Source organism: Lolium rigidum, chromosome 3, assembly GCF_022539505.1.
Source record: "Lolium rigidum isolate FL_2022 chromosome 3, APGP_CSIRO_Lrig_0.1, whole genome shotgun sequence".
Taxonomy (NCBI): domain Eukaryota; kingdom Viridiplantae; phylum Streptophyta; class Magnoliopsida; order Poales; family Poaceae; genus Lolium; species Lolium rigidum.
The window spans coordinates 324,110,599-324,182,687 of NC_061510.1; the positions used below are offsets into that span (position 1 = coordinate 324,110,599).

At 44.3% G+C, this 72,089-nt stretch overlaps 2 protein-coding genes across 3 annotated transcripts in view; one reads left to right on the forward strand and one right to left on the reverse strand.

The window, feature by feature from the left end:
- Window positions 1-23,272: 23,272 nt before the first annotated feature.
- Window positions 23,273-30,648, reverse strand: LOC124703821 (CSC1-like protein RXW8). 2 transcript variants are annotated; one of them, XM_047236062.1, is made up of 12 exons: window positions 30,513-30,648; window positions 30,318-30,379; window positions 29,023-29,369; window positions 28,151-28,297; window positions 27,592-27,655; window positions 27,286-27,495; window positions 26,263-26,454; window positions 25,877-26,175; window positions 25,164-25,440; window positions 24,737-25,012; window positions 24,069-24,302; window positions 23,273-23,776 (listed from the first exon to the last, which is right to left on the reverse strand). In XM_047236062.1, exons 3-12 carry the CDS (start codon window positions 29,289-29,291, stop codon window positions 23,468-23,470), a joined length of 2,277 nt encoding a protein of 758 aa, XP_047092018.1. In that variant the 5' UTR covers window positions 29,292-29,369; window positions 30,318-30,379; window positions 30,513-30,648; the 3' UTR covers window positions 23,273-23,467. The 2 variants fall into 2 exon arrangements, with proteins under 2 accessions (XP_047092018.1, XP_047092019.1); XM_047236063.1 differs by having other exon boundaries at window positions 30,470-30,648.
- Window positions 30,649-67,302: 36,654 nt separating this feature from the next.
- The window catches only part of LOC124703822 (DUF21 domain-containing protein At2g14520-like), a 6,608-nt gene continuing 1,821 nt past the window's right edge, over window positions 67,303-72,089 (forward strand). Inside the window, exons 1-8 of the mRNA XM_047236064.1 lie at window positions 67,303-67,523; window positions 69,213-69,289; window positions 69,372-69,455; window positions 69,527-69,640; window positions 69,724-69,810; window positions 70,902-71,041; window positions 71,173-71,260; window positions 72,017-72,089. The exon at window positions 72,017-72,089 is cut by the window's right edge and continues 1 nt beyond it. Of these exons, the coding sequence (XP_047092020.1) occupies window positions 67,346-67,523; window positions 69,213-69,289; window positions 69,372-69,455; window positions 69,527-69,640; window positions 69,724-69,810; window positions 70,902-71,041; window positions 71,173-71,260; window positions 72,017-72,089 (841 nt within the window). The 5' untranslated portion in view covers window positions 67,303-67,345. The remainder of the gene's footprint in view (window positions 67,524-69,212; window positions 69,290-69,371; window positions 69,456-69,526; window positions 69,641-69,723; window positions 69,811-70,901; window positions 71,042-71,172; window positions 71,261-72,016) is intronic.

Genomic DNA, 72,089 nt, shown 5'->3' on the forward strand with positions numbered 1-72,089 from the left:
CAATTCTCTTTACTCGAAATACAATCTACTCGCAATACTTGTTTTTACCGTTTTCTCTCGCAAACAATCATCTTCCACACAATACGGTTAATCCTTTGTTACAGCAAGCCGGTGAGATTGACAACCTCGCTGTTTCGTTGGGGCAAAGTACTTTGGTTGTGTTGTGCAGGTTCCACGTTGGCGCCGGAATCTCTGGTGTTGCGCCGCACTACATCCCGCCGCCATCAACCTTCAACGAGCTTCTTGGCTCCTCCTGGTTCGATAAACCTTGGTTTCTTTCTGAGGGAAAACTTGCTGCTGTGCTCATCATACCTTCCTCTTGGGGTTGCCCAACGAACGTGTGAAATACACGCCATCAGCCCTCCGCGAGTTTGGCAAGAAGAAGATGGCCGAACTATTCAAGAACCACAAGAAAAGATTGCGCCGCCTTATCAAGATAAAGAAGACTCCGGACAGTGAGAAGGTAAAAAATCACTGGGAAGAATTCGTGAAGTACAGCACGGAGTCGAAGAATTTAAGAGAAGGTCGGAAATAAATAAGGCAAATGCTGCGTTGAAGCTATATCACCAAATTCGGGTCCGGTGGATACAGGGCTAACCGTCCTAAGTGGAAGGCAGCTGAGGCGAACCGACCAGTAAAGGGATCAGATTAGGGACACACGGTTGGATCGAACGGTGCAAGGAGTGGTTCTACGGGATTGGGGGAACGTTGGATCCGGAAACAGGGAAGTGCATCTATAAGAAAGCTCATCTGAAGGTTCCCATTGATGCCCTGGAAAGAGCACATAGGGACGTGGAGGCGGGGTTGTTCCAGCCCGAAAGAGAGAACGATGAGCTGACACGCGCCGTTAGGAACAAAGAACACGCCGGACGAACACGAGGCACAGAAGGCTCCGTTCCCTGATAAAAGCCATGAGAGGAGGAAGGCAAGGGAAACAGACCGCCTGGCTAACTTAGAGGAGGGTATGAGCACCATGAAAGCCCAATTAACCATGGTAACCCAAGTACTTACATCTCGGATGGCTCGGGGGCAGGCTGTAGATACTCGCATTGCTCAATGCCCTCGCCCCGCCGCAATCTCAACCACACCGGAAAAGCAGCGTGGCTTCCTCTCAGCAGGTGGATAATGATGATGATGATGACCAGGTGGTCGAGCCTCCTCGCTACCCCCGTGGATGATCTCACCGAGAGTCGTCCTTGTGAGCTGCATGTTAAAGTTTTCAACCTATCCTTCAAGGCGGCGGTCGGCATCCTCTTACCTACAAGGTCTTACCATTGCCGTCCGGTCCAAGACGACTTTGCTCGTTGTGATGGTGGATGAAGTGTTGAGAGATTATGAGGGGTTGGTGCTTGAGCACCCCGCAGGTGAAGATGGGGAAATCAAAGAACTCGGGAGAAGCCCGTAGAACCACCGTGCAATGGCGGAAGGAGAACATTGTGTTTCCGGGTGAGAAGCCAACAAGCGGGCCACCTCCGCCTCCTCCGCCACCTCGTGCAGTCTCCTCCGCGTGATGATTCTCCTCTCGCGCGATGATGATTCCCCTATCCATGACCAGTCCGCTCCGCGTGAAAATACTCCGCCGCCTCCTCCTCCTCGTCGGAGACTCCACCGCCTCCACTTAAGCAAAAGAGGAAGCGGTCCGCGGCACCTCCTACTCGCTCCGAAGAGATCATCAACTCCAATGAGGGCACGAGACTCCGCAGTTGTTACCACATGAGCGGACCGAAGAGCAAAAGGCGTTTCTTGCGACGAAGAAGATGTTTATTCCACCGCGGACAGTGAAGCACTTTGCCGAGACGAGAATGAAGAGACCCGAGCCGAGAGCTGATTATGACCGCTCTCTTGGACAGATCCTCTAGAGCGAGCAAAGAAGCAAAAAGTCGCCCAGCCTTGGACAAGCAGGACATTCGGGCCACACCCCACTTCATCGTGGAGCCATATCATGATCCAGAGACGGCATCGATGATCGAACGGGCGGCTAGAGCTCAGGGAGCATCAGTTGAGTACGAAGATTACTATCCAACGGCTCAAGTGGTAAACAAGTATAAATACGGATCTGATCTCGTCAAACCTGGCGAGCTCGCGCGTCTAGGGACTCAGATGTGAAGGTTGCATGAATGGTACCTGAAAGCCTGTCGAAGAGGTGAAGCCTACCTCACGGTGTATCTTAGAGATGAGCATTACTTACGGGGGAAAGACGAGATAAACCTTGAGTTAGAAGAACTGTTTCAGTTATTCAATCAAGACGCCCTCGACAAAGCTGTCATCAGTTGCTACTGCCTGTAAGTGATTTATTTGTGTAATTAAGTTTGTAGCTCATTCATTTGCACTAACAATTATCCTCATTATATTCTTTGTGTACGCTATACATTTAATTATGTAGAATGAAGAAGCTGGAATACAAACGAGGCAAGCTCCTACCGCTGGGGTTCATAGACCCAAACACAGTTCATGAAGTTACGGTTCGAAACTTCGCCAACGACACAGAGGACAACATCGTAATGTTTTTAGAGAAGCAAGCAGACAAAGAGGATATATTCTTTCCCTACAACTTCAAGTGAGTGTTATATATAACATACATTATGCTTGTGCACCTTCCACTTTATTCTCGTAATCATTGAGCTATGCTTGTGCAGATTCCACTTTATTCTCCTAATCATTGATCTTCCCCTTGGAGTCGTAAAAGTCATGGACTCGAAACGTAAAGAATATGCGGAATGGGCGGACATGGCTGCCATCCTCCGTAGGTAGTTTCAATCAATTTCGTATTGGCATCTTCATCCGTTCTAATTCGAAGATATCATCAACTAATCAATTACTCATTTACTCATTATTTTTTGCCGGGCAGGGCTTGGAAATGGTTCATCAATACTGTTCCGGGTAAATGGAAACCGGAGCTTACATTTGAAGATTACCCTGTAAGTAGTACTATATATATAGCTATGTCCGTGAAACTTTATATATGATATTTACTTTCAATACGATGCTTGATTATTAGTTTGATCGAACTATTTTTTCGTAAAGTGTATGAGGCAGGAACAAGGGAATAACTTATGTGGATACTACGTCCGCACCTTCATGCGTGACATGGCCTGTCCCAAGGGTGGGGATGCCCGTATACACCACACTCGTGTACGATAACAAAATTTCACAATTAATCTTAATTAGTACCATCTATTGTATTGAGTTCCATTCATATATTGATCTCCCTTTTTAAATATAGATGATACGCCTGCGGGACACTCTCATAACAGAGGATCAAATAAAAGCAATTCAAGAGGAAATCGCGGGATTCTTTATTACCGATGCCCTTACCCCAGGTGGAGAGCACTATCGGCAGATCGTGACGGCGGAGGAAATTCGTCGAGGAGATGTTGTATTGTAAATATGCATGCATTACGTGTACTGTTGACGATGCCGTGTACTGTTGACCATGTCTATATATATTCATGACGATTTTTTGTGGTTTCTTGAATGATATATATGCATTGCTGAAACTCTGCCGCGGCAGAGAAACGCCCTGTTTCTCTGCCGCGGCAGAGAAACGCTGGTACAGCCTAAACCTGTGCCGCGGCAGAGAAATAGCAATTCTCGCCGCGGCAGAGAACCTAGGCCCGGTTCGTACCACGAACCGGGACCAAAGGCCTTCCACCGCGAGCTCCCCGGCCGCACCACGTGTCGAGGCCTTTAGGCCCGGTTCAACTTTGAACCGGGACTAAAGGGTACCCCCTTTAGTCCCGCCCAATTGGTCCCGGTTTGGGAACCGGGACTGAAGGCCCAAATGGACCGGGCCTATTGCCTCTTTTTCTACTAGTGACGGGATCGTGCGCCAAGGCGCACATCAAAATCTAGTAGAGAAGTTAAGCGTGCTAGGGATGGAGTAGTATGAGGATGGGTGACTGACTGAGAAGTTTGACCACGAGTGAAATTTGACTTGATATTAAGTGTAGTTAGAGTTAAAATGGTTCATGTGAGAGATTTAAAAAATTGGAACAAAAAATTTGAAAAAAAATATTTGAATTTTTTTTAAAAAAAATCGGGAGAGAATTGCCAAACAGACGTTATTTCTATGCCGACGGCAAAGCCGTCGGCACCTTGACTGGTTCCCGTCGTGTATTGGAGACACTCAATGCATCTTTACCATGTACTATTTGCTACTATGAATATATATGGTATTGATTGTCAAAAAGAATTGACAAATGTTACACTTTGTGTGGTTCCATTTACGTTATGAGTATATAAATCAGGAGAGAGGGAGAGTACTCTCTTTTGGACGTACAAGTGCAAGCAAGGACATGCCAAATCACTTGCGCTAATAGTGCTGTCGGCGTGTCTTCTTCTCTGGCTACCAATACATGTCACCGGCCGGCCATTCATGCGATGGGTGGGCGTGAAGGGACTAGCTGCTTGTCATGGTTTTCCTTCCAAGAAACAGAAACGAAGAGAATGTCCCTTTTTACCTGTTCGTTCTGGCGTCGCTGCGTTAAACGGGAAGTGGCCATCCTTCATCCGGGGCCTGGACGACGCTTCACGGTCAAGCCATGGAACCGCGCGCGCAGTACGGCGGTGGTACGGAAGGCACGTGCTGATATAGTGACATTGCTCACATATGTGCACAGGTGGCGCCGGTGCTTTGTCCTGCGTGGATCGTCACGTCGCTGCGTGCGATCGCACCTCCCTCTCCGTGAGGTCGATCGACGATTCTCCGTGGTGCTAGTGCGCACCGATGAATCGGCCAGGCGCTCAAGAAAGAGCATCCATATGCGCCAATCGCTCATCCTTCCTGAGCCGCGCTCATCTCTTGAAGGCCTGGTTTAGATGTTTAGTGACTTCATCATACAAGTTTTTTTCTTCTCTTCTATTGTAAGGTTCCTTTCCATCAATTTCCACTTCATAATCTCCTAACCTCCCGCGCCCCAACCTCCCGCACCCGCGGCGCCGGGCGGGCACCTTCCCCTCCCACCCTCCCGTCTTGTTGCCCCCGCCCAGGGCATCGCTGGGCAATGCCCTGGTGGTGTGGCGGCAGTTAGCTCGACTGTGACTCGACGCAAGGGTGCGATCTCGTGCTGGCGGCGACGCCTGCACCTGGCCGGTGTCGATGGTGGTGGTGTGGCTGGCGGCGGGTTGAGGACCTTGATGACCGGCGGCGGGTGGAGGACCTTGATGACCGGCGGTCGACGGCAACTGGAAGCAGCGGTGGTCTGGGCCCCGATCTGCTTGCTGCTTCATGTCGCTCTCAACTACGGTTCGCACAGGATTTCCCGGGCTATGCTCGCAACACGAGGATGTCACGCAACTGTCCCCGGCATGGTGGTGGTAGCCTCCTTCTCCGACCGAGGTGTTCGACGGTGGTCTCGGCGACTAGTTTCAGGTGACGTGCCAGCCGGTGAAAACCGTGCCTCGACTAGGTCTTGGCGGACAATGATGGTGTTGATTTGCATCGTTATCTTATCGAAGGCATCGTCTTTGTTTATCTTTTTATTTCAATTGGGAGCGACGGATCCTGCGGCTGCGGGTGGCGTGGAGGCTCATATTTTTCACTGGGTACATAGAATTGAATTAGAGTGAGACATCCCCGGCTCTACGTAGTTACCGAGCATGAGCACATTGGCCACCAACTAAAAATTTATACCAAACTAGTCAGAATTTTTTGCATATGTTGCATGTTAGTTTATCTATCACGACAGACGTTAAGAAGCTGATGTGGCACCGTTAGAGGTCACGTTAGGCCAATCGGCGGCTAGTTTCTTTTTTGCATCAAACGTCATGTGAGTTATGCCCTTCTCATTATAACCACGTAATGGGACAGTCGTAGAGGCATCGCCATGTCAATTTTGACCATGAATATGTTGAATGAGTTGTGGTAAGATGTTCGTGTGGTGGCAAGTGGTTATATACGAACGAGTTTGGCGGTCTCTTCAGACAGTGTCAAAGTGCTCCCTCGGCGTTGAAGAGAGTCCGGCGCACCTGAACCGACTATGGTTAGTATCATGGTTCCGACTTGGTCAATTAGGTCACTTAGGTCTATAATCCATTGTATGACTCGACTATAGGTTGCTTAGAGATTCTATAAGGCCGATTTTCTTAGCTTGATTGTAAATTTTATTCTCCGATTTAATTGATTTGGTTTGTCGCGTAAGAACTAGGGGGTTGATTTAGGAACTACATACTAGGATGCTAGGGTTTCCATTTTCCCCTTGCAAGGTAGCTTATGCTCGATCCTATACCGCGAAACTGAATTTGCTCACACACTCAGAAAACATATTGTATATATTAAGTGAATTGGTTATAAAACATCCAAGTTAGAGCATGTTTATTGGCTTGATTCAGGCCATGGTTTGGAGATGGGTTGAGAACAATGCATATGAAAATAGCTGCAACATTTGGATATTGCAAGAGTACGAGAATGTATGTTGAGTTGTTCAGCTTGCAAGAGCTGCTAGATGATGTTCTTGAGCCAACCATCCTGATCTTTCTAGCTAGTGTGGTTATTTCTCCATCGAAAAACGATTTGAGAAGAAGATCAACAGATGGCAATGGACAGGAAGAAGCAATAACTGATTTAGAAGGAGCAACTTTAAAATTTGAACATTTTCTAAATTTGAATAAGTTTCAAATATGATTTTTTTGAAATTTGAACCATTTTTAAATGTGGACAATTTCCAAATTTGGAACATTTTTCAAATCTGTTTCCCCCAAAAATAGAATAACTTTGAAAATGTGAACATTTTTAAAAAATAAACAGGAAATAAAGAAAAACGAAAATAAAAAAGAAATGAAAACGAGAAAAATTTACCGCGGTACCTGGGCAAGGCCTACGCCCGTGCGATCGTTGGTACCCACTAACCTAACCGGCATATAAGATCCACCTTAAATGGGGTTGTGTCGAACCATTCGGCCTGAGATAGTGAGACCAGCCCAAACCATACTACATATACCTCTGTGGGCCTCATTCTTTTTCTTGTTCACGGTGCAAGACACATAACTTTCTACAATTGCTAAAGTCTTATTGTTATTTTTGTATTTCTCTTGAGTCAAATTATAAATTTGTGTAATACTTCTCATCGAAGATTTCAGTGGTCCCCTATACTTGTAGAGTTGTAGGCATCAAGACATTTTCTTAAATGGGTATGTGTTGAATTCTCGCTCGGCCTGATATATATAGTGAGACCGGCCCAAACCATACTACATATAACTATGTGGTCCTTTTTTCTTGTTCATGGTGCAAGACGCACGACTTTGTACAATTTGCGGCATGTATGAAAAAAGATCGCGGTATCGGAAGAAATTCGATGTTTGGCTGGTTCCCATTAAGAATGGTGCTTGAGTAAGCATGGTTGCTTTTGTTGTGTAGGTCGAAGCACGAGGTTAGACAGGTTTCAGAGATCTAGCGGAGGTCAGAGCATGACGCTTGACAGGTTTCGGTGCCTTCCGTTCAATGAATTCTGAAATGCCGCTGAATTAACATGCAAAACGAAGGCGGCTTTTCCTGGAGGTCAACCGATCTACGCAACCGAACTGAATCTGGAACGAATCAAATAACCCCCAATTGCCTGAAACTGCACACGCGTGAGGTAAGGGATGAATCGCTTGGCTGGATCCTCTGTGACGCCTTTGCCTGTGCATCCAAATTTCCCAATCGAAAGGCGCAGTTGTGCACTACGATCAGCTACAGAACTTCCCTAATTTCACAATAACAAAAACTAACACATGTTTACAGTGTTACTGTTAATGCTTATGCACTTCTGTCGCCACCTATTCTTTCTTGTGTGGTTTCTTGTGACAGCACAGAAACATCCAAGTCCTGGCATTGGCCGGCCAGCGCAACACCACACCGGCGTGTCCGGACACGGCCTTGTTTTCGCACTTGATCAAAGTCTTCCTTGTCGAGACATTGGAAAAACCAGAGCTGTCAAAGTAAACAAAACACAAGTTACACACACCAGACCAAGAAAAAGGTTGGGAAACCGCGCGCCGATCAAGCGTCCATAAATAGCAGCAACCAGCCGTCTTCCAGCTCCATCCACCGATCGCCACCAAAGAACCTCCAAAGCAACTGAGCGAGCCAGGAGCGGACGATCGGAGCGCGAGAGGAGTAGCAAGAACCAGCCAGCCTGCCGCTATGTGCTACCAGGTGAAGTGCGGCACCTGCGGCAAGTCAACGTGGGCGGGGTGCGGCCGCCACGTGCCGTCCGTGCACCGGCAGATCCCGGAGGGCCAGCACTGCGCCTGCCGTGACTGGCCGGGCGTGGCCGCAGCCGGCGAGAAGGCCGCCGTCGGCTCCGGCGCCGGCGCCGGCGCCGGGGAGGGGGAGGGGTCCTCCACCTGCACCATCCTCTGAAGTCTGATCTGATTGATGATCGTCGTCAAGCGAAATAACATCGGCCGTGGCGCCGTGCCAGTTCGTCGAGTTCTATCTTCTATGTAGCTCTCCGATCCGTGTAGCGGCTGCGCGTCGCGTTTTGCATCTCTCTTGTATAATTTCTTTCTTTTTTGCGAGATCTCTTGTGTAATTTTGAAAGGAATCAATGGAGGATTTCACTGATCGGTTTGGGCGTTGACTTGTTGTTGCTGTTGAACAGCGTCGTTGGCCTGGCGAGTTCCCAACAAATCTACTCCAATTATTCGACCACATGAAAACGGCCAAATTATGGGAACCCAGCAATATACACATTGCAGTCACGGTGGAATTTCTTTTGATTCGTGGACTGCTACTTATCAATTCGCTGCAGAAATCGGCACCCTAAGCTAGCACTATTAATCGGCGGCGAGCTACCTTGATTTGTCCACGGGAAAGAAGGGGGTCGATGTAGAGGCTAAGAGCATGTCTAACAGATCCGGTAAAAGAGGCAAACCCGTATAATAACCGTCGATATACGGGTTTCGGCTGTACCCGGCCGTCTAGCACGCCCCGTAAAAACGGCCCCCGCATCGTTTTTTGCTGTTTTCGATTACGGGGCGGGTCGTCGCCCCCTACTTGTGCGGGGTGGGAGCGGGGATAGAGGGCCAAACCGGTATCCCATTTTCGAAACCGCGCGCGGACATTTCGAGTTCCCCCACCCGTTTTCCCCGCGCGCCGCCGCAGCCTCCCGCGCGCCGCCGCCGGAATCCGTCAGATCCGCGCCCCTCCGCCGTCCGCCGAGCCGCGCCGAGCTGCGTCGACGCCCCCGCACCTCCGCCGCACCTCCGCCGAAGATCCGCGTCCCTCCGCGCCCGCCGCCGCCCTCCCGCCGCGGTCTTCTCCGCCGTTTTCGCCGGTGAGTATTCCGCCGCGTTCTTCTTCGTTGTCGCCCGTAGCATGGGCGTGTTTGGGCTGATGTATGGTACACCGTGGTAGATGGCTTCGGAGGATGTGCACATGGCAGATTTGGACGCAACGTCGACCGATTGGTCCTCATCGGATTCCGATGATTCGGACATCGACGAGTTGCTCAACGACGACGAGACGGAGATCAATGAAAAGAAGGGGTGGCCGGGGATGCTTGGTAGTTTGGATTGCATGCATTGGACATGGAAAAATTGTCCAAAAGCATGGCATGGAATGTATTGTGGCAAAAACCGTGATGCTCCATTGTTCTTGAAGCGGTGGCCTCTCAAGACTTATGGATTTGGCATGCTTTTTTTGGATTGCTGGGGACGCTCAACGACATCAACATCTTGAATAGATCCCCTTTGTTTGCAAGACTAGTTAAGGGTGAAGCTCCACCTTGTAACTACAAAGTTATGAACAATGAGTACACCATGGGGTACTATCTCACAGATGGTATTTACCCTAACTATGCAACCCTTGTCAAGTCCATAAAAGAGAAAAAGGACAAGGCTTTGACAAGAAAGGAAGCGTGCTTCACCAAAAATCAAGAGGCATGCCGCAAGGATATTGAGAGAGCTTTTGGTGTCTTGCAAGAAAAGTTTGCAATTGTCCGGGGTCCTGCTAGGTTTGGGGACAAGGAAACTCTTGTTGATATCATGACATGTCGTGTGATTCTTCACAACATGATCATTGAAGATGAAAGAGGTTTGAACTTGCCATGTTTCTATGACAATGTTGGCACCCGAGTGCAGCTCGAGAGGAACCCCGATCGGATTGAAGCTTTTCTTGTAGCTCATCGAGGCATTGAAAATGCCGAGACTCATCACCAGCTCACCCAAGATCTGATTGATCACCATTGGCAGTTGCATGGCCAATGAGTTATTACATTCATTTCCCATTGTCGTATGTGTGAAACACTCATTTCCTATTGTTGTATGTGTGAAACATTTGTTATTTGTTTAATTCTTCCATGTGAACATTTGTTGACATTTCTGAAAAACATTATTGTAATAATTATGACGATTATTGTGTGATGTAAAACATTTATTTTATGTGAATGTTGTGTTGGTTCTAATATCCAATTTGTCAAAAAACCCTGTTTTGAGGGGTTGAAAACTCGGACGAGCTAGCAGACACCGTATTCTGTTTTACAGGGTGGGGATACGGGTCTGCTAGCTCGTCCGAGTTTTCGGCCGGCGAAAAGTGAATACAGGGCCCTCTACTCGCGTTTTAAGGGGCGAAAAAATACGGGGCCTGTTAGACATGCTCTAAGCAAGCTAGATTTTGTAGTTGTACCTGGGCAAGAAGAGGGAAAACGGTATTGGTAGCTAGGCGGTGCCTCATAGTAGTGTTGCTGGGCATGTCCACCGCGTGATCGGCGTCGCAGGCCATGGACGGCGGATCCGCCATCAGCAGGAGATGGGGCATGGATCATGAAGCGTGGAGCGCCGGCGTTGCCGACGCGGGGATTGTCGTCGGCGGCCCTGCCCCATAGCGACGTTGCTTGAGACGTGCGCCGGGGGCAGTCGCCGACGGCTCTGCCAGGGATGAAGCCAGAAATGAAGTATAAGGGAACAATCTTAGTATAAGAAGGACAGAACTAGCTAAGTTCACAGAAATAAGGAGCTACCATAGCTTGTGTTAAAAAAAAATCATAAGCATGGGGGCGCAGCCCCCCCTCCCCCTCCCCCTGTCTCCGTCCCTATCTCTGCCCCATTGCCTCCGCCTTGTTAAAAAGGATGTACCGCGCGTCGGATCCGATGGCGCGCGAGTGCATGTGGGGAAGACAGCTAGTACTATGTGTGATCACGCTCGCGTTGACTAGTAGTACGTAGAACACAGCAAACAACTCGATGGTATTATTAAGTGAGGGACAATCACAAGTACGGAGTACATTCGACACATACAGTCATACTACACTGTAAGCTGTAACCACCATGTAGCGCTTGAATCATTTGCAGGTCGGCGGAGTGGCGGATGTCGCCACAGGGAACGAGCTGAGGCGGAGACGGGGGCGGCCTGGAAGCTGACTTTGTCGGCCTTGCGGTGGACGGCTGATATAGGGACCCACATGAAGAGCACCTTGACGTGCACCCCGTTGATGCCGGTCAGCTCGCCGGTGGCGACGTGGCCCGTGACGGTGCAGTCGTACCGCACCGTCTGGCCACCGGCGTCGACGCTGCACTCGTCCGGGAGCTGTACGGTGAAGGCATGCTCCGGCGAGAGGGAGTAAGCGCAGACGCACCGGCGGGCAGGATGCCGGGTGGTAGGTGGAACTGCGCTATGACGCCGCTGACATGGCATGTTTGGTTTCCAACTACACTTTGCAAAGCCAAAATTTGACAATTTGGCATGTGTTTGGTTCTTGTCACACTTTAGAGTTGCCACACTTCATTATCCATATGGTCCACTTGTTATAGAGTAAATTTTTTGCCAACTTTTACCACACTTTATGGATCCAAAATCTTAGCCACACTTTTGTGGCTGCCACACCTGCCAAAATTAGGTTTGGCAAAGTGTGGCTAGGAACAAACAGTTCCATCATCACAAGCAGCAGCCGCCGAGAACCCCGCAGCCAGGAACGCTGCCGTGAGGACGCCGGCAGGGCGGCGCATGGTCACGACAGCCATTGTCCGGCGAGGATGCTAGCTATATAGGATTGGTACTTTGGTAGGACGGATGCTAGAGTAGGATGCTCGATCAGCTGTGTGTCTGTGTGTGCGCGGGCGCATGCTATATATAGGTTCGCGGCTGAGCGTCCGTCCTGGTGCACGGCGCACGCGCGCGCGCGCGCATCGCTATGCCACGGTCGCAACCCAAGATCGAACACCTGCGCGCATTTCACGATCGAGACGAGGTAGCATGTATGTGTGCGACAACAACACAAGTTGTGGTGCATGCAGTGCAGGTCAGTATTCCACAAGTCTGTACTACTCAATTTTGTCAGTATCCAAGTTGTAGCTGGGAATTAAGGAGCCGTATTTTAATATCCACGAGCGTCCGTTTGCGTCGCTGCACTGTGACGCTTAAAATGATCGTTTTTGTCGCATGACGTCACGTTTTGCGTACAGGCTGCTCCAGCGGGGCGACGCATTTATTTTTTTCTTGTTTTTCTCCTCTTCTCCATTTAAACATAGTTTTAAATATTACATATTGAAACATGATTTTACACAAACTAACACATAGTTTGAACCATGGTTGACACAAATATAACATTTAAAAAAAGAAACCAGTTGTGTTGATTTCCGTATGTTCGCTGCCAAGAAAGAACATTCGAGGGCACACCCAATCACCCAAACTGGAAAATCCAGCGGGAGGAGACGGTGCCCTTATTGGTTCTACCGAGGAAGAACAGACGGAGACCTCCACTCATCGGCTTCGTCCGGCCCGTAGCCTGATTCGCTGCAAAGAAAGAACATTCTAAGTTCTAACTATTGGTGTCCGAGCCGGATTCGCCGGTGTGGTAGTGCATGCGGCAGGCTGTGTCGTCGAACACCTTGACGATCATCTTGCCGTCCCCCTCGTAGAGGAAGGTGAGTTGGCAGCCGGGCTCGAGCGCGAGGTCACGGGCGAACTTGTCCCACCCCGTGTGCAGGTACATCTTGCCCTGCCCGTCGAACAGGACCTCCACGGGCCAGCGTCGGGAAGTTGCAGCTGGCCCCCGTAGCTGCAAGTGTGCCGGCTCGACGCCATCGACGAACTCGGCGAACTTGTCCGGGAGCCGCTTGATGCCGAGTGGGTCGTCGTCGATGCGGAGGAGGAACTCGAAGCAGCGGTCGTCCTGCGAAGACGAGGAGGGCGCAGGCGACGGGGAGCGTGGGGCCGTAGCTGCTCCACCACGGCGGCCCCTTCCCCGACCCCGGGGGCGCCCAGGGCCGCAGCCTCGACCGCCTCGCCAGGACCGGCCATGGACTTCCTCGCGGGCCTGGATGCGTCGCAGAAACACCTAGGCGGCGCTACGGTCGAGCTTTGTGGCGGCTAGGGTTTCTTTGGAGGAGTGGATGAGGAAGAAGAACGCGCGCCCCCTTTATATAGGCCGGAGGCATGCCGTGGCCGCGGGACGCGTGGCGTCGCCATTAACGTGGTTGAAGAGGTGGGCTGCGGCCGCTCGGCAGCCGAGGCATCGCCATTAACGTGGCGCAGGCTGCCGAAGCGACGCAGCGGCGCAATCACTGGCGCGTTTGAGAAGACGCATCGACGCAGAGTTGCTGCCAGGCGGGCCCGACGAAACGTCCGCCAGACGCGAGCGGACACTTTCCGGACGTCCGCGAAGACGGATCCGAGGCGCATATTTGGGCCAGGTTTGCGTCTCCGCGGATGGCCCGATCACTTTACGTCGCCCCGCTGGAGGTGCTGCCAGACGCATTTCCGGTCACGGTGGACGAAAACGATCGCTTAACGACCGTTGCGTCGCGCCGCTGGAGATGCCCTCACGTGCCATCGAGCGCGTCTCCGGTATCCGAAATGGAAGTTCCAACCGCCAGCTCTATTGCGGATCGAGTCTGTTTTCGCAGGGACGGTACGTGTTGTCTATTTTCGCCAGTGTGCGTGCGTGCGTGGTTGTCTACGTTTACATGACATGCCTGCCTACGGAAAAGTCCGGTTTAAACATGGGTGCATGTGAATCCTAGTTGGAAATGCATTTTCCAAATGTTAAAAAAATTTGAAATAAAAATATCCGGTACATACGCATGTTTCATGTGTGCGTAGAAAGTTTTCGCGGAGAAACCACTTTTTTATTTCAGAATCTAAAAAAGACAAAATACGTCACATATATACTGCTATATAGCCCTACAAAATTTCACTTTTTTACCGAGACAAAATAAAATGTTTTTTCATCACGAAACTCATGTCCAAGGCACATATTTGAGATCATCTGGGAAATCATTTTGTGTTTCGAATTTTAAAACATGTTTTAACATCACAAACCGAACTTTTTAAAAAGTGGGTTCACATACCCCCATGTTCTATATATGCACACTCGCCTGCCTACCAATTAATTTATGCAATTACATGCATGTGTGAAACAAATATAACACTTACAGCAGGGGCGCAGGGCAAGGATCATATCATGCGGGCTGATCGATCATGCGCCTACCAAGAGTAGATGAAAATAGCAAAGTGCTTCACAAGCCAAACTTAACTCTGTTAGGCTCAAGATTTACTTAGGACAACACTAGCACCTGGCTGCCTTATCCCAAGACTTGAGTCGACCGACGATTTGTTTGTCCGCCCCACTGAGACGTAGTACCAGTATTTGTCCCCAATTAGCCACCATGTGACTTGATCGACTTGGCTTCCATCACGCGTGTGCTGTCCGAGAAATCCCCGTATTGACTTGATTTGAACCTTGTTGCCTATTTATGTCATTTGAAACTTAGTGGCATTGAACCTCTCAAGATATTTATGTCACTTGAACCCATGGAAATCAATTTCAATGAGATTTCATCGAAATTCACCGGATTTCGGTGATTTAGGTAGATGCCAAAATAATGCGTTTCGGTCAAAATATTTCAGTAGTTTCAACAATACACATGGTTTCAGAATTCAAAATATTTTTCAAAAATATAAATATTTTGATGAATTTTAGGAGAAAATGTCGACCCTTTGGCCGAAAGGAAAACCGAAATCATTGAAATTCAGTGATTTCGGTAGTGACCAAAATATTTCTGAAAACGAAATTTAAAACCATGCTTGAACCTCTAAAGCTATCATGAGTGAAGAGATCAGTCTATTCGATTAGCATCCGCTCCGCATTCGTATTCGACAACATCTAGTTATAGAAAACATCAGTTCCGCATTTGTAGTCGAAAACATATCAATTTAGAAAACATCCGCTCCACATTCGTATTCGACAACATCTAAATTTAGAAAACATCCTCTCTGCATTCGTATTCGGCAACATCTAAATTTAGAAAACATCCGCTCCCCATTCATATTAGACAACATCTAAATTTAGAAAACATTCGATGCGCATTGGACAACATGCCACTAAGGTTCCAAAAGGCTCTAGATACGGGAAGTGCACTATCCCATCCGTTTGTACCCTATTGACAGGTTATAAGTTAACTCAAATGCAACGTTCACAATAAACATGCCAGTATAGTTCCAAAAGGTCTAGGTTCATAGTTATCAGGATTATTACATGCCCAAGTTCACATGTAACAAAAGTTTCAAAAAAAAGTTTGCATGTAACATGCCAGAAAGCCATATAGGTAGGTCTTATGCTCCAAACAAGATTCACTAGAGCACATTCCTTAGGACCTATTTATCTGAACTCGTCAAACATGTTGACCTTCTTCTTAGGATGCACATCATCAGTTGGCCTTGCCCTCTTGAAATTTCTATACTTCCTCATATCTTATGCTTCTTTCATTTTCTTCCCAATTGCTTCAAGTTTCCTCTTCTCGGTTGCTTTCTTTCTTTTCTCTTCATCTTCTTCTCTTCTTCTAGCAGTTATATCTGTTTTCACCTCTTGCACAAATCCTTGTCTCAACTTGTGCTTGCCTCGTCAGGGCTTGGTCAGCCTTCTTTAGCTTCCTCTTCTCTTCTATAGCTATTCTCTTAGCATCTAGTTCTAATGCCTTCCTCTATTGAATATCCAGCTTCCTCAGCTTTGCTTCCTCAGCTCTCCTTAGTTTTGCCTCATACCTTGCTTCAATAATCGAAGTTCTTCTGTTCTAGCTCCTGCCTGCTTCATGGCTTCAAGCTTTTGTGCCAATTCACCCTGCCTGATTGTACTGCTACGACTAGGACCTGGTTGGCTAGCTAGTCTTTGAAGAGCAGAGATGAAAGCTGACTCAGATAGATGCATTGGTGTTCTAACCCTGGGTGCTTGCCTCTGATAGAAAAAGATTGAGTTAAACAAAAATAAGATGGAGAACACAAGAAGGAGAATGAAAGACAACGGTGGAACACAAGAAGGTGCACAGGGTGTACCTGTTGCATCAACTGCTCAAGAATGGCATGCCCATATGTCGGTGTGCTGGGTTGGCCTCCCTTTGTTGCATTCTCCTATAGATCAATTGAGAAAAATCATTCTCATATAGTTCTTCCATAGACTTTCTTGAACATCTCCAATGAATAGCACTTGTCTACAAGAGTGGGAGGATCTATTTCTTCTCCCCTGCATATTGCACAAGCATGAGGGCAAGGAATTCCGCTAAGATCCCACCTTCTGCATGTGCAAGATTTACCAACCAACTCTATTATGATATATGTCCCTCCAACCTCAGTTGAGAAAATTCCTTCACCAGCTCCACTTGCAAAAATGTTAGATGCAAGTTCCATGTTTTTCTCAACCTTTTTCTTTATGTTTGGGCATATTTTACCCTTCATGGCTTTTGCTTCCTTGTCTTTGCTATAGTGCCTTGTCATTAGTTGGTGTTTAATTTTGGTAATCATGGACATGACTGGTAGCTCCCTAGCTTCCAAAATGTACCTGACATATAGTAATAAAGGTATAATCACATGTCAGTAACAAAGGTATGATGCAATCATAGTACAAAGCGTTGAAAAAAAAGTAGGACATATCTTACGTGTTGAACACCCCTGAAATGTTATTTAGGTGCACATCACATTTAGGTAGCTCAGATTAAAGTGCCCGCACCAAAGTGTTAAGTGGCAATTCTTCTAATGAAGCATAGGTTGTAGGATTTATTGCCTTCATTTCCTCCATATTATCTTCCCATTTAGCCACAGTGGAGCTTCTAGCTATCTTCCAAAGTTGATTCTTAAGAAGATCACCTCTGAAAGTATTTTGAAAGTTTTGCCACATGTGCCTAACACAAAATCCTGAATTTGAAAAATAAAATCATTGAAAATTTTGATCTGGCCCTTCTGCTTGTCTAACGTCACATTCCACGGATATGTGTTTTCAATGCCTAGGTCTTGTTTCAAAGTCTGCAGAAACCACCTCCAAGATTCAGTGTCTTCGACTTCAACTATAGAAAATGCCAATGGGAAGATGCGGTATTTAGGTCAATTCCCACTGCTGTTAGAAGCTGCCCTCTGTACCTTGTCTTTATGTGACAACCATCTAGGAATATCACTGTCTTGCAACCCTGTAGAAACCCCTTTTGTATGCATCTATACTGACATAGCATCTCTAAAATCTTGACTGGCCCTAATCTCATTAGCATAGTCCCACAACTGCATGTACTAAGCAATTTCATCTCCTTATATTTTTTGAAGTGCTAATCTTCTAGCTCTCCACAGCTTGGATCTATTTGGCTCCATGTTCCATTGTTTCTGGACAACTCTAGAGAAATTATTCATACTCATTCCCTCACCTGCTCTAAATTTCTCAACATACTTGCCAACAAGAAATTGGATAAGAATGCATTTATCTGCCATGTCTTGCTACAGGAGTGCTTAGAGCAATGCTTCTTGATCTGGAAACCTTGTGATCTACTGTCAGGTGATGCCCATATATACCATAGACAACCAACTTTGCACTTAGTAGACAACCTTTGTTGATCATTCCTTACAAACATGATAGCCTCCTTGTCTGACAAATGTACTCCTAATGACATAGTCTCGGAAGCTCTAGTGTATTAAACACTTGCCCAACTGAGAATGCAGGCTTCTTCATGTCCATATAAGTAAACTGTTTGAACCTTGGCTTCACCTTCTCTTCTTCTGAATCGGGTTCCCAGAAATCATCTTCTTTCACCATCTGAGCTATTATTTGTTGTTTCTTCATTAACTTCAACATTGCTCTGTCTATTCCCTTTAACACTTGTTTACTGCCTCTTCCCCTTCATATATTTATTACCAACAAGCTCATCATCATGTAGATCATCATCACCATATTAATGCCATAATCACTGTCAAGTATGATAGATTCATTGTTCTTTGAGTCATCATCTTCACTCCCATGTGTTGCTTCCTCTACTTCATTTGCTTTCTTTTCTTCCCGCCTTGCTTGTACCAATCTACTTGCTCTCCTTGGCTCTGGTGGAACTAAAAATGAAGGAGCATGTCCAATTGCTTCTTCTTGTTGATCCTCAATTTCTTCATGTTGTTCTTTGTTACTCGGCTTCAAGGGGATCAAAGTGACTGTTGCAGTTCAATGACTGGAAACTGAACCACATCATCCCAGTTCATATGCCTCAAACTCTCATCATGATCAAGTGCCCAATGGAGACAAATGTGAGCATAGAATCAGTGTCCGCTGCAATCCTTATCTCCCTCAGTCCATTTCTTTAAATTGTTAGTACTAGGATGCAATAGTGTATCTTCATCCTTCTAGCCACTTCATAGCATATGACTTGAACAATATCCTCAGCGACTGATGGTGTCCAATTCTTGACCTCACATCCATCATACCATATCACAGACCAATCGACATAGGACCTATTGCTACCAGTTCCAACAAAGAAACCACCATGGTGAACTGCAACTGAAAAATACTCTTTTCCTAGCCCTACATTGCAACATACAGAGACAAAATCATCTACCCAGTCCATGTGCAACACTAAATATCAGAGCACACTAATAGATCAGCCAAAAATGCTTGATTCAACAAAGAATAGCACATAAAGTTTCAGTTAACTGAACCCTAAATCATACCCTAACCAGTGCTTAGTCCATGATAAATTCCTCTCCCAAAACACTGGCGGACCAACTAAATTACATAGCAGAACAACCCTTTTGCGATGATTGTACAGCCGAAAACACCAAAAAGCATGCAATTTGAGGAGAATTTCATCGGGTTTACCATAGTTCGGAGGTGGGGCGCGCCTTCTGGCCTGCGCGTTGATGCGTGTAGTTGACACGTCCGTTGGGAACCCCAAGAGGAAGGTGTGATGCGCACAGCGGCAAGTTTCCCTCAGTAAGAAACCAAGGTTTAATTGAACCAGTAGGAGTCAAGAAGCACGTTCAAGGTTGATGGCGGCGGGATGTAGTGCGGCGCAACACCAGAGATTCCGGCGCCAACGTGGAACCTGCACAACACAACCAAAGTACTTTGCCCCAACGAAACAGTGAGGTTGTCAATCTCACCGGCTTGTTGTAACAAAGGATTAACCGTATTGTGTGGAAGATGATTGTTTACAGAGAAAACAGTAAAACAAGTATTGCAGCATATTTGTATTTCAGTATTAAAAGAATGGACCGGGGTCCACAGTTCACTAGAGGTGTCTCTCTCATAAGATAAAAGGATGTTGGGTGAACAAATTACAGTCGGGCAATTGACAAATAGAGAGGGCACAACAATGCACATACATGTCATGATAAGTATAGTGAGATTTAATTGGGCATTACGACAAAGTACATAGACCGCCATCCAACCGCATCTATGCCTAAAAAGTCCACCTTCAGAGTTATCGTCCGAACCCCTTCCAAGTATTAAGTTGCAAAGCAACGGACAATTGCATTAAGTATGGTGCGTAATGTAATCAATAACTACATCCTCGGACATAGCATCAATGTTTTATCCCTAGTGGCAACAAGACAACACAACCTTAGGGGTTTCGTCACTCCCCCATGTGTCAATGCAGGCATGAACCCACTATCGAGCATAAATACTCCCTCTTGGAGTTACTAGCATCAACTTGGCCAGAGCCTCTACTAATAACAGAGAGCATGCAAGATCATAAACAACACATATGAAATAACTTGATAATTAACATAACATGGTATTCTCTATCCATCGGATCCCGACAAACACAACATAGAGTATTACGTGATAGATGATCTTGATCATGTTAGGCAGCTCACAAGATCCAACAATGAAGCACAATGAGGAGAAGACAACCATCTAGCTACCGCTATGGACCCATAGTCCAGGGGTGAACTACTCACTCATCACTCCGGAGGCGACCATGGCGGTGTAGAGTCCTCCGGGAGATGAATCCCCTCCCGGCAGGGTGCCGGAGGAGATCTCCAGAATCCCCCGAGATGGGATCGGCGGCGGCAGCGTCTCGCGAAGGTTTTCCGTATCGTGGTTTTTCGCCTCGGGGGTTTCGCGACGGAGGCTTTAAGTAGGCGGAAGGGCAGAGTCGGGGGCCGACGAGGGGCCCACACCACGAGGCGGCGCGGGCCCCCTTGGCCGCGCCGCCATGTGGTTTGGCCACCTCGTGGCCCCACTTCGTATGCTCTTCGGTCTTCCGGAAGGTTCGTGGCGAAATAGGCCCCCGGGTCTTCGTTTCGTCCAATTCCGAGAATATTTTGTTACTAGGATTTCTGAAACCAAAAACAGCGAGAAACACAGAATCGGCACTTCGGCATCTTGTTAATAGGTTAGTTCCAGAAAATGCACGAATATGACATAAAGTGTGCATAAAACATGTAGGTATCATCAATAATATGGCATAGAACATAAGAAATTATCGATACGTCGGAGACGTATCACGCGTCGCCGCCATCTCCGCCGCTTCCTCCCAGCGGAGAAGACCTATGGCGCCTCTCTAGCACGCGCAACATCGAAGACCAGCGTCCGCGCCCTTCTCTTGCCGCTGAGCATCGTCGGTAGCGAGCGCTGATTCCTTTCCTCTCTGCCTCACCTCGGAACGATCGTGAGGATGACAAAAACCAGATATAGAAGCGGAGTAGGCGGACTGGACAAGTAAAATTAACGATCCTCAGGTGCCTTCCCGTAAAATGGCAGGCCACCCATCCATGTACACGCGTCCGTTGCTGCAGCGGTGCCGATTACGGGAGCGTGACACTCCTCCGCATCTTATGTGACCATAACTTTCACAGAAAGTGAATACAAGTGACTAATCAAAATTATACTGACAACTTTTTTCCAAAATGGGGATATACCCTAGCATCTGCATCAAAATAATGTATATGGCCATTTTATTACTTTATTCAGATCATAATAATAGTACTTATTACAAACTCACGGATCAGCAAGAATCGACACAAAGATCAACCAGCGGAAAAGAGAAAACAAAAGTAAGGAGTTATATGATCAAGCCGCTAGCCACACCGGTTGTAAAAATCTCGTGCTACCGTCTCCAGTTGGTTGCACCTAGACTCCATGGCCTCCCGCTGATTCTCGGACTGGAGATAGGACCACATAGGGATCCAGTGAATAGCCATAGGGATAACCTGGAAGAAAGGTTGAGACTTTGGTTTGTTAAAAACAACTTCATTTCGTACATTCCAAATAGCCCATAAAATAGCCGCAAACCGTGCACTCTAATGTTGACTCAATCCTTCTTGGCAATTACCGCTTAACCAATTACCAAAGAGGTTTGTCATATTAGAAGGGGGAGACAAACTAAATGTCATATATATAATGCACCAAATAATTTTTGCAAGGGGGCATTTAAAAAACAAGTGATGTATAGACTCATCTTTATCACAGAAAACTTTACAACCTTGCCAATTCCTTTTAGCTAAATTACATTTGGTTAAAATTTCCTTCCGATGTATAAACCACATGAAGATCCTAATCTTCAGTGGTACTTTCATTTTCCAAATATATTTTTTGAGGTATCTTAAATTATCATCAAGCTAATCAAGATACATTGAGTTAACAGTAAAACTACCTAAGCTAGTTAGACCCCAAACAAAAGTTTCTCTATCATCATTCAATTGTATATGTATGAGGCGTTCTACTAACTCTGGCCATTGAGCCCACTTGTTGGGTGTTAGCGTTCTTCGAAAGGTTACATTTAGAGGTCTATTAGAAGAATATCAGCCACCAAAACTAGTTTTCGTTGAGATAGCGATGGGTATTGTTGCGCCAAGGGAATATCCCTAAGCCAACTATCTTCCCAAAATCTAGTAGTTGCATTGTTTCCTACTTTAAAAGACCTCTTACTGAAAAAATCTTTTTTAACTCTCATTAGGCTTTTCCAAAATGGTGAGTCAAATGGTTGCGTTGTCACATTTGACAAAGTTTTGGAATGTAATACTTATTGCGTAAAAGTTCTTGCCAAACTACATCTTCATTGTTAAGTTTAAACAGCCACTTACTAAGTAAACTTTTGTTTTTCAACTCCAAAACTTCAATACCTAACCCGCCTTGGTCCTTAGGCCAACATATAGTGTTCCACTTAGAAAGTGGCCTTGTGTGACTAACCATGTATTTTAGTCCATAATCAATGGTCCTCTGTCCATTCAGCCACAATCTTTTCAAATAGGGCACGCTATCTGTTCCCTAACACCACGGTTGTAGCAGCTTCGAATATAACAATGGATTGTTGAGGGACCCGTAGATCGAACTCCGCCCTGGGTGATTGGCATCAACGAGTCATACGCTAAACTGTCGAAGGGCCTGAGGCCGAACTCCAATAAGATAGAAAAAGGGGGTACAATGTTCTTGATACAACATCGGCTGAGGTAGCTGAAGAAGGGGAAAACAAACAAAAAAGACCACCGGCACTCTAAAATCCCAAGAAGGGTTCAGTACAACATCAGGCTTCCCTTAGAAGTTTACAATACAACCAGCCACTCTCTAAGCACGAAGGTCCTCGACGATCAGCTCAAACACCCTGCTCGGCTTGCTGAGTATTTGTTGGAAAATACGAGCATTGCGTTCCTTCAATAACCTCTAGTGTACCAAAATGGTAACACTGTCGACGTCTTGCCGCAGATTTTTTTTTGGCGCTCCCTTTCTAGCTTCCAACCACCACTCTTCCGTGCTCCTGAAGTTGTCGCTAGGGTCATACGCTAAATTGCGCCATACTGCACTGCAATGCAAGCGAACGACGGACACACACACAGCTTGCACTGCAGGAACCGCCACGGTGTGAGCTGAACAGGAACAGTGCACTGCACACGCCACCGCGTAAACATGGCCAAGACGGTTTCGATAGCACTTCGTCTCCTTTTCCTTGAGGAGACAATCCGTCGGAATATTTTCCTCTGATGGCCAAAACGGTTTCGATAGCACATGGCTCACTTTTCCGAGGAGACAATGCCTTCTTTCACAAGAACTGGTTCAACCGAGGTGACACGAAAAGTGGGGAATTGCATTAGCATGCAAAAGGCAGCAATAGGAACTGAAGAACCAAAACTTTTCTTTTGTATGTACGACCAAAAAATTATCGGAAGAGTTGCGCAGGCATCCATTTGAACACACAATTTTACCCACCCAACTCAACAGGAGATTTTCTATTTGTACGTATATCTCCGTCTCTATGTTGTCCTATATGCGCACAATGTATGCAGTTTGTACATATACCACCGCGGGTTGAGCTATTGGGATAAGCCTCTCTTCTGTATTCTGATCATGAAAGCTAGCGATCTCACTGCAGTCCTTAGCCGATCAACAGGGAGACCTTTCATTGTCGGGTGCGACAAGTCACTTCCTGGTTGATTCGCGCCTTCTTTGCAGCTAGATTCACCTGAGCTGCTGCCTTTATCTTCATCTGTACTGGATGTTTTAATTCCTTCCAAAGGTATGTCATCGGTGTCAGAGGACTGACAGTAAGCAGAATGAAAGCGCTGGTAAATGGCATCCATTTTGCCCGATTGCTGATCATCTCTGTCCATGTCTATCAAAACCTGTGCATGTCCAAGAAATTCCATGATGGGAAGTGAGAACTACGACTACGGAGTAAGAAATTCCATTTCAAGTAACTACTACATATGTTTTATTCAGATTCAGAGATGTTTGGGATATTCAGGACATGTAAAATGCAAGTTACCTACTCTCAGTTGAGAGCATAAAAATGTACATTTGGCACCAAGGTGGATACAAAAGTTTATCCATGGAATCTCTGTATATTATATAGCCATGGATCTTCTATATATATAAAGGTTAAATTCTAAAAAATGTAAAATTAACTATACTAACCTGTGCAGGGAAAGTCCTGAATAATGGCAGAAGACGCATTCTGCAATACTGGTTGAATAACAGAGTGAGGATGATAAGAGGTACAGTGAAACCTGCAGCTACAGGGGATTTTTTAAGGCCAAAGACACCGAGGCAGATGATCTGGGTGAGCACGATAGAGAATATTGTTGTATTGTATGCAATTGGCCAATACAAACCGCCTGTGTCGTATCTTGTGCAGTAAACATTAATGAACTGAAAATGGTAAATTACTAACCCATTAGGTTATGTAGGGGCACACAGGACATACTTCTAGGAATACTGTTTTTGTAAAAACATACAATTCACAATCTAGGAAAAACTGTTTCAACTGTCCTGAGATTCAGATGAAATACTAAAAGATATTAACCAGAAGGAAGTTTGTACAAGACCACAAAAAGCATATCCAAAGGAACATATCAAAGATAAAGATAGAATTTTAGCATAATATGAAGCAAACATATGAGGATTTATCACATTCAAATTTTGCGCATTTTAAAAACACGGATAATACTCCAAATGAACACTATTAGGGAATAAATATTTTTTACTTTATTCATATCTATGGACCAAATTATGCATATGGACTTCAAATCAGAACTTTGCTAGAAAAGGAATCTTAAATTAGAACACTGTACCTAGTTTCTCACCTGATTGCGGTACACAACGTAGGCAAGAAAGAAGTATATCAGCAAAAAGGGCAAGATTAGAGGTGCTAGCACAGAGCATGTGAAGCCCAATAGTCCAAACAGCAGAACTTTTGGTAGTTCAGTGTGATAGGGAAATGAGAAAATAAGGTCGCTATCGTCTTTCTTTCTCAGAATATATTTCCTTACAAAATTCCAAATAAGGCCAAAGAGTTGCATAAGTTCTGATGATAGACTAGCCCATCCTGAAGTCAGAACATAGGTTGTAAAGAAGGTAGCCTGAAATGGAAGTAAAAAACAGTCATTATAAAACTGCAGTGAGCACCTGAAGAAACTCAACCCAAAAACAAATCAATACGCTGTATATAGCTACTTAAATATTTTATATTTTGCGTCTTTATAACCAGCAAAAAACAAATATGTGATTCACCTGTAAGGGTATTGCTCTAGCAAGCAGCATTGGAATTTCCTTTGGGCTGAATAACACGTTCAGTTGGTTAAGTACCGAACCTGATAGGACATTGAAGAAGAAAACATTCCAAATGGTGAAGACTAAAACTTTACAACAGGCACTTTTCTTCCTTTCACTGTGAGAAATAGGTCCCTCTAATGTCGAAAATAGCATCATCGTTGGGGGGACAGTATATAGAAATATTTGCAAGATGACACTGGGAAGGTATCCAGTTACTAGCTGGGACATATATTTCCTACAAAAAATTAGTCATCATTAAATTTTGATGTAGTGGTGAATATAAGACTGCAATATGCCCACACTTCAGTAGTAACTACAGAATCTACACATCAGTATGAACCACCGCTATAATTTCACTGCTTTCTAGAGAAAAGGGAGGTCTGGTAATTGAATGTACTATCTCAGGTATTAAACGCTAGGGAACCTCCTATCAAAAAATAATCCCTTTGTACCATGCTAAAAGATGTTATCACAACCAATATGTGAGTATATTGGTTGCAATACATCTTATATTATGGGATGGAGGGAGTAAAAACTAAGGCATTTTAGATGTAATGCACACTGTATGCCAATACAAATCAAAGAGGGGAGCCATTGCTGCAGGTGCTCCAGCTGAGTCAAACATTGCATTTGTTAACAACACGTGAGTTCTAAGCATTAAGATTACCTACCCTTTCAATATCCCTTTCAGGAAAGGGAGCCTTTGCTGCAGGGTTTCTAGCTGACTTAGACCTTGTATAAATGTGATGGGTAGAAGAAAAATGATCATAAAAACAATAGAACCCAGAAGTGTTGCTATGCGGCGAATCCAAAGCTGCTTGTACGGTAACCAAAGATTCGACCAATACATGTCTTCGGGTTCTGGGGCCAGACTAGTGACCCATTTCATAGGGTTGGATGTCTGGAGAATTTCGGATACAATTAACGCCGCATACCGAGTTTTGAAAAATACAAAGGCAGCAGCACAGTCCTGTATTCGGTTAGCACAACTAAATTAATACATTAGAAATTAGTAAGGATAACTGTAAGAAAAGGAACCGAATGATTGATAGTTGACCTCATCAGATAAGTCCAAGTTTGAATTTTTCACACATGGGTTTTCCCTCTCTTGCTCCTCAATAGGCAATAACTGGAACGAATTTGATGACACTCCACAAAGACAACATTGATAAGTAACGGATCTGCATGTCTGATCGACAGCGGTACCCTTGAAATGCTTGAACTTCCTAAAGGCCTTCTTTGCACCCATCTGAAAAGTAAGGATGAAATTACCACTACAAACAGGTAGTACCATGTGAACATGCAGTGACAGTATTGATCCAAAAGTTTGAAATATGGGAATAGGTACGGGGAAAGGAATGATCCTGCATAATAAAAGCAGCTACTGCATCTCTAATTGTATTGAATTACCCAACAACAGTAATAAATTTACATCTAAACTATTAAGGAATATGTTCTGAATTACAGTTCAGTATATTGTATTGCACAGATGCACTACAAAGGTTACGCACAAGAGCTTAGAATAAGTTTGGGAGTTCCATTATTTCCAATGTTACAACTCAAGAGAGATGCTAATGGCCAGCATGCAAATGGCTAGACAAGCCAATAGAAATATGCCCAGATGGTGGAGATCAAACAGCGTACATGCCTCATGTTGGCAGTGCTTTACGGTGATTCTAGTCCTGCTTTATCTAAAGGTAGTTTGCTGTTTGCGTTACTCTAAAAGTCTACAAGGATTATGCATGTTGTAAAATACCGTTAGCGTCATACTGACAAGTGGTCACATCCCTCACTCTCACTCACTCTAAAATAACGTTCCATCATCTACAAAAAATGATTTAAAGCTACAAGATGTGTGTTGGGAGTCATGTCATGCTTAATGCTACCAGCATACTGGTTCGCTGTTCAATGATCCTATGGTATGGAATTGCTAGTTGCTAATTGATGTTAATTTATGGGGCTAGTAAGCTCATATAGAATAATATTTGACCAGTAATCTCAAGCAGCAGCATTACATTTCCCAAAAAAGAACAGAAAATTGGTAAAATCTCCATAACACATGACAAAAGATATTGCTTACCACTATCTTCTGAACTTTCCCAACTTTATGAACAACTAGATGAGATAGATAACTCGGTGCGTGGTACTTAGTAAAGAAACTATCAACAGCGCTGCTGAATGATTCATGACTTGACTTCGGTATCCCACGAACAAGGACAGTAAAGCTGCTAGGATTGCCATTTGTTTGAACAAGACGAAGTAACCTCAGTCTAGCAATATGCGTGTACTCCTAAGCAACAATGTAGAAAATGATATAAATCAGGTTCTGGAAGATAAGGTAATTGAACATTTGAGTAATATCAAATGACAACCTACTTGGCCGTACCAAATATAGAAGAAAGCAAGCTACACCAGATATGATGTACAGCACAACGCAATGGACCCAGAGCCTGCAGTTATAAACATTACAACAGCAACAACAACAACATCAAAGCCTTTTTCCCAAGTAAGTTGGGGTAGGCTAGATATGAAACCCAACAGAAAAGATAACCAAAACAAGGAGAAAGAAAGAAAAAAAGAAGAAAAAAAAGAAAGAAGGGGAAAAAAGGGAAAAAGAAAAGAGAAAAGAGAAAAGAAACGAGTGACTAAGGTTCCGGCATATGGATCGCTGATCTCCATGCAGTCCTATCAAAAGCCAAGACTTTAGGTACATTCCAATCATGCAGTTATAAACATTGTGTAAACAAAATCCAAGATGTTTATGAGTTTCAAAGATATATGCCTAATGATTTCGTGACCAGTTGATACAACAAAGAAATAGTAATTTAAATCATAGGTAGCAGCAGAAGACATTGTAAAGACAGAAGATGAAACATTTGTGATGACATGTTTAACGGATTAAGTTTGCCTCCTCAGAAACAAATAAGAGCACTTCAATTGCTTACCATCTAGATTTCTCTTTCACATTTCCTATAGTAAATGTCTCCAATGATGCTGAAGGAATCAGGACATGATTCATATCTTGTCCAAAATAATTCAATGGGAGAATTCCAAATACACAAAGAATGGCAGCCAATGAAAATATGCGTATGCTGTTGAAAATAAGATACATCAGCTACCTGAGTTCGTATACTGGAAATATGAAAAGTGGGAAACTAAGGAAAATACAATAACCAATGCAGGAGTATATCAATGAGGTTTTTAAAAATCACCAGTCATAAATTTCGTTTTCTTTTCAGTCTCAATAGCATACAGCAGAGATCCACATCCACAAAGAATTGTGTGAAATAAATGGTGCTTCTGGTCAACAGAAGTAATTTAATTAGACTAAATTGCAACAGACATCACTCAGATTGTTGATTTTTGATTAAAGTCTAACGGTTTCATTTTAATCTAGGAGGTGCTTAAATTATTATTTTCTATTCATCTATCTCTCTACATTAGGATATCAGGTAACCGACAGGGGGATACACTGAGAACACACATGATTGCTAACATTTGTATTAAATCTTCACACTATCTGTTTTGCATGGCCAATTCCTATTTTTGTGCAATTTTACAAAGTTAATTCGAATTTATATTTGTATATTCATATTAAAAAACATTCTCAATTTTCGAGTTTGAAGGTGGAAAGTCATGTCGCTCACATATCAACCAACAATTCAAAGTGAAAAGCGACATACAGTAAAAAGGTGACATCAGCATGTGCTAATTTCAAGCGCGAACCATCTAGGCAGCACAGATCAAAAGATCTCTCATAAACAACGAACAGTAAATATTGAAGTGGCAGAGAAGGTAAAGGTAAAACAGTATGCACCTAAATACCAGAACTCTATTGAAAACAACTGCATCCAACCCAGCAGTAGTTAACATCTCATCCTCCGTGCAGTGCAGACTGCTCACAATCCAGCTTGGGGACGGAACAAATCTCTCCAAAAGGGGCCGGCGATGCGCCTTAGAAATACTTCTCCCAAAATAGACCTTAACATTCTGTGGCTGCTTCCTCAGAATGGAATACAAGGACCAAAAAAGCACGCAAAGACCAATGTTGATTCCAGCAGAGGTCAGAAGAGCACCAACTTTCATCTCCTTCTAGACAAAGACGTGAGGGCCAACACTCCTTATGTCATCTGAATAGAGATTACTTCAGAGCTCTGCCGGTGCCTGGAGGAAAGGACTGGGTTACGAAATTCCATATATACATCTTGAACAAATATTCCCATGTGCAGCAACGAAACTAAAACATGAGATTGCACCACCGATTCCATAACATTTTGTTGAAGATAAAGTAGAGTCCACTACCCGGTCGACAATGGTATTGCAGGAACCAATAGGATAAATGCAACCCTCACGGAACTTGAGGGGAAACACTACAGTTAATAGATAACTGCAGCAAAATGAAGTGCTAAATTAAACAAAACCTGCCAATGCTATACGACAGAGGTTGACCTTTAGTGTGTATAATATTACAAAATGGAATGTATATCTGACAAGTCGTCCCATGGGAGACACGAAGAATCTGAAGGGAAACAGATCTGCCCATTGCCAGTGAGTCAGAACAAGTTCCACAATTCCAAATCATTAAAAAATAGGTTCAGAAATCAGAAGCGAGTTTTTATTCCCCGTCTTTTGAGTGGAACAACATAAACATTTCATCGACCAGAAGAGTCCATAGCATCTGCTTTACCGAAGAGACAGGTTAGGTTAGGTTGGGGCACTCCATCTACCCCGAAATGGCATCCTAAAATTAGAATATCGCCCAAATCCAGTTCCCCTTTACTTCCTTCTTTCGACTGAAATAAGGAGTTCATCGACTGCGGGAGAGTCCAGGCAAGCACTCCATCTACCCGCAGCGCTGCCTAAGATTAGATTAGAATAGCCAATCGCCTAATGATCCACCAAATTAAGAAACACCTCGCCCCGAATCAAAACCAAACACCAAAACTGCACTCCAACTCACTACGCGATAGTCCGTAGGATCGGCAAACGTCGGATGGGCAAAACAGGCGTGGCACCCAAATCCGTATACTGAAGTCGACCCCCGCCGCACGAGAAGCTTCATCAGTTTAATCGGTGATAATCCCAAACCAGAAAGGAGCACAATAAACTCACCTCAACCAACTCGGCGAGCGCCGAATCCAGCAATGCCGCTCGATTACTCCAAAGTCCGAACCCTACGCCATTAGAAAAACGGAAAAAGCAATCAGAAAAAAAAAGGAATACGCGCTCGCGCGCGCGCGGCGAGAAAGAGGGGGAAACTAAACTGGAACCGTCGGCTGGACGAAGGAACCGAGGCAACCACCTCACCTGCCGGTCCGCCCAATGGGCGCCGCGGAACCGCCGAGGAATGGAGCAGGGGATGGGATGCACGCAGAAATCCGGTGGATGCAAGCCGAAATCCGGTGGATTGGGGATTGGAGAGCGATGGCTATGTAGCGAGAGCAGCAGGTGGTTGGCGATCGTGAGAGGGGTTTGGTGGAATCCGAAATGGAAGTTTCGATCGGAAGGAAAGGGCGCAAGACAGGAAAGCGACGCGAGCGCACGACTGGGATATGGAGAGCAAAGGAGTCAAAGGCAGGCGAGAAATGTTGTTTTACCAAGCGGAAAAGGTGGTGACCGGCATTTCTGAGGCACGCAAAGTGCAATGCTGGACTACAGTGATTTATTACTCCTGACACCAAAGTAGTTTTTGTTAGCATTTCAGAATTATACTATACTCCTAAAATCATCTCTACCGCATCCTCAAACCGTAAACTCCAAACCTTAAACTCCAAATCGACGTATCCAGATCACTCCAAACCTGTTTTTTTTTTTTTGCCCGCAACCAACAACCAAAAACGCAAACACAGGGTCTTGCAAAATAGCACAATCCAAATTATGACACAAATTAATACAATAAATAAAACAATAATCTGAATTATTACACAAATGTTTACTGTCATACATTACAAATAATACAAATTAGAACAAATGTTTTGAAACAATGTGAATCAAATGGTACAACAATAAATTGAACAAATAACAAATGGTTGGAAACACAAATAAATCCTAGTTGCCATGCGTTTGCCAATGGTGACGAATGAGATTTTCCTGGAGCTGTTTTGCATCCTTGTAATTCTCAATCAGACGGCATGTTTAAACTTGCACAGGGATTTCTTGTAGGTTTGACCTGGGTGCCAACATTATCAAAAAAAAAGTTTAAACCCCTCTCATCCTCGATGAACATGTTGTGTAGAATCACACGGGTGGTCATGATGTCCTTGAGTGTTTCCATGTCCCAAAATCGGACTGGTCCTCGGACTATTGCAAATCTAGCTTGTTCTATATCTTTTCGAGCTGCCTCTTGTGTTTTTGCAAACTCAGCTTCAGCTCTTTCCCCTGGCACACTGATGGTTTTCACAAATGTGGTCCAATTCGGGTATATACCATCGGCAAGGTAGTACCTCATTGTGTACTCTCTCCCGTTGACGGTGTAGTTGCAAGCTGGTGCATCACCTTTAGCAAGCCGGGCAAGAAGATGGGATCGATGCAAGACATTGATAACGTTGAGTGAACCAGGCAAACCAAAAAAAATTGTGCCAAATCCAAAGATCATGCGATGCAACGGCCTCAAGAACAATTGTCACTCCGGCCGCAATACAAGCCTTGTCAAGCTTTTGGATAATTTTTCCATGTCCAATGCATACAATCTATGATGCCTAGCATGCCCGGCCACCCCCGTTGTTCGTTCTCCGCCATTAATCTTGCGGTATCTTCGTCATTGGGCGCTCGAAGATATTTCAGCCCGTGCACATGCATCATAACCTTGCGAAAACAACGGACAGATTCCATCGTTGTATCTTCGCCTATGCGAAGATACTCCTCGGCATAGTCCGTCGGAATGCCGTATGCAAAGATGCGCATGATGGCGGATATTTTTTGGTGCGGGCTCAATCCCATGAGCCCAGCGGCATTTTCTCTTGCGCTTGAAGTAGCGCGTGTTGTCCTCACACATAGCGACGATCTTGTTGAACAAACATCACCGCATTCGGTGCCGGCAGCGAAAAAGATGGGGTGGATATGTCGGTACCTCGGCGAAATAATCGCGCATGAGCAAGTTGTGGCCGAGGGCGCGGTTCTGCCGGATGCACAACCGCCCCATGGTTGACCCCTTCCGCTTCTTCGGCCACACGTCCGTGACCGCCACCGCCGTGAGTATCACCTCCGACTGCTCCAACTCGTCGTCGAGCAGCTCCTCCAAGTCGGAGTCGTCGGAGGAGGACGAATCCTCCAACAAAAACAGCGCGCACGGGTCCATCTGCAAGGCGCAACAACCGCGGTGAATCATTAGAACTGTGGCGGCGGTTCTACTTCTGCGGTTCTGCGACTGCGAGGAGCTTGGGAGAAGACTTACCGGCCGACGGCGGGGCGTGCACGGTGGCGTCGATTACGGCCGATTGGTCGTCGATTCGCGCACGCCAGCGGGCAGAGCGGACACGGTGGGCCCACGTGCGTGCTCTTGCTGGTTGGAATCGGAGGGGACGGCCGAGGGAGGCCGAGATCTGCGGCGGTGGCAGTTGGCGGGAGGAAGAGGAAAGATAAGTGGTTGAAAATTCCTTCGCGCCAAGGGGGGAAATGGATGGGGGTCGCGTTCGCACAGCCTCTCCAACCCGGGAAGTTGGGATTTCCGCGACGCGGATCGGGGTGGCCCAGATTTTTTTTTGGAAATGAGGGTCTGATGCGGAATCTGAACTGTACCCTTTTTCGCCTCCGAACAGGAAATCGATGATTATTATGCGGATGGGGGTCGGATGGGGGATCTGCTAGAGATGCTCTAATCACTGCAAAGGGGAGTACTGAATCATACATCGTGTATCAATCAATAGTTGGAACTAACTATACATAGGTGCGATGTAGAGCCTGCTTGTCTGCATCGAAGAATAAAGGTGATTCGATCCTGCTATTTTCTGAAGCACCAAGGCATCGATTTTCTTCATGTCGGTATCGTCGATGTCGTTGACGAGTTTCGGTCTTTCTCTCGGAGATTTTCCCAGTTCGGTGCAGGGTGCTACTCATCCTAATAGATGCGGTCATGTGCGCCCTTATATTCATCAAGTGTGGCTTTATTTGGGCGAGGCGTGAAGCTTCATCTTCTTGTTGGTGTCATAGACCATGTCTTAGTATACATTTCCATTAAACTGACATGGTTGGAAAAAATCATGGTGGATGTGATGGAAGGTTGCCAGGTTGGTAATGGCGGAGAGGATATTGGTTGCCAATACAACACAGGTTCTCCATGTGTGCTGGGTGTTTGGCGACTTGCAGTAAGAGCCTTGGCAAGCGGGGGTGGCTGCATAGGTGGACTGCATTTTTGATGGTGCTCCCACGTATCGAGCCATGATTTTTAAGTGAAACCCCAAGGTTTGGCTTTCATTGTTTTGTAAACTCAGATTTCCTCCAAAATAAAATAAAAACCCAAAATCTTTGATCAAGCAACGATAACGTTTGTGCATTGTTTTCTTCCTGGAGCGTTGCTTTTGGAGAATCTTGTTTGTAGTATAGGTGTTATTTTTTGGGTGGTTAAAGTGCTACTGTTGCGAGTGGTTCAACACCGCGACAGGTCTTTGTTTTATTTTCTCTTTTTTATTATTCTTGGTCGTGTGCATCAACCCTTGTTATTTTTAGACATCTTGTTAATGCAGAGGCTAAGTCTAACTAATATCTTCGTGATATGAATATATTCCATTTATCAAAAAATAGATAGGTGCACAAAACAAAAGGTGAGATGGTCAAAATTGATGAGAGAATACAAAATAGTTCCGAAGGACATGGACACCAATAGGACATGGTCAAGTGAACCTAGGTAAAAAATGATAAATTGTACAATATAAGGAGTCGACGTATACTATTCATAAACTTTCATTTGTCTTTTTGTGTAGGTCACAAATGGTCGTATCTTTTTTTTAAAAATTGCACAAGTTAATATTAATGTGACATATACATGCGCTAAATTGTTTTAATTTTTTGAAACATTTAAATAATGATTTTATTTATATTTATTAAAAGCAGATACAGCTACACCTAGATTCTCCACCATATTTTTGTGAGGGAGATCAAATATTTTATCATCCTGCATACACATTCACAAACGTGCATTGATGTGCCGAATTAGTAGCTAGTAGTTAGTATTTTGCGGGTAGAAGTATAAGAGAAAACATCTATGATATAAAATAAAAATTATTTAAATTATTATAAAATATATATTCGTATTATGTATATTTAGATGTTGATGTTATTTCTATCTATGTTATTGGTTAAGCTTTACGGTGTCTGACTTTAACAAAACCACGAATGTAGAGTAATTATTGAGTAGTTCCTCTCCATAGAGTTCTCTCGTGTATGGGAGGAAGACCTATGCATGGTCGTGTAATTTTATCTTTACTTACATGTCTCTGGTCGCTAGATCGAACCATGTTTTTTTGTGAGGAGTTGATTGGTTACCTGCACCGCTCTACCCTAAGAAGCATCTAGTCAAATTAGCTAAAGTGCACCTGTATTTGGTTGGTTGCCTTTGACATCTACCACATTGTCGTCCTTCCTCTGAATCGATCGGTCATCTGTTTATGTTACAAAAATGAACTGAAAGAGCTTTTGAAAACAAAATCTCTAGCGTCTCTTAGCACTGAATTGTGTTCCCATGATCAATCAGTGCCGCACTATCTGAACTTGTCTCTAGTTTAGCACAGACTTTGTTGCTTTGGGTGTAGCTCATCAGAACTGATTCTCAGCATCCCTACTGCTCTCCTTGTCAAGCTCCACCAGACCACACGGTACGCTCTTCCAGGACCAGGAGGACACAACAGCCGACGCGTTAACACAGAGAAAGCCATAGAGAGAAATATATTACTCGATAGATGGGAACCGATCCAACTGAGATTTGTTAGGGTGATATACTAACAAATGAACAGAATTGAAATAAGAAACTCCACACGCATCCAAAAGATTTAAACTGGTGGCGCGACTGGTGTTCACACTAGCAAAATAGTGCACTCCACGTCTCCACTGCTAAATTACGTCGGTCACAAACGATAAAGACAAACAAGGCCCACGTTAGTAAAATATGTGGCTGATCACAGAGGAGAGAAAATTGTCCAGCTTCATCATCTACAGTATATGAATTTTGGGTTTACCACCTCGTGTCGTTATCCGTCTGCAGCAATGATCGTCGGTTCGATTGACTATGATCCATTCCCTGGTGCTGTTATTTTCACGGCTTTTAAGAAGCTCCAGAGAGGGTACTGTGCGGTTAGAGGTCGAAATCACGATGATTTGGGATGATCTGTTCCTTTCAGTACGTCCCCATGTCGCCCCTTTCTCGTAGTTATAGTCAAAGGCGAGAAAAAGCTATCTGAATCGTAATCCCTTTGTTTCTCTGTACGCTGTGTTGTCTATTTAGTCAAAGTAAATTTTTATAGAGTTTAGTCAAGTATGCATATAGTAAAAAAATAGAGAATTGGTGATATAAAACCAATATTATTAGAACTTTCATAAATATTTTCTCCTATCTATCTGGTTAAATTTTGTAAAGTTGAGGGATATGTTCTTAAAAAACTTTTTATTTCTCCTTTTCCGGGTAAAGCTAAGAATATTGGGCCGAGCACTAGCTTGTCCTTCAAAGCGATTTTTGATATGATCTATTTGGTACCTGTGAGGTGTGATTTTTTTTTTTTTTTGAGAAACACAGTACAAACGCAGACGCTCACATACACGCGCATATATTCACCCCTATGAACGCACACACGCACACCCTACCCGTATGAGCATTTCCGAAAGACTCAGCCGACGGGTTGGATCTTGAAATTGACGAAGTCACCACAGACGTCTCGCTGTCGACGGGAACGTTGACTCTCACTAAATGAATATTTTGCTTTTATGAGACACACAGATGTCAAATCTGGGATTTGAACTCTGGTGGGCTGGGGGTACAACCACTCTCCTAACCACCCAACCTCAGGTTGGTTCTCGGTGAGGTGTGATTTTGGATGCTTGCCATTCTAGACCTATGTGGGAATCTAACTTTCATGAATTCATACTCGATAGAAGGTTAAAAGAATATTTTTATAAGACACCGATTGCAATGTAGACGCACATACAAGTATATACTCCCTCCATCCTTATTTAGATGGCGCACATGTTTTGGGGGATCTAAATTCGTACGTGAAGAAATGTCTAATGATACAACTTTTATAACTGTAGTGCATGCTTTGTTGATCAAATTAGTGATCAAATTTAAGGCACAGAAAACAAGGACACCACATGCATTGGGACGGAGGTAGCAACTACACCTGGGCATTCCACGGGCTGGGCCGGGTTTCGGGCCGAGTCTGGAAAAGGCCGAACCTAAATTTCAAGGCCCAAGCCTGGCCCGGCCTGACCTTCGGGCTTGCAAACTAGGTCCGAACCTGGCCCGAATTGAAGAAAGCCTAGCCCAACCTGGCAAGCCCGGCTCGAATTAGGCGTAAATCCCGTTTTCTACAAGCCCGAGCCCGACCCGACCCGACGTTCGGGCTTCAAGTTCAGGCCCAAACCCGACCCAACATGCAAGCCCGGCCCGAAATTTTCGGGTTGGGTCAGACCGTCCGGGCCGGATCGGGTCAGACCGTCCGGGCCGGGCTGCCAACAGCCTACCACCAGACATGACTTGCAGAGCTTTCAAGATCTTGAAGTCACACGCCAACTCCTAGTGTAAAATCAAAAACCGCATTAACACTAGTGAAGAACAGACCTATTATCGCGGGTCGTTAGAGCCTTTTGTCCCGGCTGGTCAACCGGGACAACGGAGACGGGACAACATTTTGTCCCGTTCCGCTTACCAGCGGGGACATATAGTCCACCACGTGGCTACGATGCTGAGGTTTGGCTGGAGGACCTTTGTCCCGGCTCGTAAGCACAATCGGGACAAAATGTTTTATTTTTATTTTTTCATTTATCTTTTTCCATTTTCATTTATATTTTTCCTTTTTTTCATTTTCATTTTTCATTTTTCTTTTTGTTTGACTCGTTACTTTTTCACTTGGACCACTGTTAACACTAATTACACTTAATCTATACTCAAATTCTAGACTTGGTCACTTACCGCTCGGTCACCCATTCTCACACTACTTCACCCTCAGCATGCTTAACTTCTCGGTTCTTTCCTGCTGTGCTCCCGCGAATGTGGTTGTACCTTGTTGTAAATACTACCATAAGATAATAATATAGCATTCCAATGTGAGAAATTTGAATATCTTTAAATCTTTAAACCGCAAGTGGACAAATAATATATGCATAACTATTAGAAAAGTGTGAGGAATTTGAATATGGAATAATTTTATTTATATTCATTTATTAATATTATTATCAAATAATATATGCATTATTCATATAATATGGCCTAATAATTAATATCTTTAAATCTTTAAAACGCAAGTGGACAAATAATATATGCATAACTATTAAAAAGTTTGAGAAATTTGAATATGAAATAATTTTGTTTTTTCATTTATTAATATTATTATCAAATAATATATGCATTATTCATATAATATGGCCAAATAATTAATATCTTTAAATCTTTAAACTGCAAGTGGACAAATAATATGTGCATAACTATTAGAAAAGTGTGAGGAATTTGAATATGAAATAATTTTGTTTTTATTCATTTATTAGTATTATTATCAAATAATATATGCATTATTCATATAATATGGCCAAATAATTAATATCTTTAAATCTTTAAACCGCAAGTGGACAAATAATATATGCATAACTATTAGAAAAGTGTGAGGAATTTGATATGAAATAATTTTGTTTTTATTCATTTATTAATATTATTATCAAATAATATATGCATTATTCATATAATATGGCCAAATAATTAATATCTTTAAATCTTTAAACCGCAAGTGGACAAATAATATATGCATGACTATTAGAAAATGTGAGGAATTTGAATATGGAATGTGTTTCTAAGGTTTGAAGGCATATGGTTTCTTGCATGGATGTGACGGGTTCGTGTGAGCCAGTCACGATGATTTGGGTCAATAATTTACGGATGTTCTATAAGAATTTCACGGCCCTAATTCCATGATCTAAGGAAGCCTGAATAATATGGGATACAAGTAGGGTGGAAACGGATCGGGTCTAAGGAATTTCACGGCCCTAATTCCATGATCTACGGCTCACTGTTTTATTTTTCATTTTTTCTGTAACTTCGATTTAGATGAAATTTTAACCGCTACTACAACTTTTTATAACCTACGCACCCATAAAATATGAGATCATTTTGAGGTGTTTAGGTAGGGTAATAACAGTACTGTATGTGAGGAATTTAAATAACATATGTCGAGGGTACTCCTCGGCAATGCCCTCCGATTGGGGCTTAGGGTTGATGGAATCATGTAGGCTGACACGAGACATTGGTTAACAAACAAGCGGGGAGAGCGATTTACCCAGGTTCGGAGCCCTCGATGAGGTAAAACCCTTACGTCCTGTCTGTCTGATCTTGATTATGAAAATATCGGGTTACAATGGGGTGCCGAAGGTTTCGGCTGTGATCTCGTCGAGAGGCTAAGTGCTACGGCGACCTAGCTCTAGACTTCTGCTGGCTAAAGTTGCTAAGATTGATTCTGTCCCTCGGCAGCCCCTCTCCTGGCCTTTATATAGGAGGCCAGGTCTCAAGAGATCTGTCCGGGTACGACTAGGTTTACAAAAGACCTAGCTCTAAACTTTCCTTGTTCGGCTCCTCTTTGTCTTGTTCTTCAAAGAATCTTTCGCAGCACCGTCCTAATGGTCCACCTTGCCATCATGTATCTTTATGGGCCTCCGGTTGGGCCGTACAAGATAGGGCAATGTCGGTTACCCGAAGGGTAATGCCCACGTCAGTAGTCCCCGAGTGTCTAGCCGAAGATTTTTCGGGTAGAGACTAAAGCATGCCTCCATCGAACGTTCTTCTCCCTTGATTGTTCTTGTCCATCTTGTAACAGCATCATCTTCTTCTATCGGGTGCGCGTCCAGCGCTCCCGATTGGAGTAGCCCCCGAGTCTAGGTGCGGATGCTTGCGATCCGTGCGTAGACTCAAGTTGTGCTACTCGAACGTCTTCTTCTGCCGAAGTTATGTGCAAGTCTTCATAGGTCACCCGATGTATTTCAATCGGGGCTTGTACTTTTCAGTAAGGTTTAAACGCGTAAAGGATATTGAGTAACGTGCCCAGCTTTGCTGGTTAACTGCCGAAAACACCGTTACCCTACACAGAATCAAGTCCCCGGGCATGATCCTGGAGTGCAAAAAGGTTTTATCGGGTGCGCGTCCAACGCTCCCGATAGGAGTAGCTCCCGTGTCTGGGCACGGGCGCTTGTGACCGGGTGCAGACTCGAGCTGAGCTTTTCTTCAAATATTTCTTCACAGGAATATCTTCGAGTTCATATTTATCGGGTGCGCGTCAAGCGCTCCCGATGGGAGTAGCCCCCGAGTCTAGGTGCGGATGCTTGCGATCCGTGCGTAGACTCAAGTTGGCCACCCGATGCTTCTCCTTTTTCCTTCGGATGCTTTCGGCGAGCTTCATGACGTCACTGATGACGCAACCACTGTTGTGGTTTGATTGACAAGACGTGGCCTGACGGGCCCATCCTACTTCTGCGTGGTCCTGTTTTCAAGAAATGACCGCTGCTTGCGTACAGTTACCAAGGCGTCTCCTCGATTTCTGCAATCTATGATGAAAAGAGGGTCCTCTTGATGAATCGGAGATAACGACACATGCCCACTCATTCCTTAGGTTTCTTTGCGCTTTATAATCTTTCAGATCAAGCTTTCCCTTTTCATACTCCATTCTCGCATCCCCTTTCTCTTTCTTTCATCTTCTCCACTCATAACCGCTGCGCCGCCGCCGTCGCTTTTCCAGATCCTCCCCAGATCCATCAGTGGTGAAGAAGAAGAACTCCACCATCTCCTCCAGCGCTGCAAGCAGCGGTGCCACCGCCAAAGCTTCTCGAAATCCACCGAAGAGAGGTCCTCCAGATGCTGCTCCTCCAGCTCCGGCGCCGCTAGCGCCGTCAAGTTCTACGGCTGGGCCCAATCCTGGCGATTGGCCGGCGTCTACCACCACGAAGCGTGATGAAAAGAAGGCTCGGAGCCTTGGACTAATTTCTTCCGACGAGGGGAATGTCATTCTCCCAGGTGCGATTTCACGGCCTAACCCTCCCGCTGGTTTTACCGTGATGTTCTTGTCGTTCTTGTACCGAGGCCTTTCACTACCTGCCCACAAATTCCTTCACCACCTTCTCCGAATTTACGAGATCCAACTATGGCAGCTGACCCCCAACTCAATCCTTCCCCTTGCCATTTTTATCACCCTTTGCGAAGCGTTTTTGGGCATTGAGCCCCACTTCGGGTTGTGGAAGAAAATTTTCTTCGTGAAAAGATACAACAGTAGTGGCGGATCCTTTGTCATTGGGGGAGCTGGGTTTGTTGCTCGTAAAGAGGTTAACTACTGCAACTTTCCGATGAGAGAATCTGTGCAAGGATGGAGACTGAAGTGGTTCTACATTAGAGACTCTTCATCAATCGAATCCCAGCTTCCTCGCTTCTCCGACGTTCTCGAAGCCAAGCCTAAGCAATCCTGGAAGAATATCCTTTCGCCCGACGAAAAGCCAGCAGTCGACATGTTATTTGATAAATTTCTTCGGATCAAAGAAGCTGACGGCCATACCATGATAGGCACAGAGGTAGCCGCTGTGCTTCTGAAGCGTCGAATCCAGCCGATCATGGTTAGGGCTCACCCGATGTGGTTGTATTCGGGTCCCAAGGATGAGACTAGGATAAATATCGCCGAACTATCAGAAAAGGAACTGCTCGATGAAGTTCGGCGTCTCACTCTCTTCAGCCAGGAAGATTCAAACCCGCTGATATCTTCCCATCCATCGTTTGACGCTAATCATCCGCCAATGGAGGTAAATTTTCCTTTCCATACTCTTACTGCGCTATTTCCCTTGATCAATGTGACTGTCATTGTATTTATTTGTTTTACTTCGACAGATCCCCATAGCTCCCGAAGACTTGCGAGACCTGCCGAACGATGCTTCTGAGGGAAGAGATTCCTCTGCCCCTGTAGGTTGTCATACTGAAGTAAACACAAGCTCAAAAGGATGACTGCGACGATCTGATGAATTTTGAAGCTGATTTTATCAATCCTTCGTCCCCAACCAACGATATTAGCGACACAGCGGGGTCAATGCGTGATGATGACGCTGATCATGATGCCTTTGTTGATGCAGCTGTGGAGGAGGCCAAAGCTTCGCCTGTGAAGAGGTCATCCGGCGGTTTTGCCGACGAAGATGATCTCTTCGATCTGTAAGTCCTTGCTTCCTTTCCCAGAATTTGTACTCCGTCTTTACCATTCACATTCTCTTCTGGACTTTGCCAATTTTTTCTTTTTCGCAGCGACGAAGGTCTCATCGAGCCTCCGTCCAAGAAGGCCAAATCTGGCGCTGTTCTGCCTAACCTTGCAGCTTCCGAGGCTTCAGCCCCTGTTGCGCCCCCCGCAGCCCAGATGTCGACTGCTTCCTCCCTTTCAAAGGGGAAGAATACTCCTTCGACCGCCGCAGCTCCTTCTTCAGGGAAACCTGTGAGTCTTCTTCTGCAAGCTCTTCCTGAATAAACCTTGGTTAATAGTTTTTCGTCTGACACCTGTTTTTCTTTATCGCCTAAGGATCTGCGAGCAGTCATATCGTCTTTAGAGGCTTTCGCCTCTCAATACACTTCCCTGGAAGCTGACAAGGCCCGACTACAAGAGGAGGTCAAATCTTCCTCGTCGAAGCTAGAGGGCGCAACAAAGATAGCTGCCAAAGCTCGCCAGGAAGTTGACTCCCTAAAGAGGGAGCTCGAGGAGTTGAAGAAGAGGTTGAAGGATGAAGAGGCTTCCAGGCTAACCGCTGAAACTTGGGCGATTGAACGCGACGATCTTCTTCGTCAATCTTCCTTGGCCTTGCTTGGTAATTCCCTTTCTGCTCTTTCGTTGATTATTAACTCGCGGATGCTATCCTTTGCAAATGAATCCCTCTTATTTCGTTTTTCACAGAGGCCACTGATATTCCTGTCGAAGCTCTGGACTGTAGGGATTCGTTGCATAGAAAACAAAAAATTTCCTACCGCGAGAATGCAATCCAAGCCAAGATGCAATCTAGAAGACGGGAGCAACGAGGAGATCATCGAGACTCACCCTTGAATATTTCCAAAGCCTACAAGATGAGGCTCTTGTTGCTGCGGTAGACGATCACTTGCCACTTGCAAAAGCGCGTAGAAGATCTTGATCACGACGCCACGATCGGGCAGCACCTCCGTACTCGGTCACACGTTCGGTGTTGATGAAGACGACGTCCTTCTCCCCGTTCCAGCGGGCAGCGGAAGTAGTAGCTCCTCCTTGACTCCGGCAGCACGACGGCGTGGTGACGGTGGCGATGGAGAACTCCGGCGGAGCTTCGCTAAGCGTGCGAGAGAGGTGGAGGAAAGAGGGGGCGGCTAGGGTTTGGGAGAGGGGGTGGCCGGCCTCAAGGGGTGCGGCCAGCTTGGTGGCTTGTGGTGGCCGGGCCCCTCCCCTATGCCCCTCATTATATAGGTGGAACCCCAAGTGTTGGACTACAAGTCTTCGAATAAGACCCGAACCCAAAACCTTCCATGTAGTAGGGAAACCTATCCAAGGTGGGACTCCCACCCAAGTGGGATTCCCACCCTTCCATGAAGGGGTGGCCGGCCCCCTTGGTGGAGTCCACCTTGGACTCCCCCCTCTAGGGTTGGCCGGCCATGGGGAGGTGGAGTCCCTCCGGGACTCCTCCTTCCTTAGTGATTTCTTCCGGACTTTTCTAGAACCTTCTAGAACCTTCCATAAATGCACCGGATCATTTCTAAACTTGGAATATGACTTCCTATATATGAATCTTATTCTCCGGACCATTCCGGAACTCCTCGTGATGTTCGGGATCCCATCCGAGACTTCGAACAATACTTCGAACTCCATTCCATATTCAAGTTCTACTATTACAACATCAAACCTTAAGTGTGTCACCCTACGGTTCGTGAACTATGTAGACATGGTTGAGATCTCTCTCCGACCAATAACCAATAGCGGGATCCGGAGATCCATAATGGCTCCCACATATTCAACGATGACTTAGTGATCGAATGAACCATTCACATACGATACCAATTCCCTTTGTCACGCGATATTTTACTTGTCCGAGGTTTGATCATCGGTATCACTCTATACCTTGTTCAACCTCGTTTCCGGACAAGTACTCTTTACTCGTACCGTGGTATGTGGTCTCTTATGAACTTATTCATATGCTTGCAAGACATTAGACGACATTCCACCGAGAGGGCCCAGAGTATATCTATCCGTCATCGAGATGGACAAATCCCACTGTTGATCCATATGCCTCAACTCATACTTTCCGGATACTTAATCCCACCTTTATAACCACCCATTTACGCAGTGGCGTTTGATGTAATCAAAGTACCTTTCCAGCATAAGTGATTTACATGATCTCATGGTAATAAGGACTAGGTAACTATGTATCGAAAGCTTATAGCAAATAACTTAATGACGTGATCTTATGCTACGCTTAATTGGGTGTGTCCATTACATCATTCATATAATGATATAACCTTGTTATTAATAACATCCAATGTTCATGATTATGAAACTAATCATCTATTAATCAACAAGCTAGTTAAGAGGCTTACTAGGGACTCATTGTTTGTTTACATAACACACATGTATCAATGTTTCGGTTAATACAATTATAGCATGGTATATAAACATTTATCATAAACATAAAGATATATAATAACCACTTTTATTATTGCCTCTTGGGCATATCTCCAATAGTCTCCCACTTGCACTAGAGTCAATAATCTAGATTACATTGTAAGGTACCTAACACCCATGGCATTCGGTGTTGGTCATGCTTTGCCCTAGGGAGAGCTTTAGTCAACGGATCCGCTACATTCAGATCAGTGTGTACTTTGCAAATCTTTACTTCTCCATCTTCGATGTACTCGCGAATCGAATGATAACGCAGCTTGATATGCTTCAGCCTCTTGTGTGACCTTGGTTCTTGTGCATTGGCGATGGCACCCATGTTGTCACAGTAAATGACTAGTGGGTCCAATGCACTAGGAACCACACCGAGCTCTACAATGAACCTCTTCATCCATACCGCTCTGATGAAGCCTCCGAAGCCGCTATGTACTCCGATTCCGTTGATGACTTCGCCACCGTGCACTCTGCTTCGAGCTTGCCCAGCCTTCATGCAGCACCATTCAATATAAACACGTACCCGGACCGTGACTTAGAGTCATCGGGATCGGTGTTCCAACTTGCATCGGTGTAACTTGTTACAACGAGCTCTTGGTCACCTCCATAACAAAGAAACATATCCTTAGTTCTTTTCAAGTACTTCAGGATATTCTTGATTGATGTCCAGTGTTCCATTCCTGGATCACTTTGATATCTCGCTAGTCAAACTAACGACATGTGCTATATCCGGTCTTGTACATAGCATGGCATACATGATAGAGCCTCATCGCCGAAGCATAGGGGATCTGACTCATCCTTTCTCTTTCTTCTGTCGTAGCCGGACCTTGAGTCTTACTCAAGACCTTGCCTGGTAACATAGGTAAGAATCCTTTCTTACTTTCGCCCATTCTAAACTTCTTTAGAATCTTGTCCAGGTATGTACTTTGTGATAGCCCTATTAGACGTCTTGATCTATCTCTATAAATCTTGATGCCTAATATATACGACGCTTCACCAAGGTCTTTCATTGAAAAACTATTATTCAAATAACCCTTTACACTGCTTAATAGTTCTATATCATTCCCAATCAATAATATGTCATCTACATATAATATCAGGAATGCTACAGAGCTCCCACTCACTTTCTTGTAAATACAAGCCTCTCCATGACACTCGTATAAACCCGAAGTCTTTGATCACCTTATCAAAGCGTCGGTTCCAACTTCTTGATGCTTGCTTCGGTCCATAAATTGAACGCTGAAGTTTGCATACTTTGTCGGCATTTTTAGGATCGACAAAACCTTTGGGTTGTACCATATACAACTCTTCCTCAATGTCTCCATTAAGGAACGCCGTTTTGACATCCATCTGCCAAATCTCATAATCGAAAAATGTCTGCTATTGCTAACAAAATCCTCACATGATTTTAGCTTCGCTACAGGTGAGAAAGTCTCATCGTAGTCAACACCTTGAATTTGTCGGAAACCTTTTGCGACAAGTCGAGCTTTATAGACAAGTAATATTACCATCAGCATCTGTTTTTCTCTTGAAAATCCATTTATTCTCGACAGCCTTGCGGCTATCAGGTAAGTCTACCAAAGTCCACACTTTGTTATCATACATGGATCACATTTCGGATTTCATGGCTTCTTGCCATTTGTTGGAATCTGGGCTCATCATCGCTTCTTCATACGTCGCAGGGTCTTCATCATTGTTGTCCACAATCATGACATTTAGACAAGGATCATACCAATCAGGAGTGGCACGTTCCCTTATCGATCTGCGAGGTTCAGTAGTTATCTCGTTTGAAGTTTCATGATCATTATCATTAGCTTCCTCTGTTGTCGGTGTAGGCGGCACAGGAACATCTTCCGGTACTGCGCTACTCTAATCAACGAGCAAAGATTGTTCAATCTCATCGAGTTCTACTTTTCTTCCAGTCACTTCTTTAGTGAGAAATTCTTTCTCAAGAAAGGTTCCGTTCTTAGCAACAAAGATCTTGCCTTCGGATTCGTGATAGAAAGTATACCCTATAGTTTCCTTAGGGTATCCTATGAAGACGCATTTCTCCGCTTTGGGTTCTAGCTTGTCCGGTTGTAACTTTTTTACATAGGCTTCGCAACCCCAAACTTTTAGGAACGACGAGCTTAGGTTTCTTATTAAACCATAATTCATACGGTGTCGTTTCAACGGATTTTGATGGTGCTCTATTTAAAGTGAATGCGGCTGTCTCTAATGCATAACTCCAAAATGATAACGGCAAATCAGTAAGAGACATCATAGAACGAACCATATCTAAGAGAGTTCGATTACGACGTTCGGACACACCGTTTTGTTGTGGTGTTCCTGGCGGTGTCAATTGTGAAAGTATTCCGCATTTCTTTAAATGCATGCCAAACTCATAACTCAGATATTCACCTCCGCGATCAGATCATAGAAATTTAATCTTCTTGTTACGTTGATTTTCTACTTCACTTTGGAATTCCTTAAACTTCTCGAAAGTTTCGGATTTATGTTTCATTAAATAGATATACCCATATCTACTCAAATCATCTGTGAAGGTTAGAACATAATGATAACCACCGCGCGAGGCTACACTCATTGGTCCGCACACATCGGTATGTATGATTTCCAATAAGTCCGTAGCTCGCTCCATAATACCGAGAGAATGGAGTCTTAGTCATTTTTCCCATTAGACATGCTTCGCATCAATCAAGTGACTCAAAGTCAAGTGATTCAAGTAATCCATCGGTATGGAGTTTCTTCATGCGTTTCACTCCAATATGACCAAGACGACGAGTGCCACATATAAGTAGAATTATCATTCAATTTAATTCGCTTAGCATCAATGTTATGAATATGTGTATCACTACTATCGAGATCTAACGTAAATAAACCATTCTTTTCGGGTGCTCGACCATAAAAGATATTATTCATAAAAATAGAACAACCATTATTCTCAGACTTGAATGAATAACCGTCTTGCATTAAACAAGATCCAGATATAATGTTCATGCTCAACGCGGGTACAAAATAACAATTATTGAGGTTTAAAACTAATCCCGAAGGTAGATGTAGAGGAAGTGTGCCGACAGCGATCACATCGACTTTGGATCCATTTCCAACGCGCATCGTCACTTCATCCTTTAGTAGTCTTCGTTTATTCTTTAGTTCCTGTTTCGAGTTACAAATATGAGCAACCGAACCAAGTATCAAATACCCAGTGTACTAGTACGAGAACCAAGTAAGATAAACATCTATAACATGTATATTAGATATACCTTCTTTCTTCTTCTTGACAAGGCCGCTCTTCGGATCCGCCAAATACTTGGAGCAATTACGCTTCCAGGTGTCCCTTCTCCTTGCAGTAATAGCACTCAAGCATCAGGCTTAGGGCCAGTCTTAGGTTTCACAGGAGGCGTGGCAGCTTTCTTGCCACCCTTCTTGAATTTTCCCTTAGACTTGCCCTGTTTCTTGAAACTGGTGGTCTTGTTGACCATCAACACTTGGTGCTCTTTCTTGATCTCAATCTCAGCAGATTTTAGCATGGAGAAGAGTTCAGGTAACTCTTTGTTCATGTTCTCGCATATTGTAGTTCATCACAAAGTTCTTGTAACTAGGTGGCGAGTGATTGAAGGACACGATTAATCCCCGGTCGGTTAGGAATCACTATTCCCAAATCACTGAGTTTCTTCGCATGCCCGGTCATGGCGAGCATGTGCTCACTAACGGAGCTGCCTTCTTCCATCATGCAACTGAAGAAGTGTTTCGATGCCTCATAGCATTCCACGGCCGCATGAGTTTCAAAGATAGTTTTCAACTCATTGACTAACTCATGTGGATCGTGGTGCTCAAAACGTTTTTGAAGATCGGCTTCCGGATCGCACAGGATGGCACACCGAACTTGAGAGTACCGAGTTTTCCGAGTCGCGTAAACGTTCTTTACTTCATCGGTTTCAGTTTCGCAGGAGGGTCACCTAGCGGTGCATCAAGCACATATTGCATATTTCCGCCATTGAGGAAGATCCTCACATGACGGAACCGATCGGTGAAGTTGCTACCGTTGCTCTTAAGCTTTTCTTTCTCTAGGAACTGGTTAAAATTGATTGGGGACGCCATATCTACAACATATATTTGCAATAGTTTAGACTAATGTTTATGACAAATTGAGTTCAAATTTTAATTCAATATAATTAAAAAACTAGGTGAACTCCCACTCAAAACAATATCCCTCGCATTGTCTTAGTGATCACATGAACCAAATCCACCACACCAAGTCCGATCATCACGAGACAAGATGTAACTTCAATGGCGAACACTCAAAGTGTTCATCATATCAATCATATGATTCATGCTCTACCTTTCGGTATCATGTGTTCCGAGACCATGTCTGTACATGCTTGGCTCGTCAAGGCCACCTTAGTATCCGCATGTGCAAAACTGGCTTGCACCCGTTGTATGCACTTGTTGAGTCTATCACACCCGATCATCACGAGATGCTTCGAAACGACAAGTCTTGGCAACGGTGCTACTAAGGATGAACACTTTATTATCTTGATATTTTAGAGAGAGGGATCATCTTATAATGCTATCGTCGCGATCTAAGCAAAATAAGATGCATAAAGGATTAACATCACATGCAGTTCATATGTGATATGATATGGCCCTTTTGTCTTTGCGCCTTTGATCTTCATCTCCAAAGCACGGACATGATCTCCATCATCAACGGGCATGATCTCCATCATCGTCGGCGTAGCGTCAAGGTCAATGGCGCCGTCTTCATGATTGTTCTCCCATGTAGCAACTATTACAACTTCTTTGAAATACTACTCAACATGAAATTTAAAGACAACCATAAGGCTCCTGCCGGTTGCCACAATACAATAATGATCATCTCATACATAGTCATCATCACATTATGGCCATATCACATCACCAAACCCTGCAAAAACAAGTTAGACATTCTCTAATTTGGTTTGCATATTTTACGTGGTTTAGGGTTTTCGAGTGAGATCCAATCTACCTACGAACATGAACCACAACGGTGATACTAGTGTTGTCAATAGAAGAGTAAATTGAATCTTCACTATAGTAGGAGAGACAGACACCCGCAAAGCCACTTATGCAATACAAGTTGCATGTCGAGCGTGGAGCAAATCTCATGAACGCGGTCATGTAAAGTTAGCCCGAGCCGCTTCATCCCACTATGCCACAAAGATGCAAAGTACTCAAACTAAAGACAACAAAAGCATCAACGCCCACAAAACCATTGTGTTCTACTCGTGCAACCATCTATGCATAAACCTGGCTCTGATACCACTGTAGGGATTCGTTGCATAGAAAACAAAAAAATTCCTACCGCGAGAACGCAATCCAAGCCAAGATGCAATCTAGAAGACGGGAGAAACGAGGAGATCATCGAGACTCACCCTTGAAGATTTCCAAAGCCTACAAGATGAGGCTCTTGTTGCTGCGGTAGACGATCACTTGCCGCTTGCAAAAGCGCGTAGAAGATCTTGATCACGGCGCCACGATCGGGCAGCACCTCCGTACTCGGTCACACGTTCGGTGTTGATGAAGACGACGTCCTTCTCCCCGTTCCAGCGGGCAGCGGAAGTAGTAGCTCCTCCTTGACTCCGGCAGCACGACGGCGTGGTGACGGTGGCGATGGAGAACTCCGGCGGAGCTTCGCTAAGCGTGCAGGAGAGGTGGAGGAAAGAGGGGGCGGCTAGGGTTTGGGAGAGGGGGTGGCCGGCCTCAAGGGGTGCGGCCAGCTTGGTGGCTTGTGGTGGCCGGCCCCCTCCCCTATGCCCCTCATTATATAGGTGGAACCCCAAGTGTTGGACTACAAGTCTTCGAATAAGACCCGAACCCAAAACCTTCCATGTAGTAGGGAAACCTACCCAAGGTGGGACTCCCACCCAAGTGGGATTCCCACCCTTCCATGAAGGGGGTGGCCGGCCCCTTGGTGGAGTCCACCTTGGACTCCCCTCTAGGGTTGGCCGGCCATGGGGAGGTGGAGTCCCTCCGGGACTCCTCCTTCCTTAGTGATTTCTTCCGGACTTTTCTAGAACCTTCTAGAACCTTCCATAAATGCACCGGATCATTTCCAAACTTGGAATATGACTTCCTATATATGAATCTTATTCTCCGGACCATTCCGAACTCCTCGTGATGTCCGGGATCTCATCCGAGACTTCGAACAATACTTCGAACTCCATTCCATATTCAAGTTCTACTATTACAACATCAAACCTTAAGTGTGTCACCCTACGGTTCGTGAACTATGTAGACATGGTTGAGATCTCTCTCCGACCAATAACCAATAGCGGGATCTGGAGATCCATAATGGCTCCCACATATTCAACGATGACTTAGTGATCGAATGAACCATTCACATACGATACCAATTCCATTTGTCACGCGATATTTTACTTGTCCGAGGTTTGATCATCCGGTATCACTCTATACCTTGTTCAACCTCGTTTCCTGACAAGTACTCTTTACTCGTACCGTGGTATGTGGTCTCTTATGAACTTATTCATATGCTTGCAAGACATTAGACGACATTCCACCGAGAGGGCCCAGAGTATATCTATCCGTCATCGGGATGGACAAATCCCACTGTTGATCCATATGCCTCAACTCATACTTTCCGGATACTTAATCCCACCTTTATAACCACCATTTACGCAGTGGCGTTTGATGTAATCAAAGTACCTTTCCAGCATAAGTGATTTACATGATCTCATGGTCATAAGGACTAGGTAACTATGTATCGAAAGCTTATAGCAAATAACTTAATGACGTGATCTTATGCTACGCTTAATTGGGTGTGTCCATTACATCGTTCATATAATGATATAACCTTGTTATTAATAACATCCAATGTTCATGATTATGAAACTAATCATCTATTAATCAACAAGCTAGTTAAGAGGCTTACTAGGGACTCATTGTTTGTTTACATAACACACATGTATCAATGTTTCGGTTAATACAATTATAGCATGGTATATAAACATTTATCATAAACATCAAGATATATAATAACCACTTTTATTATTGCCTCTTGGGCATATCTCCAATATGGACAAGCTCCCGAACAATTCCCCAGCGAATGCCCTGTCGATGACTCTTGCATCCCATCAGCTCACGCGGGACCTCCTTCAGAAGGGCAAGGGAGCCATGGCACGGATGCACTCGATGATCTTCCCCAAGATTAATCAAGAGAAGACTTTGGGGCAACTGATCGACGCTTTCGCCGTCAACACCAAGGAAGTCATCGAGGTATTCAAACGTACTTCACGTACCTATGGCACCCTCCTAGCCTTCCAACTCATGATGGGTCATGGCTTCAAGGCCGATATTGAAGAGATGTCTAGAGATCTGCCGAAAGAGCAAGATGGGCAACTTGTCGACCTGGGTGTCTTTAAAACTTCGGCTCTTAAGTGTGCACGCCAACTCCTTGAGCTGGTTTCGGCAAAGAAATCACCAGTTGGTCCAAGTTTATCAAACCAGACCCAAGCCCCTTGATTCTTGTAACAGACTTCTTTTAGCTTGATTTAAAACAATGTCCTGCCGTAAGACTTGTGGTTGTAATAAATTCCATGATGGAAATGTTGCCAGTGTACTCTTATTATGACATTTTTTACTTGCGTTCTCCCGATGGCCTGCATTCGTCGATGATTCTTCAGGTGCTGTCTCTGAAAGTGATCGACTCCAGCGTATGAAGGATAGGATTGCGCAAATGGAAAAGGATTTGCGCAGCACATACGCTTTGGCTGCTATTATCAGGAAGAAGAGCGAACTTGCAGATGACATAGAGCGCTATGCACTTACGGAATTGCATAGGGCCACATAAAGCTTAAACTGTAAGCCTCCTTGTCCGCTTGCTCCTTGTTTTTTTTACGAAATGCATCGTCTGAACTTCCCTTGTTTCCTTTTCTAGTCATAGCTCTGAACCCTGCCGAGGAGAACAAGCGGATTCACGAGCGTGTGAACGCGTTGACTCAGCTATCATCATCGGATAAGGTTTTCTGGAAAGAGCACTCGAAAGCTTCGGCTGTCGCAAAGTTCCAAGATCGGGTCCAGTAGGTCCATCGCTTCTTCGACAAGTGCTACAAAGGGCTGAGGGTAATATGGAAGACGATGTTCCCTTTGAACGTGGTCCCTCCCACGCTGTTGACTTTGATGTCAGAATTTGGTAACACCAAGAAAATCCGGAACTTGGTTCGAGCTCAAGTTTTTGCAGGAGCTAGATTAACACTTGCCCTCGTCCTCGTGCGTTACCCTTCTGCGAACCTGTTATCAATTGCCAATGCGGTGGGTGAGTTGGATCCGCTATACCCGAAGGTGGTACTGCCTGCCAATATAATAGTCGACAGGCTTGAAGAGAACTCGAAGGTATATGAGGAAAAAGAAACTCCACAGAAATAAGTTAGAGTCGTGATCCTATTGTAAATAGAAGACTTTGGATATTACATCCGAGTGTTTAAGTTTTAAACTATTTTTATCAGTAGGTGCATATATATGCACTTTTTACCATGTTAATGCCGTTGGCGGATTTTTGAAGGAGCAAATCTTAATTACTCATTTAAGCGTATGTGAGTTCGTTGGTCAGCAAGTTATTTGAGTGATCAGCTCGTGTTGCGGGTCTTGCTAAACCTGTTGTGTGCGCAACTTTGCTTTCAACCGCTGTATGTCTTGACAACAGCTCCCGAGTATATCGGGAGCACTAGCTCTGCCGATGACCCCGTCGTTCTTTGATACTTCCATAAGTAAAGTACCGAACGTGGGTCGTTATTATACATATTTCCTGATCCTTGCTATTTGCGGCACTCTTTGAAGCATCTATAGCAAAGGAAAAGAGTAGGGTCCTTGTTGTTTTCGCATCCTTTAGCACTCGTAATTTCAGAGGCTTTCTGAAGCGCAAACTTTGGACATGTTCTTCATCGCCCCAGTGTTCGTTGAAATATGCAAACAAGGCTCGTAATGATGTGGTTCGGATGTTCCGAATTACTGCAATTCTTTTTAAGGAAACAAAACTTAAGTTCTCATTAATAAAGTAAGCAAGGAACTAAGGGGCGAAAAAGAGCCCTGTTGAAAAGAAAGGAAAAACTAAATGCTATCCATCCGCTTAAGCAAGGGGAGGGTTGATACGTCTCAAACGTATCCATAATTTATTATGTTCCATGCTAGTTTTATGACAATACTCACATGTTTTATACACACTTTACATCATTTATATGCATTTTCCGGCACTAACCTATAAACGAGATGCCGAAGCGCCAGTTCCTGTTTTGTGCTGTTTTTGGTTTCAGAAATCCTACACAGGAAATATTCTCGGAATTGGATGAAATTAACGGCCAGGGTCTTATTTTTCCACGGAGCTTCCAGAAGACCGAAGGGGATACGAAGTGGGGCCACGAGGTGGTGACACCACAAGGCGGCGCGGCCAAGGAGGGGTCCGCGCCGCCCTATGGTGTGGGCCCCTCGAGTGCCCCCCGACTCTGCCCTTCCGCCTACTTAAACTCTCCGTCGCGGAAACCCTATTACCGAGAGCCACGATACGGAAAAAGTTCCAGAGACTCCGCCGCCGCCAATCCCATCTCGGGGGATTCAGGAGATAGCCTCCGGCACCCTGCCGGAGAGGGGAATCATCACCGGAGGGCTCTACATCACCATGCCCGTCTCCGGATTGATGCGTGAGTAGTTCATCCTTGGACTATGGGTCCATAGCAGTAGCTAGATGGTTGTCTTCTCCTCATTGTGCTATCATGTTAGATCTTGTGAGCTGCCTATCATGATCAAGATCATCTATTTGTAATGCTACATGTTGCGTTTGTTGGGATCCGATGAATATTGAATACTATGTCAAGTTGATTATCAATCTATCATATATGTGTTGTTTATGTTCTTGCATGCTCTCCGTTGCAAGTAGAGGCTCTGGCCAAGTTGATATTTGTGACTCCAAGAGGGAGTATTTATGCTCGATAGTGGGTTCATGCCTCCATTGAATCTGGGACAGTGACAGAAAGTTCTAAGGTTGTGGATATGTTGTTGCCACTACGGATAAAACATCAATGCTTTGTCTAAGGATATTTGTGTTGATTACATTACGCACCATACTTAATGCAATTGTCTTTTGTTTGCAACTTAATACTGGAAGGGGTGCGAATGCTAACCCGAAGGTGGACTTTTTAGGCATAGATGCATGCTGGATAGCGGTCTATGTACTTTGTCGTAATGCCCTGATTAAATCTCATAGTAATCATCGTGATATGTATGCATCTCTATTTGTCAATTGCCCAACTGTAATTTGTTCACCCAACATGTTATTTATCTTATGGGAGAGACACCACTAGTGAACTGTGGACCCCGGTCCATTCTTTTACATCTGAAATACAATCTACTGCAATCTCTGTTCTCTGTTGTTTTCTACAAGCAAACATCATTCTCCACACCATACTTTTAATCCTTTGTTTACGAGCAAGCCAGGTGAGATTGACAACCTCACCGTTAAGTTGGGGCAAAGTATTTTGATTGTGTTGTGCAGGTTCCACGTTGGCGCCGGAATCCCCGGTGTTGCGCCGCACTACACTCCTCCGCCAACAACCCTCACGTGGCCTTCATCTCCTACTGGTTCGATAACCTTGGTTTCTTACTGAGGGAAAACTTGCTGCTGTACGCATCACACCTTCCTCTTGGGGTTCCCAACGGACGTGTGCTTCACGCGTTATCAAGGGCTATTCTTATCTTCTGGCTTGTCCACCGCGTCAGCGATTTTTGAAGCGTCATTGATTTCGGCAGGAGTCCTGGCAGTGATTGCCAGCGTTTTGTTTTCTCCTATGGCCGCTGTGCCATCGGCTGCCAAAGTTTTCACTGTCGAAGCTTCTAAAGTGAGATCAGGTGGCTTCTTCTTCGTCTTCCTGATGCGTTCATCTTCCTTACTATCATGTGCCGACGATTTTGAAGGGAGGTCAACAACTTCCTGCATGAGCCCAAACTTTGCAGCGATCCTCTGGAAATCGCGATCACAATTATCCGAGCGCGAAAAACTTCCATAGACTGTGATGTTTGTCCCGTTGTTCCCATGCATTTTTAGCTTGAGGTATGCATAGTGCAGCACAGCCATGAATTTAGCATAAGCTGATCTTCCGAGTATAGCGTGGTACTGTGATTGCCAATTTACCACCTCGAACTCGATCTTTTCCTTCCTGAAGTTGTCGGGTTTTCCAAAGACAATGTTCAGATAACTTTGCCAATAGAGTACGCCGACGAGGTGGGGAGGATCCCATGGAAACATGTATCTATCTCTTCTAGCATCCTCATCGTGATTCCCATACTTTTGATCGTGTCGAGGAATATCAAGTTTAGTCCGCTTCCACCTTCCATGAAAACTTTGCTCATCTTAAATCCTCCAATTTGCGCCTCAACTACTAGCGCAACATGTCCTGGCTTTGGAATTGTCATCGGGTGATCTGCTCTGCTGAACGTAATGCTCTGAGATGACCAGTCGATGTACTCAGGGATATTGGCCATGATGCTTTCTGCCAGGTTGATTTCTTGTGTGAGCTTCTTCATCTCCCTTCTCGAAACGCCAGTTCTGTGGATCATGCTCATCTGCCCTCGTGGTGGCGGAAAGGACTCGTTGTTGTTGTGAGGCTGAGCTTGCTGAACCAGGTGTGGGAGTGGAGGCGGTGGTGGTGGCGGTAGCTGCTGCTGCTGCTGAATGAGCTTCTGCATCTCGATGAACTGTCGACAGTCTCTGAGCAGGTGACTTGACTTCTTCTTATTGTCTTTAGAGTCGATGTACGCGTGCAGGTAGCAAGGAGCATTTATCTGCTCAGCGAAAGGTAACTCGGGGGTCCTCTAAGGTCGTGGTTTGTAGTTGCCGCGGTTCCCAGAGTTGCTCCGATTGCCATCCTGCCGATCATCTCGCCTGTCGTCATACCGATCATCTTGTCGATCGGAATATCCAGCGGCTACTAGGTTGCTGTTATCGTAACTACGGTCTTTCCTTTTCTTGCGGCGATCCCTGCGTCCACCCGAATCGTTTTCCGGCTGGTCATCGTCTTCGCCGTCGCTGCGCTGTCGTGGCCTCCGTACGTTATCTTCGCCATCAGCCCAGCTGTTGGCGATTTCCATTAACTTGGTTATGGTTTTCGGCTTCTTGCGCCCAAGTTCTTCTATGTACGTTTCACGTCGGATGCCATCGCTGAAGGCGTCGATTGCTCTGTCGACAGAAACGTCTTCGGCAGTGTTCAGGAGTTTGGTGAACCTGCCGATGTATGCGCGCATCGATTCCTTCTGCTTCTGCTGGCAATGCCGTAACTCCTCGATCCCAACAGGCCTTTTGTACGTCGCTTGGAAGTTAGCGACGAAAGCGTCTACCAGGTCGTCCCATGATTTGATGGATCCCTTCGGCAGGCCTCTCAGCCAAGCCCGCGCCGAATCTTTCAGGTAAAGCTGTAGACACTGCATTTCTGCTATCTGGTTTCCTTTGTGTAAGATCACAGTCTGCAGGTAATCATCTATCCATGACCTCGGCTCCTGCTGCCCATCATACTTCGCGGCGTCAGTAGGGGTAGGTTTGAACTTCTTGGGTGGCATTGTTTCACGGATCTTGTAGCTCAAGCAATCAGCCCCTCTCAATTCACCGTCGTACTCTTCACTTTCTTCCGAGGCGTCGCTATCGTCTTCTCCCCTCGCGGCTCGCCGTCGCCTGGCTTTGTCGATCCTGCTCTGGGTAATCTCGTCACGGGCGTCTCTTGAGCGGTGCTTTGAGCCGCTAGCTTGGAGTGTGGTCTTCTCTTTTCGTGGAACCAGGTTGTCTCCCAGGATTGCGAGGCTTTCCAGGGCGCCCCGATGAGCCTGAGCCATAGAACTTTCGGGTCGCTGATTGACGAGGTACGCCGCGAGGTTGGCGGTTGCTCCCTCGACGGTTTTTGGCCGTAGCATCCCTGCAGTGTCCGTGGTCATGAAGGACTTGGATAGGTTTGACGTTATTTCCCTGGCGTCATCTTCTGAAAGTCTTGATAGCCTTGACCGGTGCTTTCCCGCGCGTTGGCTACTTCGGGAAGCGCTCCCGCGCGAGCCCCTTCGTCGCTCACTAGATTGTTCTGCCGCGAGCAGACGTCTCTCGAGGGTGGCTTGCTCATTCGATAGGCGCTCCCGATTCTTCTCCAGTACCGAGCGGTAGGCATTGAGTGTTCCAACCGAAGTTCCGGCGGGGAGCGGTGTGTTGTTGAGCACGGCTGCCCTGGCGGATGCCCATTCTTCCTCCGCGATGGTGTAATCACTATTGGCGTTACTAGCACTGTTTTCAAAGCTATGTCGCCTGCTAGAGCGAGGGGTGTGATCTCCGCCTCACTCGTTTCTTGCGTTCCCTGTGTTGTTGGCAGCGTAAACTTGGTGGCGCGCCGCTCTCCAGGTGACTTCCTTGACAACGCTGTCGACACTATCCTCTTCCGATGAATAATGGGCGCTGCAGATGAACGTCGTGTCGCTCGATCCCAGCCCGTGCCTGGTGTCGCAGTTCAAGCAGTAGTACGAGGTCATCTCTGAAGGCGCGGGGTTATCAGATCCAACTGACATTGAAGATGTCGACCGAGGGGTCGACGGCAGGGATGAATTTGTTGAGTCCGTCAGGCCAGCCGAAAGATCGACTGATGACGACATGCTTGGCCCCGCGGCCAATGGTGGTGATTTTCTTGCTGATCTGGGGGCGCACGATTCTAGCAGTCGGAGGACTCCTTCTGCGTTGATGTTGTAGTGGACGCTGCCGAACGTCATCTCCATGTTCCCTTGTAGATCTGAAAAAGTCGAGCGAGAAGAGTCGCTGTGCGGGGTGAACTCATAGGAGCCGAATCGAATCGGGCTTCCTAAGATTGGCGATGATGATGATGATGGCGTCGACGAAGCTGCCGACGACATGACTGGATCTGCCGATGACGGATCTTGCGCTGACAGGGTTCCCACAGACGGCGCCAATTGTCGAGGGTACTCCTCGGAAATGCCCTCTGATTGGGGCTTAGTGTTGATGGAATCCTGTAGGCTGACACGAGACATCGGTTAACAGACAAGCGGGGAGAGCGATTTACCCAGGTTCGGGGCCCTCGATGAGGTGAAACCCTTACGTCCTGCCTGTCCGATCTTGATTATGAAAATATCGGGTTACAATGGGGTGTCGAAGGTTTTAGCTGTGATCTCGTCGAGAGGCTAAGTGCTACGGCGACCTAGCTCTAGACTTCTGGTGGCTAAAGTTGCTAAGATTGATTCTGTCCCTCGGCAGCCCCTCTCCTGGCCTTTATATAGGAGGCCAGGTCTCAAGAGATCTGTCCGGGTACGACTAGGTTTACAAAAGACCTAGCTCTAAACTTTCCTTGTTCGGCTCCTCTTCGTCTTGTTCTTCAAGGAATCTTCCGCAGCACCGTCCTAATGGCCCACCTTGCCATCGGGTATCTTTATGGGCCTCCAGTTGGACCGTACAGGATAGGGCAATGTCGGTTACCCGAAGGGTAATGCCCATGTCAACATATCTATTGTTTATATATATGACATAGTTAATATCTTTGAATCTGTAAATCGCATTTGGAGAAATAATATGTCCATTATTATTAGAAAAATGTGAGGAATTTAAATAACAATATAATAGAAAGATTTAATATATTGATTGCGACGATTCATATCTTCATACATAGAAGGCACACACGACACCACACACCACACCACCATGCATCTACTCATAAATATTAAGTTCGAGGCGATCCAACTGGCTATTGTAGCCATGTGCCCGGAAATGCCTTCTACCTAGCTCGAAGCCGAGGCGAGCGTCGAGAGCGGAATACTGCAGTTGCTTATGGCTCAAGGGAAAATCGCCCCATCAAAAAATCGGTGCCTCTTCTTCTGCTAATTTCTTGGCGGTCTTTTTTTTTTGCGACCAAAAGGGGGTTTATATTACTTAGCCCATAAGATTACAGTCTGCCCGGCAAACTGCCAGGACTTCATCAGGACCAGAATTGGGCCAAAGCCTAGAACTAGACAAAGAGCGACCAATGTTTGCTAAGATATGACTAGCTCTATTCTGATCACGACTAATAAGGCTAAGATGAAGATCAACCCCCGCAGCAACTTGCTCTTTTATTTCATGGACGATGCCCATAAACGGCGAACGGTCGATGCCCGGCTCCTTGATCATCCTGACTGCCTCCACGCAGTCCATCTCAATCAAGCAGGGGAGTGTACACCACTCCAACGCCATGGCAATGCCCTCACGGCAGGCTTCGAGTTCAGCGTGCAGAGGACTACTGCATGAACTCAGAAAGATGCAAGCGGACACCACAATCGATCCATTCTTGGCGGTCTTCGACGGCTTGTTCTTCTTATTAAACTTCTTCATTTGCTCGAGACCTGTCCCAATATAATGATTTTCCAAATCATACAAACTCGGAGTCTTCTTATTTGGAACGGGGTTCGGCAGGATCTGCTGGAGGTTCATCGCAGGGATAATACCAACAATTCTGTAGGTATGCAACATATTCACATCATTGTGGATTGCCGCGCCACGGAATCTAATGTTCTTGTCCGCAAGAAAATTGATGAGAAGTTGTGGCACTTCATCGGTATGAACAATATGGAAGACCAAAGTCTCTTGCGCGACGGGGAGTTGAAGGACGGCGACACGTTGATTAGCTCTACCCTCGCGAGGGTTGGTGAACTCGCATTCCAAGCCCACGACCTTCAAACACAGAATTTTTTTTCATTGGGGTTTTGGATGCTTTATGATATCTCTAAATTTTAAGCACCTTCTAAGAAAATGCTTATTTGCTACATCTTTGATAGCAAAAGCCATGGAAAAGCTAACCTTGATTTCCGTGGCGTCGAGGAAATGTCCTGAGCTATGGAGAATTCTGCTAAGCTCATGTGTAGCATTAAAAGGTTTGTCCAATTGTGTTCATGCTGCTGAACAGGCACTGGAGCAAGAACTAGATGACATGTCAACACATATATTGCTTTCATACCTTTAATATACTGCTGCAGGAAAATAGGACTTTGTAGCTAAATTAGGAGAAAGATCAGAGGAATGGTAGTTGAGGAGGAACCTGGACTGAGCTGGATTGAGATTAAAAAGATGGTTCACTTGTTCTCTGCCGACGATGAATTTCATACTCAGATAGCTGACTGTCGTGGCGAGTTGCTTAGACTTATGGGAAACTTGGATTTGTTGAAGGTCTAAACATGAATTGCTTTCAAGTGGCTAAGGTGCCATAATAGATTTCAGTTGGGGTGCATTTGACTTGCTTTCCTTTGAGGACTGATGGTTGATAATGACCTGGGATGAACTGTATTTAGATTAAAAACATGGTTCATGTCTACTCTGCAGTGCTGATGGTTGGAAGAAATCTAATGGTTGAAAATATAGTTGTGAAAATGAGTTGCTGCGAAGAAGCTAAGTTGGGATATGCTAAGAAATTTGGAGCATGCTAATTAAGAATTTATTTACCGCATCTGCCCAAGTCGTTGGAATACACTACTGTTCACTTACTAATTAAGACTGCAATTTTGATCTTGTGACATAATTCTACTAAGTTTATTAAAAAAAATTGTAAATCAACAATGCAATTTCTGCCCATCTAAATCCTTAGTACAATATATGATATTTTCTGGGATTTTAGTCTGATCACCCCTAGGTAAACATCATTGCCTATCTACATAGATCCTCAAGATTAGCATGGCTCAATGGTAATAATATTTCTCAGCTACAAATACTTGCAGTTTGTGCTTGGTGACTTGGTAAGGCAATCATTTATCAGGCATACATAATATTTTCCATTAACGGCTCCGCGTGTTTTGGAGAACTTAATGTGGAACGATTATAGTTAGTGCTATAAGAATTTTCTGATTTTCTGGAAAAAAATATTCAAAACAGAAAACCTACCAGATCAAGATATGATACTTCCCATGTGTTCTAAATCCATTGTGCTCCTGGATTATATGAAATCCATATATAGTAGGGTTTACTATTAATAACTACTTATCATAAATAACATAGATAGTTATTTGTGTTCAATTTATGAGTCACATGAGCGGAGAGTATATTATTTCTCTTTATTTGGCTGTACTGCTTGCGGTGATCATTTTGTTGGGCATTCCCATAATTCATGAAAAGGATTTATAGATTATATATGATGATTAATTAAAATTGATCCCACCTGCAATCCCTGTTTTTGCTAAATGGTTCTCCAGGGACCTTGGCAGGTTTATATAAAACTTCATAGTTTTTGTGCATTGCAGGTCCTCTACAATATTACCGGAGAAGAGAAAACTTTGTCCTATATTCGCCCCGCAGTCGATCGAGATGCAATGTTAAACCGATGGGTTTAGAAATAAACTGATGTGACCATGGATAGATTATGCAATGTATGATCCCTTCTTACTGACCCTTTAAACTTAATAATATTACATACTCCAATTTTTGACAAAGTTGAGACACTTTTGGTGGGATGGAGAGAGTACATGTTACCGTCTAGCAATTAACTCTTGGTATTCTTTCTTTTCTAGCCAACATTATTATGCATATGTCCTATCTTACCTCTGTATCTGGCATAAACACTTAATGAATTGCAATAAAAAAAGGTAAAAACTCATGCTAAATTGTGTATAAACTTTATCAGTACTTACCAAGTCCAAGTAGTGGTGGATATAAGCAAAAGGTTGGTACAGAATTCTACGAAACTAGCGGATAACTACAGAATTTGAATATTCAACATAGTTTAATAGGTCGTCTACATGTGGCATGCATCCTAAGTATCTCATGCCATTGTTTAGTTGTGTCTTGGCCAATGTGTTGAACTTTCTTTTTCCTAGGTAACATGCTGTCATTTGCAAGCTGACAGCTATCTCGCATGTAGTACTTCTTATTTTGGAAGTGTTCTCCTTATAATAGTCTACCACATACTATTTTTCTTGAGGCTACAAGGCAAGTTGCCTGCTTCTAAAAGGTGCAAGAAATCTAAAAAAAAAGAAACCGTGTCTAGGAGGAAGTAGACACTTTTTTGATATAGTAGAAGCGGGACTTGGCGTGACAATTCCGAAATTCATCCCTGACAGGAATCGAACTCCGGTCGTTGGGGTGCGCCACTGCGACCCCAACCACTGGGCTAAGCCCACGTCAAAAAAAAAGGTGCAAGAAATCTGAGCTACAATTTGATTGTGTGCCTTTATCAGTACTGTGTTGCAACTACCCTACTATTATAGTTTTACCAACTTCATAGCAGCTAAGCCCCTATCATCTGGGAGACTTTTTTGATCATGTGCATTCTATCTTACTTGTTCGGTTAGCTTATGTGGGAGGTGTATACGTCTTGCTCCTTCCACTCTAGCAATTGGGTTTGGGTGGGCTGCAGTTAAGGTTCAGCTTGCTGTCATCAAGGAGAGAGAGAGTCGAGACTATCCGTACTTGGCATTGTTGATGTCTTAGATGGCAGCCAATTGTGGATGACAACAGAAAATCTTGCAAAGTTTTGTTTTGACTTTGTCGTGATATTTGATGGAGCACTGCAAGTTTGAGTCTTCATTGTTGATTTAGTTAACCCCTTTGCGACAATAAACATGTTGTATATAGCGAGAGAGTATCATAGCTCTACTATAATTACATTAAGTCAGGAGAACTGTAGGCTAATAACATGCCATATTACTACATCTATAATGATCATTTGGAGGTATAGCTAGAACTTAACTTTAGTAACTTATATTTAATTTCATACCGAACATGAATAAAGAAGTGTCGAATGAAAGTGTCAATAATATGTTAACTAAAGAACGGAAAAGAGGTGGGCCAGTAACATTTATTATATGCTTTGTGTTGCTTCCTTTTTCATTCGTACTGGAGTATTTCCTCTATTTTCTTCCTACAGTGTGTATTGCTGAAGTGCTCACTTCATGCATGTTTAGGTGATTCACTCATCCAGTTCGAAGTGTGCCAAAAGAATTGCTATACATCAGGGAAGTCGGGGCACGTGTAGCTTGCTCAAGGCATCATGGAGGAATAGTACTCCTGACCTTGATGATCTTGATGCCGCAACGTCAAGGACATCTGGCTTGCTATCTCAGGTATGGCTCTGCCCTTTCCTCCCTCTGTTACTGCACAACTCTCATGTATGGTAGTGGTATTGAATTGGTTGTAATATTCCAGAAAGAGTGAGAGGGCAAAGATGGTGGTTTGGTAGGTTGGCAGGGTGTTGATGTAGTAGATCGACATGCTCTTAATTTGCATCATTAGTCCACCCAATGTGCATACGAAATGAAGTTCAGACAATTTTGAGATGCCGTTCTAGTTGTGTCAGCACTTGTGAGGTCTTAAATGTTGCTCCAAACATTTAGTTTACCATTTTGCAATCAAGTTAGAGAAAAATGAAGGATATAAAAGATGACGCAACCTTCTATATTCTTACCATTTAGACAAAAAACATGTTTCTCAATTCTATCAGTCTGTTGGTAGTTCTTTTAGTTAGTCATAACATGAGAATTCTTATTGTCTTCCTCTGTTATTTTCATAATGAGAAACCTCTTGTGGTGCCAAACAAAACAAGTTTCCTTTTTGAAGTTCAATCCATGCATGCTAGAGGGGTTGTGAAAATGAATACTCGGTCAAATAACTGGAGACAAAAAAAAGTTCAGGTTTTGCAATAGTATCTAGGAGAAGTTGGTGTGAAATCTAGAATAAATTGAAGGGCTCGTGTGTGTAGGAGAAGTTGATGTGAAATTTACAACAAATTAAAGAAGTCGTGTTTCTTAGAAAACCTTAAAAAAAGGTGACTGAGAGTACATAACCATGATAACAATAGTGCTAACCAGAACTTCGAAGTTAGCTGTCATTTTAGGTCGGCAGTAACCTAGGGTTTTTCAAAGACAAGTTCAACCAGCCCCCAATATGAGAATTGTTCCCTATCAAGGTTGGCCGCCATGTCAAGGCCCCGGTGCATGCCGCCACCATGGATTGTTGATCCTATCGACGGAAGGTAGTGCAGTGTTGTTCAACACGAAGTAATATAGTTCAATATATAATGGTGTGCTCTTCAGGTAAACTAATGTATGTATTGCCTATATTGAATATGCTTATCTCCTCTTGGTTTTCCCCTGCTCGTAGTTTCAAAGAATTCCATCACTGGTCTGATGTTGGGAGTTCCAGTGACGAACAAAGTGATCCCTTGACATCAGAAGGAGCAGATGTTCCATCCCTTGATTTCCTGGACAAATACATGGACAACCTCATCCTCGCTTACGGCGACAACACCAGAGGCAAAAATAATTGCACTTCCCTCCTAGCGGATTAGTTTATTATATATTTTGTGTCGTAGTTCTTGCTTGTGCGTATTGCTCTAATTTAACAGAATATTTGTTATGTTCCTGTAATAAGATCTCCTAACACTCTCAGTATCATGGTCTTTTCACGCTGGAGCACACTTGCATGTAGCATATTATCCAATCCCACCGCGGATTCCCGTCATAGCTACATAATATTATAGAGTATTTGTCATTATTTGACTAGCCTAGTTGTTTTAGTTGATCCAGTTTATTATACATATTGTAATTTTTTTAAGGAATACATATTACAATCTAAGTGGTGTATTCATGTCATTTTTCCTATTTTTCCATCACTTGCACTATTTAGTGGAGGCGATGAAAAATTAGATAGCAATCCAGTAGATGAGATCAGATTGTTTTGCTACAGCTAAATCATGCGCAATGATGGGACCAAATTATCAGTCATTTCAACCTACCAAGCAAATTTTATACCAATTATTTCTAATTATGAAAAATCATATAACCGATATATGTGATTATGTGCTTTTCTATATTTAACTTCTAGAGATATTTTTTAAAACTTTTATACATCAACATGCATGACAACTTTTCATGCAAGCTACCCACACTATGATTTTCTTTAGCACATTGATTTCTTTTTATCTTGTTTACATCAATCAGGTATATTTATTAAAATCAACAATATTGAATTCGTCAAATACATTACCACTTCCCATTGATTGAGTTCACTTTCTCAACCACTATAACTATTTAAATCGCGCATACTTCTATAGGCGACTTTATGTTTCAGCTTATTCTATAGGCGACTTTATGTTTCAGCTTATTCTAGAACTACAACCCCTATAACTATTTAAATTCACACTAGTGCTAGTATAGAGATTTCTAGTATCTTTCTATATACATGTATATACTTTTTTTTTGAAGATTATGTGTTTCTTAGATAGCTATCCTTCCAGTTTTCTTGAAGATTGTATATGTTTCTTAGACACAAAGGGAACATTTCATGAGATTAGACTAAAGATCTTTCCTAGAACTACACCAAACTATTCCAAACAAATCCCTTGATAAAAATATCCTAGTTAAGTAGTTATCACCTAGTAGTATTGATTATTTTTTTCCTGTATGAAACTCCTACATTGCTGTGCACCCTTCTTGTAGCCTGCAGCATCTCATGCTGAATACCTGCCCTGGTGGATCCAGCACATAATTAGGGTCGACTGCTGTAAAGGTCTCAGGACGGCGGCCGACGTGCGCCGTTGCCATGCCTAGTCGTGCACACGCGCCGGGCATGCAAGCAATGCGTACCGACTCGTGGAGCCGGTCCATAGGCTGATAGGCCAGCATCGTGCTAGCTTTGTAGCCGTGCATCTTTGAACTATTTTTATATTGAACTGTATGAGTGTATGGTGCGATTGGCAATATACTACTCCTGTATTTTAGTGGTTTATATTCGTTTAAAGAACTTCATCTTGCCAACACCTTTGTCACGTGTCTAGCACCTCACATGTTCTTCTATGTAGACTTTCGAGTCATTCTCGCGATTACCAATGTTTGCTTTCGGTGGTCTTCACTTTGACAATGAAAAGTTGATACTATCTGAATAAGGCGCACACACTAAGACAAATATTTACTAACAAATTAAGCACCATAAAATATTTATTATATTATACATAATTAGCATCATTAGATTCATATTAATTTTTTTCTAATGATGCTAATTTTATAACAATAATCTTTATATATTTAGAGTAATTTTTGATCAAAGGAAATACACGCAAAACAAAAACACCTTGTTCATTGAAATGGAGGAAGCAACATTTTATGCTAATCATGCTTACCTGCGAAACTGCTCTCTATCTTAAAATAAGTGTCGCGGAGTTAACTAGATTCTCACCTGCCCTTAGATCATGGTTGGAACGGCCGAGTGAGCGCCACCGTCAAACTGCGTATGTGTTGTTTGCGGTATAGGAGTGTCAAGTCTTCGAATGAAGCGTCTTTCTTCCCTAGGTTTCTAGCGAAGGTGATTAGGAGGTGAGATCTCCTCCCTTTGGCGTCAAATTCGTCCCCTACCCTATTTGCTGCTATTGTGGCTAGAGGGTGAGGGAATCTTGAGTTGGATGCGTTCCCGTAGATTCTTTGAGCACTTTGTCTTCGGTGCAGGGGCATCGGAGGAGATGAGAGGGAGGAAAACCTTTAGATCAGCCCTGATCATTGTTCTTTATTGGAGGAGCGTCGATGGGTTGGAGCTCGAAGTGGATCGTCGAACGTAGCATGATAAGCAGTGGCAAAACTTAGTGAAACTCGGAGGAGGGGAGGGAGGCCCTCCCCCAGCTTTTCGCGAACAAATACAGTAGCATTTTATCATTCACTCCCCATGGACTTTAGGTGAAGTTTCGACACCGGTGATAAGCGTCTACCTATGACGACGTCATGTGGATGGGATGATGTGGCAACGCGAATAAGTAGGTTGAAATTAATTAAGCGCGCCTGCCTACCAACCTAGAGTACTTCATATATAATTATTATGTATTTATGTGTGTGGTTAGCGTACGCTATGGCCTTGGATCATCTTTTTGGAACTTCATAGATCATGGTTGGAACGGTCGCATGAGCGTCCATGGACCCGCATGGAAGCACAGTCACATGTCGACAGCCCATAAACTAGTACAGTAGTACTAGTCCAGCCAGGTTCTTCCAGCAATTTCGGGGACCAAAGAAAACCACAGCACTCCCACTCGCTGCCTGGTAGGTCCACCCTAACTGAAAACCGGGCCCACAAGTCATAACTGTAACACGTCCCCAGCCCTGGCCACCCGTCGCGTCGCCCCGGCGCCCACGCCCTCGCTCTCACTCGTCGTCTTCTTCACACGCCCAAAGCTAGCCAGCCGTCTTCTAAATAACAATCCGTCGGAGAGAGAGAAAATAATTTCGAGGAGCCGCCGAGGGGGGAGAGCGAGAGACTGAGAGAGAGGGAAGCTTCGCGGCGGCGGCGGCGGCGGGATGGCGGTGGAGTACCACTGCTGCGGGGCGGGCTTCTTCGAGCACATCGCCATCATCGTCGTGCTCGTCGTCTTCGCGGGACTCATGTCCGGCCTCACCCTCGGCCTCATGTCCCTCAGCCTCGTCGACCTCGAGGTCCTATCCAAGTCAGGCACCGAAAAGGACCGCAAGCACGCTGGTACGCCCAGGGCCCCCATTCCCACTTCCTCCCCACCGACGTCCCCCCTCTCCTCACGTCTGCTCCGTCTTCCTTCCCCCCGGCCCCGGCTTCGCGTGGCGGCTTGCCGGCTTGTAGTGTGTTGGGCCCCTTCGCTCGCGTCGCCCGCCGCTGTACTTCCCGTGGGCGTGCGTAGTGGTGCCCGATTTAGATGGGTGGTTGCTCGGATTTTGCTGCTCTGCTCTCGTACGTGTTACCCGTAGCTTGTCATTTCGTCGAACGGCTTGTCGGCGTTGCCTCCACTCACGAATCCAATCATGAATGTTTTGCTCCTACGGGAATCAAAATGGTGAATGTTGGAACCGTGCCGCGATTCGCTTTTTCGGTTTGTCTAGAGGACTTCCTTTTTGGAACTAGTACAAGGGAATTGCTACTACTTCTGAAGAGTGACGAGGATGGATCGGAACTTGTACTGTACAGGTGTTCCATTTTGTTCTCTTGGAAAAGTTAATGGTACTCTACTATATAATTCGGGAGGTTAATTGGGCTAGATTACAGCGGAAGTTTGACTGTTCCAGGGGATGGTGACTTGCTGCACTTGGCTTGTTCCTCCGGAAAGTGAGAGGTGTGGCATAATTATGCGAGATGGTGACTGTTAGTACTGTTAGGGAAAAATAATCTGACCCTTTTTTTACTACTACAAAAATGGTCTCGTCTTCAACCATGGGGTTGTGTGTCCAATTTTTTTTACTAAGAAGGGTATATTTTTTTATAGTTCTAAACACTAGTACATACCAGTGCCTACTCCACAGCTCAAAACCTGGATCGATCTGTTAAACTCGTTTCAAACAAAACAAACTATGCTCCACGGCTCTGAACCAGCTGCTGCGCTTGCCTCATTAAGATGCCGCCTTAGGAGCACCTAGCCGGCTTTGCCCGCTGGTTGATGTTGATTTAGATGGGTGGTTGGTTGGATTGTGTTGCTCTGTTACCCGCAGCTTGTCATTGTAGGCGTTGGTTCCACCGAGGAATCAATTGACGAATGTTGGAAGCGTGTTGTGATGAAGAATTGCTGCATCATTTCATTCTATTTTTCGTCTGGATTGATCATTATTTTTGTATAAGTACTTCGTTTTTTTTGGTTGTGTTTGATAAATTCGTGCTTTTCGTAGATAGGCCTTGGCAATCTTGTACATTTGCGTTGTGGGTTATTGGCAATCTTGTACAGTAGAGGGTGAAAAAATCATGAGATAGTTGAGTGTTTGTACAAGTTAGAAGAATATACTCTGGTCTTCCTATATATCTTGTTTTTTCACATGCTGGGCGCCTGATATAATTGGAAAGTGATGAATTATACCCCCTCCGTTCCAAACTATAGCCTATACCTTTTGTTGTCCTAAGTCAAAGTTGACCATGTTTATACAGAAAAACATCAACGTCCACAGTATTAAAGAAACACGCTACAGAGACAGATTTATGGTGGATCTATTGCTGTTGATTTGGTATGGTAGATGTTGATATTTTTCCTATAAACTTGATTAACCTAACTTTGACTTATGGGCTTTATATGTTGGAACGGAGGGGGTAGGCTATATGTTTAGTTGACTGAAATGCAAAACATGTCCACTCCTTTGTTATTTGGACAATATTTATCAAATACAAATATGAATCATTTTTAGGTTACTAGTAATAATTTTCTTTTTTTTGCAGCTAAGATAATGCCTGTCGTAAAAAACCAGCACCTTTTGCTATGTACACTTCTGATCTGCAATGCTGTAGCCATGGAGGTATTGTTATCGATTCAAGCTATGTTTGGATCCCCACCCCTTATAATCAAGTAGCTGATAACATACTTCTGTTTCTTTTTAGGCATTGCCAATATTTCTTGATGGCTTGGTGACTGCTTGGGGTGCGGTTTTGATCTCTGTGACATTGATTCTGCTGTTCGGTGAGGTGAGTCATAAAAACTTCACTTGTGGTACTCAGCTGCTGGGTATCATGTGCTAATAGTTTGATATAAACAGATCTTACCACAATCCATCTGCTCACGCTATGGGCTGGCAATTGGCGCCTCAGTTGCTCCATTTGTCAGAGTGCTTGTTTGGATCTGCTTTCCTGTTGCATATCCGATAGCCAAGGTACTGATTATACTACTAAACTCGGTGCAGTTATCATTACAGGACGAGTTACCATGAATTGACCTTTTTCCTTTATGTTTCAGCTGCTGGATTATATGCTTGGTCATGGTAAAGCAGCCCTTTTCCGTAGAGCTGAGCTAAAAACACTTGTGAGACTGCATGGAAATGAGGTAAAAGAACTGATCACCTAGTCTTGTAAACTGAAATACTGTGTAACTGTGTGGGTCGGACACACTCGTATGTATTTATTAATAAGGTAACTAGAACTGATTATCTTATCTTGTAAACTGAAGTACCCTGTAACTCTGTGGGTGGCACACACTTGTAATTATATATTTGCCTACCTAAGTAGATACTGATATAGTGATTGTGTAGTTTTTACCCTAAATGCAATTTAGGACGCTTCACAGGTGAAGCTTGTGTATCATCTTAAATTAATCTGCATCCCTTGGATACTGAAAGCATTTTCACCACAGAATGATACACTCTGCAGATAATTTTTGGCATCAAATACAGTGGATAATATGTTAGTGTTTCGTGTGAAGTCTGAAGATATCATTAATATGCAGCATATGGCTGATCTGCAGTAGGATATAGAGAGGATCAGGTTCACACGTAGGCAAGTAGCTATAAATATGATAGTGATATAGTGATATGGATGGATTTGAGAGGCTGTGATATGTGGGTCCGAGATGCTAGTTTAGATGATATATCATGTGGATGTAGCTAGTTTATGAGAACGTTGGTACATAAACTTCCGTGTAACTCTAAAGAAAATCCAATCTCTGATTGGGATTATGCCAACCACAGGTTTTTAAATCGTGGTGAAATCCACTGGTCGATCCAAAAACGCTGAATTATGTAGAAGGGAATATTAAAAAAAATAGAATCCACTGGTAAACTGAGGTTTTACTAGCTGGATTGGTCTGGGATTTGTTTCCAGAGCTGGTAGGTGACGACAATCTGATCACCAAGTAACCTAGGAAACATGCGGCTTCTTCACAGGAAGATCAACTGGCGATACAGAGTGTGAGCATGGATTACTGATACATATGATTAGATCTACTCCCTTTGATTTTCTGCGGGGAAGTATACTTATGTTGATGCATTTTAATAATTTCTTGCTTCTGGAAGCCACTGTATTTGCCACTGAAACACCCTAATAACCTTTATCACTATTTGTTTTATTTACCAAGTATGCCACTTTATCCTCTTTTGCATACGTTTCTGGTTTTTAACCATCTGACTTATTATTTAATAGGCTGGTAAAGGTGGAGAGTTAACCCATGATGAAACTACTATAATAGCTGGAGCTCTAGAGCTCACTGAAAAGAAAGCTAAAGATGCTATGACTCCGCTTTGTGAAACATTTGTGATTGATATAAATGGGAAGCTTGACAGGTATTGGATTTGTGTACTCTGAACAAGAATTGCATTGAACATTTGCTACAGTTACGCATGTACTTTTTGCTGAGATGCATTTATGTCCTATTTAGCACATAGTCCAATCATTTGTGTTCTCTTTTCGACAGGAAACTAATGCAAGAGGTCATTGAGAAGGGTCATAGCAGGGTGCCAGTTTATTATGAAAGGGAGACAAACATTATTGGATTGATATTGGTAAGGCTACCTTCTGCTTTTGGAAACTATGATATGCATTTCTGTCACATGTTTTTAATATGGACGTAAGTTTCTGTCCTATTGCCTTGTCGCTAGAGATTGATTTTTCAGCAGTACAAGATTCACAAAATTGACCAGGAGCATTAGTTTTTGGCCAGATTGAAATCCATGAGCGACTATGTAGGTAAAAGGCAGCAAACTGGTGTCTGATGGAATCTGGGGCCCCTAGTCAGTAGTAGTTTGATTTAATATTTGTACGACAGAGTACAAAGTTAGATCAGAATGGCTTCTTTTGTAGTCGTTACTAGTATTTGAATTAGGATAGCATATTCTTTGCAAAATGAGGTGATTGTGTGTTTATGTGCTCAACTGAGCATACTTTGTGAAGATGCCATTAAAATTTGCATGCTGTCCTGGTTAATGGTTATCATGTATGGAGTAGCACTATTGCATCGCTTTATTAGTCATACGCAGTAGCTCAACTTTTAGTTCGTATAGAGTAAGGACATGTAAATTTTAGGGCCTGCCACTTGTGTGAACCTTTTACATGAAGTGATGATTTTGCTGTAGTTGTCTTGTCTTTCTATGAATATGTCTTGGGAATCATGCATGTACTAGATAAGAGTTATGACGTGAGTACAAATTTTGGCGGTTATTCTAAGTTTCTTAGGTATCGAATGTATAACTGATATATGTTTTGACACGATGTATGTGCAATTGTAGTTCACTCATATACCTTTTGCTACATATTTTCAGGTGAAGAATTTATTATCCATTAACCCTGATGATGAAATTCCCATTAAGAGTGTAACTATCCGCAAAATTCCTC

What these genes read in the sequence shown, in the direction of transcription:
- LOC124703821 (XM_047236062.1), bottom strand. Translation starts at nt 29,291, where the DNA reads ATGAAAGTTGGTGCTCTTCTGACCTCTGCTGGAATCAACATTGGTCTT. An exon ending in GTGAAAGAGAAATCTAGATG is followed by an intron (nt 27,656 to 28,150) that starts GTAAGCAATTGA and finishes TTATAACTGCAG; the next exon opens with GCTCTGGGTCCATTGCGTTG. An exon ending in CTTGCTTTCTTCTATATTTG is followed by an intron (nt 27,496 to 27,591) that starts GTACGGCCAAGT and finishes ATTGTTGCTTAG; the next exon opens with GAGTACACGCATATTGCTAG.